Consider the following 72,089-nt stretch of genomic DNA (forward strand, 5'->3'; position numbering starts at 1 on the left):
GTTATATATTTCTTGTTTGCTGGTTTGCATAGCTGTCTTGTTCACGAACCATGCCTTCACCAACATTGTTCGACCAATGCGCTGGTAGTTGCATTGGAAATATAACTTCACGTGATCAGGCCCATGCACTGTTAGCTTAAGAGTATGATTAGTGTTTTCTTTTGAGTTGTTTGCTTTCAGGCATGTTTGCTTATTTCTTTGTGTGTTTTTTTTCTTGCTTGTTTTTTTCCTACTCCCTTTTCTTCCACATTTTCTTTTGCTTCTTGCTTTGCTTTATTGTTTGTTTGTTTGCTATTGTCCATAGGTTAGTTTCACATGGACCATGTGTGAATCTTGAAACAAGTTATGACTTGTACAACATTTGGTTATCTTATGTCCACTCTCTTATGTAAGAACTTGTTGTCTTCAGTCCATGATACATCAATGGAAAACATGTATTCTTCGAAGTGAACCTTGGTGAAAACACAACACTTGGACACTAACTAGTATCACCTACTCTAGTTGGTTGTTTTTGGGTTAAACCTTGTCAGCTCAGTCAAGTAGAGTATGGTGAGGGGGAAAACCTTAACAAGAACATCAGAGGTATACGTAAACTACTTCTCTAAGGGAACAACCTCTTCTACTCTCAATAAGTTGAGATCCCTCTTCCGCCTCTGAAATGAATAAGTGTTATGCACAGTTATGAAAATGGAAAGTGAAAAGAAAAAGTTTGAAAAATGAAAAATGAATAAGGGAAAAGAAGAGAAAGGTTTCATATAGAATGATGCAAGTAACTCCATCGGGGTACTGACCAGGCTCGCTGGTAGCAAACCCATGCTTGTGTTCCCGTGTGACTCTGTCGGGGTATTTTCTAGGCCTGGTGGCGGTGAAGCAACACCAGAGATGAAACTAAGACTCTGATGACTATACTTCGTGTGCATCAATATACCCCTCAACCCCAATCGAAACAGTCATGTTGGCTTGGCTTGGAATGTGTGTCGACCGACCAAGGGCTTGGTAGATGCTACATCTTACAATCAAGCAAGTGTGGAAATAAAGACAACCAAAGAACTAAAAAATACTTACAGAGATGTTAGACTTGATTTTGATGAACAATGTCCATTCAGAGAGTTGGAGTTCCACCAGTGTGTCACCAACTGTTGTAGCTGCTACAGCCACCCTCCAATATTTTGCCTTATCTTCGTTTTGGAGCCTCCCTACTGACCATCTTCAGCAGCTTGTCTTGCCTTGTCAAGTACACAAGCTTCAATGATTTTCTTCCAGAATGACAACCTTTCCATCAAATCTTGTTGCATTCCCCTCACAGGATGTTGCACCAGACTTGGTAGAACTACAGGCTGAGCATCTCCCTCAAGACATTGTGCAATTCTAGAGGGGAACCAGCCTTCCCTCTAGAAATTGCACAATTTTATCTGGTAGCATGCCGGGCTCCAGAATTGCACAAATCTACCTATCAATATTCACTGGAAAAATTGTACAATTCCTCCCAGCAGGACTAATTAGCCCAAAAATTGTGCAATTCTAGGCAGAAATCAGCTTCTTTGCCCAGAAACTATGCAATCCCTCTTGGCATCCAGCCCAGCTCCCTCCCAGAAATGCACATTTTTTTCATCCTAGTTGAGTAGACTATTACATGTGTAGTTAAGTTGACTGGTTCCCTCCGAGACCAAGAAAATTGATTTGCATGCATAGGATGCTTCTCCCCATGTAGCAAGCAAAGGCATACCTTGATTTAGGGATCTACTTTTAGCTATTGGAGGTTGCATGCAAGGATCATTTCAGAAGCCTCCCACCAAGTGTCGCTCTTCCTAGATTTGTGGCATGCACGTCAAAACTTTGATTTTATCAAAACTCATGAACCAAACGTTGCAGAGCTCATTCCTCACATCGAACCTATAGATCTGACATCCCACATTGCATCTAGGAGTCATCGACACATTCAGCTCAGTTATTTTCAGGTAAGCCCACTTTTCATGTCTCGTGTTGCGTTTCTGGTGCTTTTTGTGTTTTGCTTTGTATGAATGTTGTCTTCTTGATTTCAGTGAGCACTTGCTGTCATTTTGATACATACTATATTGTGCTAACATTGTTTCAGTTGTTGTTAACATCTCACTATTGTCGTATGCATGACATTGTTTCGCATGGACTGTCGTCGTTGCGGCGACTCGCCTCACACACATGCATTCTTTCCCATTTTCTAAATCTTGAACTTGTTGTTTTCATGAATGATAATTCACTCTTTTTTACACTCATCTCATCATGATTTCACACTTCTTATGTTTTTAGTCACCCGTCGGCCGGATTGGGCTGCCTTGGCTTGGACCGTACCTTTCCCGGCTAGCAATACGCATTTTTGGAAGCGAGGATTCTACCTTCCCTCTAGAAATTGTGCGAGTCTAGCTAGGCACTGACCTCTACGATTTCATTGTGCAATTCTTGGAGGTAGTGTCCTGTTGTCCCTAGAAACTGCGCGATGCAATTTGGTGGTTGCATGTCAATGCTGACTGGAATTGTGCATTGCCCAGTTTCAGTCCTCAGCAGGCTAGGGAGGACTGTGCATTGCGCAGTTCTAGTAGTTATTCAGCCTCCTGACAACTCAAACTGTACCTTGAGAAATTTTGGCAGTCAGCCTCCTGACCTCCCAGTGGAAATTGCGCAACCTTCATGATCAGTCGAACAGGTATGTTGAAAGTTAGTTCCCAAGTTTGTTTTGGTTTTCGACTAGAAGATTTCCTTCCATGAGTGTTTCCATTTATTTAAGTATTGCAGGTGTTCATCTACCTCTCATAAGTATAGGTACAATGGTTTCCACGAGAGAAAAGTCAAAGACACCACTCAGAGCACACTTGGAGATGTAGTCGATCAAGTGTCTATGAAATTTCCTACCCACGAAGACATCAAGTTGTTCATAGACAAGGACATCAGGATATGACAACAGCATCATCACAGCAAGCAACACCATGAACAACATCTAAAGGCAGCATACTTGATGCAACGAACACAAGAGGAAGGTTGTTTACAACATAGAGGCAAAACAAAGTTGCAAGGTCAAGTAGATCCACTTGTGATGAAAGAAACTTTGGAGACTTAGGCTATGAGGTGATGGCATGACATGAAGATCACACAAAGGAAGAGAATGGAACAAATAAGGAGTTGCATGTTTTAAAGCAACAAATCAAGGAAGAATAAGAGATGCATAGATGAGAGAATGAGTTATAGTGGCAACAAGTACAGCAGGGGGTGCAACATGCACTCACCGATGAAACTGTGCATGTACACGTTATATATCCATCCCAACAGCTAGCATGGAGCAAACACTATGAGCATTGTTGTTGATCGCATGCAAGGGAACTCGGCAGCATGCATGTCATTGTACGTACTCATGCGATCCCACACATTCAACACAGTCACCAAGGCAAAGATGAAAAGCAAGTATGACTGGAGTTGAACATGCAGTTGACAATTGATGCACATGACCACCAGCACACACTAGAAAATCAACATGGAAACTATCCATCAATTTGTTGTCGTTTCGGCCACACCCAAGAATACCATGTGCATGCTAGAAGACGAGTTAAACGAAGTAGCCATACCAATGCACCCAGATGAAACAGAGGCAAGATTTTTCTTCAACAAGATGTCACCATGGAGCACATGCACACCATCACAGATAACCAAGCTTGGCATCAGCTCACCATCTTCACCATCACAAGAATGTCAAAGAGTTGGTCTCACCACAATGGACCGAGTGTCAGAGATGTCTTGCATGGCTTGCTCCATCCATTTCGTCTCACATGGGCACATGTGCATTATAATGTAACTTCTTGTCACATGGAAGTTCAAGTGTCGATAGTTGGATATACCAGTCATAGAGTAGATGAAGAGTCATGAGGGTAGATGAACTATCATAAAGGGGAATGTCAAGGGTCACCCCACCCTTTGCTATAAATATAACCTCATAACTCATTGTAAAGGCTTTTGGTCAAACAACCTTCCGATAAGACTATCTTGGAGAGAGCTTGGACAGTATTGTAATGTGCCTTTGCTTCTCCATTGCATAGAGCTAGTATATCTCTTTGGAGGAGTAGGCGGTTATGGCTGTAACGTCCCGATCTCGAAGCTAGTGGTTATACATGGACATATTGTATCACTGGAACTTACAATTCTTAATATAATAGAGCCAACACGTTTCATGCATATGTTGTATTGTATTCTATGTTATCTGGTTTACTCTAAATGATATATGTATTTGTTTTATTACACATGCATGTATGGACTATTATGTATAAGTATGTATGAATATTTATTAAATGTGTTGTTGGTTTAACCATCACTTTGGATTGCTCGATAACTTTCTTTCCATCTTGTGATGCATTTTCTCTTGTGTGTTTCCTTCCAAGTCACATACTATTACAGGTTTCCAAGGTGCACACTCACCTCACCCTCAGTGTGTTAGAACCTCTCATGCGCCTTCCTTGAGTTACTGCAACTATCACACCCTTGCTACCAATAGGGACATCTTACTTGCCTCTGTTCAAAATCACGATCAAGGCATTATTGTATGACCTACTGTTAGGAATCCTACACCAAAAGGTTTGAGGTCTAATTGGGACTTCTTACCAGGGATATCCTCTTACATGTTGGTGGGTCCACAACCATCAACACATGGATATGTGGAATGGTTTCTTCTTCTCATTTTTCCCTAATAGGCTCTTAACATATCTTTGTTTGTTCACTTAAGGGGACCTCTAACTCCCCTGCAGGCAAAGAGGGAAGTTGACAGTCACCAAAGAAGAGTGAAGGTTGATTACTTGATGGTGTGGGGCTATTTGGCAAAAATTTCCCTAAAGTTTCTCTACTCCTACGAGGCATGAAAGAGAATTTTTCTTTATAGGTGTTTTTTCAAAAACAAATGCAAAAATAGAAAGGAAATAAAGAATCACATATATTTACTGAACGCAAAAAAATAAAAAGAAATAAAAACTAGATCTACCTAGACACCTCCTCAGGAATGACACCAAAAAGATGGTGATCCCTGTGATTACACCAAGAGTGCTGCAACTTCCAAAGGCTCTTCAAATTTACTTTATCAACCCAAGTTTTTGTACAAAATTAGAGGTGACAATGCTATATGCACAGTAGATACATCATCCTACTCATGCCACCCTCAACTAGGTCACTTGATCACTAGGGTTCTAGACCATTCCTCTACTGAACTGAAAGGAGTCTAACTATTGAAAGTATAATGTAAAAGCTAGTTGTAGTGCAGAGAAAGAAAATTCTTCTCAACTTTGAAAAAGAATGCTGTCAACTTGTAAATGCTATTAAAGGACACTAATCTTATGCTAATTTGTAGAAAGGAAACCACGCTAACTTGCACTCAATCATCTAGATATTAGGGTTTATTTAAAACATAATATTAATCTACCATTTCATTATTCAAGAATGCATGCATTGACTATCTAATTCACACCTTTAGAGTAAATAAATTTCTAATTGCCAAATTCAGAAATGAAAGAACTAATGTTATATGATCTTGCATGAAAGGAAAAGGAGTGAAGATACTAGTCTAGGTGGCACTTTTGGCCATGGAATCAAATCTGAGGGATCAAACTACTCCTAAACTAAACTAGGCTATCACTACTGGTCAAAACACGGTCAAAATAAGCTACTACAAGTGTGCTACAGGATGTTGTTATAAGATTCCTGTACTGCTACAGGAAGTTGGATAAGAGGGTTTGGAGGGTAGGAATGGTGAGATGAAGTGTTGGAAGGTTGTATTAAGGTTGTGGGAAATGTAGGGAAGGTGATCAACACCCTTAGACAAGCCCATTACTTCAAGAAGGTCGGATTTGGGCTAATATTGCTGCTCACGGTAATTGAAAAATAGAGATCTAGAACAGGGGTTGGCATGCATCAAAAGAAGGGAGAGAATACCTAAATGGAGTTGGTGAAATGGGTCCTTGCCTGCAGATCCAACAACCCTGCAATAACACGTGCACATTTTTCTCTTTTCATTTGCAAATTATTACAAGTTAATGTGGAAAAGATGAGTTGAATTTGGAAAATCTTATCTAACTAATGCTAAGAACTTTCTCTATGAAATGAGCTACCTCCTAAGCTAGAAGAATCATGAGAAGCAAAATAACACATGTAAATCTTTCCAAGAAAGCATAAACAACTATCTAAGTAATGATAAAAATTTATATATCCAATGAACAAGAAATCACACTTTGTTTTTGGGTTGTGATAGTGGGGTACTCAAATCATTATCCCATGAGGGAAATGAGATAGGGGTCACTGTCACAAGATTTTTGATGGATTTTATTGTACTGAACTACAAGTAATTTAACCTCCAAGATAAAACAAACATGAATGAGAAGCAACTTAATCAATATTCTAAGATAAAAGAAACATGAATAAGCTTCAACAATTAATCAACATTCTAGATTAAGAATATAGATACAAAATAGGAACTTTTGCAGCTAGGGTTGGGCCCTAAGCCAAGAGCTTCAGCCCTCTGATTCAACTGAGTGCTAGATCAAAACATAAATTTTCATTATCATTCAAAAAGTGTCAAATACATAATCAAAATAATAGTGAAATGTGCTTTAGCTCAATGGCCTCTTAGCTACAATAAAAATTCGAATCCTAATGAGTCCTTTAGCTTGTTTATTTATAAGAAAGTGGAGCTACCAACAACGCCCTAGAAAATAGGGATATTTGAAGTTCCCTAACTTGATAATAGGTGAATATAACTCTTCTTTGACTTGAATTGGCTCGACTATCAATGAATGCTACCCACTTGGCTATCAGTGACACCAAGTTGATGAAATAGAGTGGGGGATCTTCGACTAATTAGAGTAGTTAATGAGGTAGACTAGCTCCTAGAATATCTCTTGCTTGTCTACTCCAAGTTCCTGCACTCAAATAAACTCAAATTTGCTCTAATTCCTACATTTAACACACATTAGGCCACAAGACATAGCAACACATATTTTACTCTCACACTAAGGATAATATAATGAAACATGTAGATAAATGTGAGAAAAAAATAATTTAATAAGCTCGAGGATGTCGTTGTGACCCATATAATATACTTATTGATGAGCCTCATAAGATATTATTCAACCTCCTAAGTCACGCTAAGGAAGTAGAACCGATGGAAACAAGCCATATAAACATTCAACATCAACATTAGGACCCTCAAGAGCTAATCCACCCTTTCTGCTGACCAACCCCTGGGTCCCCTTTAGAATTTTGACCACTTGGCCTTTGGACGCTCTCATGCTATGGGTGTGCGAGTGTCTAGAGACCTATAGATTCTCTCATAGGAATGAAAGCTAATATCTAGGGACTATGTTGCACAGTGTTATGCCAACGTCCCCAGGATTTGAGCCACTTTTTCAGGAACGAAGCCCATGTAACTACCCAAAATTAAATGACATATTTAGAACAATAAAATAACAGATAAATGATAGTACAAACTTAATTACTTGAACAATAACCTGACTAAACCCCTACTATCCGTGACAGACATTTCATACAACATATCATGAATATGTAATCTATAGGTGTAAATAACATATCTAAGCATAAGGGTCTCATACTTAGCTGAGAATCGCTAAGAAACATTGATGCCTCAACACATCAACTACCATTTCATCCATTAGATAATAGATACATTGTTCATTTATTTATGAGTAAAATCATGATGAGAGCCATATATAGCTACTGTCATAAAAGATATATATAACCAGCGTAATAGTAGCAGAAATATGAATGAAATCACAATCTTATAAGCCACATATAACCAGTATAATACCCATGGAATTACAAGGATAAGTAACATCATATTGATGATGAAAAATCGAAACCTGGGATGGGACTTCCATGTTCCACCCATCCATAGAATGTCTCAGCCAAATCTCTCTTCACCCATTCACCTTTGTGCCATATTCCAAGCATAAATGTGCGATCTCATAGAAAACATCAATAAAAACCATCCAGTGCTTCCAGAGGTCATCCACCTCAACCCATCATATAATGATTCCACCTCACGGTTGGAAATCATAAAACCATCATCAGATTGGTCTCTATCCAAGCCTTGTAGGGCTTCTAGAGCATTTTTCCAACCAAGGCTTCTAGGGCTAGTGATTCAACCCATAACTTTTATTGGGCTTCTAGAGCATTTGTCTAAACGGCGGTTCAAGGAATAGTAACTCAACCCACCAATGGCTTCCAAAGCATTTTTCTAACAAAGGGTTCCATGACTAGTAACTCAACCCAAGTTATTACAGGGTTTCTAGAGTGTTTTTCCAACCAGAGCTTCTAGGATGGATAACTAAACCCAAGCTAAGGAAACATGTGAACCAACCGAAACAAAACAAGAAAAACAAATGCACAATCACCATGCCTATCCAAGAAACAGAAAGGCTAGGAAATCCATTGTCAATCCCCACCATCCTCTATGCTAATGACAGATCAAAATTAATAAACCACATGCATATACAATGCATGATAAAACTAGTGAGGAAAACATACATGCAACTCGATACCTACAAGAAACATCTGATGTAGTTGTTGATCCCAATGTTCTCTTGCACTTTCCTACTCTTCCTTGGCCTTATTGCTCCAAAAATCCAAGTATGCCACACCCTCAAAGAGTCCTCCAAGGAAACCCTAAGTATCTAAGAGAATGAGAGAGAGAGAGAGAGAGAGAGAGAGAGAGAGAGAGAGAGAATAACGAGAGAGCTCCAACACTGAATTAACAAAAGCTTACCAACTAATCATCAGAAGCCTTTTTATGAAAGATACCTCTATTTTCTTCATTTTCCTCCTCACATGCAATATGTGACCTTTCACCTCCCATTTCTCCTAATTTTAATTATTTTTCATAAATAAATTTGCCAAAAATTCTATTTTTCCTTTCCAACTCCTTCGCCATTTCCTATGCCAATTTTCTTAGCCATTAATAACAAAATGAACACCCACAGTAGGATGTCTTGCCCAACATTCAGCTTGGAATAAGTTTTCCATCAACTTTGGTTATTATTTTTTCTTTTATTAACTTTTACTACAGGGATTTCCACCAAGGCTGTTACACAATTTTTCCACAAAAATTGTCCAAGATGCAATTGATTTATGAGAACAAATTCATCGATTCCACATAAATTGAATTTTTCTAAATATAAATATGCAATGTGTACCCTTTATGTGTGTGGTATATCATGTAGATCAAAGAATTTCTCGATCTATTGTATCCATGTTACTAGAGCCTTACCATCAAACTTCCTCATATAAATATTTAGAATGTGGTGGGTCTTAAATACAACATTTGAGCCTCTAAAATCATAATTCATATTCCTTTTGACCTCATCATGATTTTCATGGATTACCTTGTCACCCCTCGGATGTCTTTCTTGCAACAACTTTGTCAACCCTTTCAAATTGACATTCATCGCGTCCATGTCTACTTTAAGAACACCAATATTTTATTTTAAACCATACTTCAGACCTTCCATGGTACCTTTCACTTTTTCTTGTAAACTATCCATGTTTGCTTCTAGTTCATTTTTGGTACTTTTTGCGAGAGCGAAATGTGTTGCACTTGGTCTCGTAATTTTGATATATCATGTTGCATATCTTCATCTTCTTCATGTGTCATAGTAGAGCATTCTCATTGCATACTAGGTGTACTTATTTTTTTGTTTCGAGGCATTTTGGAATCAAACAACAATATCTATGCATCACTATGCCCTTTGAATCACTTCAAACTAATTTTTCAAACAAAAGTTATGCAAGATTTTTGATCTCATACTTTTGTGATACATATTGATTCTTTGAAATTGACTTTCACATTAATCACATCATAAATATTTGTTGGTTGACATTTCAAACCCTCTAATGTGGTCCATCATCAGGACCAAGATGAAAAAATCAATCTATTATTAGGAATAGATAGCAGAGATACATGTTCTAGAAATAGCCATTAAATTTATAATTTATTTTAATCAAGAATAGAACATTAAGAGCAGGGAAAACTTTAAGAATGGAAATTTATCTTAAAGTTTAGAACCCTTGGCAAATCCCACTAGTCCATAATATGAAATCTATAAAATGTTTGGAGATATTTTTTTAAACATATTCAAATTTATAATAATTTTATATAGCCTATATATAATGTTTTTGCGATTTTTAGGGTAAAATAATTTCATTCTATAAAATTTGGGCGAATCATTTTCACAAGAAATTGGAAATTAGCGAATCTCATTTTTGGAAAAAGTATAGAAATTAACCCATGGGCAAATATTAGCCCCTGCAATTTTCCTTGATTAAGAGAGAGTTTAGTTGAATATAAAATATTAAAAATATTTTGTTGAAAGTAAAAAGTATAGGAATGTTAAAGGAAGAGATTAGGTCAATATTTAATAAAATATAAAATTAATTGGTGAATAGATAAGTAAAAGAAAAAAATAAAAAATGGGGTGAATTTTATACCCAAAAAAAAGAGGGGAGTGGGGGAGAAGAATAAATGTCATTAATGAGAAAATATTATATTATATATTAAATTAAGGGAAAGAAAGGGATCAAATTTTTTGTTTTTGTTGTTATATTAGTATAATTAGTAATATAATGTTGAATTATATGTTATTAAATTTTAAAGAAGAGATTAATAATTTGACTAAAAGTGAAAGAAGAATATTAAGGTATATTTATAGTGAACAGGGGGAAGAATATATATATATATATATGTATTACAAATTATAATAATATATTATATGTAACAAATGAAGGGAGAGAGCTCAGAACAAATATGAAAAAAAAAGGAATAATACCAAATGAATTAATATAAGGAAATAATATATTTAAATAAAAATAAACATAAGTAAATAAATAAGTAAAAAGAGGAAAAACTTAAATGGTCAAGAGGAGAGTAAAAGAATCCAACTTTTACTCAGTTTCCAACCATTTTCGATATTGACATTTTTTGCATGTTTCCCAATTTCCATGGCCTCTCTCAACTTAATATGGTGGAAATGGTCAATCCTTCTGATGACCTCAAAATCCTCAATGTAGACATAATGCTTAGTTCTCACTACATTCTTAGCCATAACTGAGGAACAAGAATGATTGTGCTTAATGTCTATTATATGTTCCTGAATTCTTACATTATTACATTGAATGGTTTCCCCAATGTGTGGAATGCTACACAAGCAAGAAATTGACTAAACTCCTTTCATGTCGTTGGGGTTCATAGGGTCATTAACAGATCAAAGGAGGCTTCTACATACTAAGGGGCTTGAAGGTATCAGAGACATTATTCTTTTTAAGAATATGAGAAATCTTATCAGTGGTGCCATGGATGAATGGAAGTTGAACATTGGAAATTTGTTCATCCTAATCATTTTTCATCCTTGGACCTTATATTTTTGAAAAGCTACAAGAGCTTGATGTCTGCTATAGACATTATTTTCAAAAACCTTCAGAATATGCGATCTCTCATCTTCAAGATGATTAATATCATAGATCCTAAGAGCACAGGTAGCAATAGTGTTAAGAACTCGTAATTTAGCCATAAAATGGTGTGAATTGGCATGAAGATGTTGTTCCGTGTGAGTTTTTTTGTAGAATACCTGATGAGATAAGGAACCTTCGCCCATTATTGAGAGGAGAACATGAATGAAAGGAAGGCTAACATTTAACTCAACCTTCATAGTGAATTTGATGTAATCAAATTGAGAATTAAGATGATTAAGGAAAAAAACTAACTTCTCAAAACCATAGGGATAGACAACACAAGTATCATCAAAAACATTTTCCATAGTTTGGGTTTAAATTGAGCCAAGGCCAAATATTTGGTCTTAAAATCTTCCTTGAAAAAATTAGCAATGATAGGAGAGAGTAGAGAACCCATGCCTATTCCACATGTTTGTTCGTAGAGTTCACCATGTAATATGAAAAATGTAGATATTAGGAAAAGACGAACTAATTTGGCTGTGTCATCATTGATGACCTGATTTATGACATTAATGGTCTGATTAATCGGGATTTTAGTGTAAAGAGAAACAATATAAAATCTTACCAACAAGTCTCCAGGGTCTAGCTTAACATCAAATAACTCCTTGATAAAGGAAGTAGAGTCTTTAACGAAGGAATTAGTGTGACCAACCAAAGGTTTGAGCTTATGTGCTAAGATTTAGCAATAAGATAAGTAGGCCCACCTATTGTGTTAATAATGAATCTTTGGGGGGGCCAACTTTAGGAGTCTTAGGAAGACCTCAAATTATGCGGGTGATATATTTTCTAGGAGGACAATCTTGAAACTATTTTATCTCTATAATTTCGACCTCACAAGGTCTAAAGTATTGTCCTATGGCAGCCCTTTAAGTCTTCTTTCCAATGACACAAGTTAAACCAAGATTGGATTCTTCAAGGTAAAGTTATGTCAAATCTCCAATGATGACCTGATTATGGTTTGGATTAGTAGAGAAAACTCGTACAAGATGTCACACATCATTTTTTCAACCTTCGTCCCTATTTGAGACTGAATTGTCGAGCATGTAGAAACCCTAACTTCTTCAGACCATATATTAGAAAATATAATGAACCAAGATCCAAACAATTTACATGAATTTCACCATGATTTCAGCTCAACATGGTCAGAATTCCAGCATCTAAATCCTTCTAGAAAAATTTTTATAGTGAAAATTCCAAGATGGCCTATTTGAAGCAATCAAACCCTAGAATCTAAAGCTCTGATACCAAATGTTATGCAACCAAATAAAAAAATCATAAGAAGAGATAGATCAATGACTTGAAAATTAGCCTCTTCAATGGGGAAACATACTTTAAATCACATAAATGATAAATTCTTTGATAATACAAATGGCAATGCCCACTTGGTATATCTAGTAGTCTAAGGGGTGATAATATAATGAGAGCCTACTAACAATAATAATGTAAGGGAACAATAATAAAAATAGTGGGCTTCTATAGGTCACAACAATAACAATATGGGGGCTACACGGGCACAATAATAACAATTTGGGGGCTACACTAACAATAACAATAACAATAAAGGGGTTGCACTAGACTATTATAGGGGCCTAATGGAACCACTTCATTTAATTTTTAGTGGCTTGTTTCTCCTCGCCTCCTTATGATTTGTGAGGTGGACCAAACACAATGATTATCCATTTTATTCTTGTTTAATCAAGAATATGGTCAAGTGAGAGCTTGGCGAGATAGGGAGGGATGGAAAAAAACTTCAACTCTATCCTTCATGATTTGGATGTGAGCTAGTGGAAAATAGGGCCTATCCACCAAACGCACTCACAGATGGAACATGAGACATTTCCTCTTCCTCTTCTTGTGTCTTGGGACATTATTGAGCAGAGAAATTTACACCTACAAGAATATGAACCTTCACTGATTTACTATCCTACATATGAAACCTCTACAACATTGTCTTTATATACTTTCTCTCATTTAAGTAGAGCTTCATCTTTGTCTTCTCTTGTTTAATTTCCATGCATAAAATATAATTTGCAGCACCACGATCCTTCATGTCGAATTTAGAGGACAATTGGGTCTTCAAATCTTGGATAATCTCTTTTTCATTTCTAATCAACAACATAACATCCACATACAAGACCAAATAAATAACATGGTCACCAATTAATTTAAAATACACATAGTGGTCTAGATTTCTCATTGTGAAGCCAAGTACCCATATATATTTATCAAATTTTTGATACCATATCCTTTGTGATTGTTTTAAGGCATGAAAAGACTTTTGTGACTTACATACTAGTTCTTTCTTACCCTTCACTATAGAGCCTTCAGGTTTCTTGATGTATATCTCTTCTTTTAGATCCCCGTGAAGAAATATTGTCTTCACATCCATCTGTTCTACTTAAAAATCAAAATAAACAACAACAGATAAAAGTAATCTAATAGAATCTAACTTGGCAACACGAGAAATGATATCACCAAAATCAATTCCCAACACCTAGGAATAACCTTTTGCTACTAATTGATATTTGTATTTCTCCACCTGCATTCATCTTCTTCTTAAAAATCTATTTTTTTCCAATGGGTTTCCTTCTAGCCGGCAACTACACCAGATCCCAAAATTCATTTCTATCCAAAGATGCCATTTCTTCAACCATGGCCTCTTTCTAGAGTTTTCCATCCTCTGAATCCACTACCTCCATGACAGTTCTGGGATCATCATCAGCAATAGATAAAGAAAAATTTGAACAAAGAGAAGATGGACTATACCTCTCGGCTTTCCTTCTCTCTTGAACTGATCTTCTCAAAGCAAGAGTTTATGGTTCTTCTAGTTTTTATTCTTCTTATGATGTAGAGCCTGATTCTTCCTCCGTTAATTCAAACTCAAACTTTTCAGGTTCCTTTGGTAAGACTTCATGCTTAATAACATCCTTCGCCTCTCCAAACACCACATCTCAGTTGTATAAAACCTTCTATGTTTCTAGGTTCCAAATGTTCTAACCTTTTAAACCATCCTTCTACCCAATAAAGAGGCACCTTTTATATTTAGTATCCAACTTGGTTCTTTTCTCCTTTGGAACATGTACATATGCATCACAGTTGAATTCCCTGAGATGTGAGAGAGAGGGTTTCTTACTATTCCATACCTCATGTGAAGTCTTATCCTCTAACATTGATGAAGGTGATCTGTTAAAAATGTAACATGCAGTATCCACTGCCTCTACCCAAAATTCTTGTCCCAATGTGACACCACTGAGCATGCTTATTTCCCTTTCCATCAATGTCCTATTCATTATTTCAGCAACTCCATTTTTCTCAAGTGTGTATGGAGTAGTCTTTTGATGTGTTATACCACACTTCTTACATAACTCTTCAAATTCCTTCATGCATAAATATCTACCATTATCTGTACTCAACACCTTAATCTTGTTCTCTATCTAATTTTCCACGAAAGCCTTAAATTCTTTAAACTTGTTAAATACTTCTAATGTCTTCCTAAGGAAATATATCCATGTATTCCCCTAGAAGCCATCTATAAATTAGAAATCGTACACATACTTTCCCAGTGATGGCATTGACATAGGTCTAAACACATCACTCTACACAAGCTCTAATATCCCTTTCACCCTCTTGGCACTAGAGGGGAAACTCACCTGATTCTTCTTCCCATATACAAAATGTGCATAGAAATTGAAAACTAGAGATAAATTAGACATCGCCTTCCACCATACCATTACCGTGTATTATTCAAAGGCCCTTTTCACCAATATGTCCAAGTCTTTGATGCCACAACATGGCCTTTTCTCTAGAGACACTAGATATTGAGCTCCACTTTTAGGAACCACAAATTTTTTTCATCCATTAATAACATTGCTAACCAAAATATTGTATAGAATCCCAATTTGAACTCCCAACATAAATACCAATGTTTCTCGAACCGTCTTGCAGGTATCTTTCTCAAACACTATTTTTGCACCTGCATCATCCATATTTCTTACAAAAATAAGATTTCTAGCCAATGCAAGATTATGCAAAACACCAGGAAGTATACTAACCCTTCCACCTTGCAACTTCATCTTTCATTTTCCATTTTTGATGATTATGGCTTTCATGTCATTCCCTAAGAAACAACATCACCATCATATTTCTCATACTTGCAAAACCACTCCTTATTGAGAGTAAAGTGAAAGGATGCACCTGATTCAATCAACCATGCCTCATGATATACATGTGTACTTGAATAAGAAGCCAAGTACACATCCCCACCTTCATGTGGGGTGGTTTTCACCTCTACAAAAGCAACATAATCATGTCCCTTTCCTTTCTCAGGAGTTTTAGATTTACAATCATTTTTGCAGTGCCCTCCTTTTCCATAATTCCAGCATATTTGTACTTCTTTTCCTTGAGATTTAGATCTCCCTCTCGATTTAGATCTCCCACTTGAATAATTACTTTTGTTTCTGTTCTAGGACTGGCCTCTTATGGACAAGGCATCTCCATTCTCATTCTACATATTTTTCCATCTCATCTCTTTTGACAACAAGAATGAGACTATTTCATCAAAATTCAAGGTAGTTATATTGGTACCTATAACAACAACCAAACTATCCCACGAATATGGTAGAGAACACATCAAAATGATGCACTTATTTGCATCTGAAGTTTTTATATCAACATATAACAATTTCCTTACTATGGTATTAAATTCATTCAGATGCTCTATCACTGAGTCTTGATCCTTCATCCTCAGACCATACAATGTTTTTCGTGGGAACAATTTGTTCACCAGAGACATATATTGGTGCAAAGTCTCTAAATTGTCCCAAAAATATTTCATCCTAGCTTCCCTGGTACATTCAACAATACTGAATCTAGGAGACACAATCATATTATGCTCTTCACCTTCCGATCTAACTTTGCCTACTCTTCGGCTGAAATTCTTGTTGATGTCGTGCCTCGATCTAAAATAATCAATTGTTCTCAGTCCACCAACAGATCCTCCATCTTGAGCTTCCACAACTCAAAAAATTGACCATCAAAATTCTTGATCTCTATCTTTCCATCGTTTGCCATTGTCTTTCATCACAAGAATCGATCTCACAGATCTCCCACTAAATAAGGTATACCACAGGGCTCAACAAAATACCTGAGCAGCAAAGGCATCCCCTTGAAGTTGAAACAACTATGATACCAAATGTAGGTTTTAACCTTGTACATAAACTATCTGCAACCAAATTCTTAAAAGAGAAAAATATATAATGCTCAGAACATAAAATAAATATTCTTAGAGATTTTCCACTAGATCCCAAAACCAAGACTACCAGATTAATTTTTCATTATATTCCTTTCGATGTTACAATATATATATCTATATATATATATAAGCATTCATAAACCCCAATCCATTAACTTTGGATTAAAACATAACCATAGTTCCTTTGTCAAGAATCAAACCCCTCTGTCTCACCTTCTTCAAGTTTCATCCTCTCCTCCTTCCCCAAGGCTTCTCCCAAGCCCAATACCACAAAATTACCTATCACAAAATTCCTTTTCTAATCCTCTCCCCCGAGTACTTGCCCTTCCCTTGAACCTTAAAATATATCCTCTCATTATTGCCTGCCTAAATCTATTTAATAAACTAACTCCAAACCCCTTCATTACCATAAAATCTCAAGGCACTTACTATCTTACCAACTATACTAACCCACAAATATATGTCTCGGCTCTTTTCCTTCTTGCAAGGTTAGACATGACACAACCTGACTAACTTTAATTAATTCCTATGAAAATAATTGTTCAAACAATTAGTGATACAATCAAAGTTGAAAAGTCATCAGAGGGACCTAAATTAATTAAATATTAAATATGTGATAACTTTAATATTAATTTTTAATGAAGTTTAGGCTACGCATAATCTTAATCATTAATCAAGTTTAAGGTTGGTCATAAACTTAATCATTAATCTATCGTCTCGCATAATAGACCATAGAGTACTAGTGTATTTGTGTGAGTTGTGGGTATGTAGCTAGGATTTGCATACCTCATAAGTATACTAATAACAATAATAAAGGTCCATCACAATAATTAATTTCACAATGGGTAGGATAATAACTTAGCATAGCATAGTAGGATCAAAGAATGAGAATTACAACTCACAACAAAACTAAACTTACTCACTCAAAGCATTGGGACAATTGTCTAGCATTAGGGTGCATAAAAGGTGACTCTCTCTTAATTTTATTTTCTTTTATAGGAATTTTTATTGTTGCCACTTGTTTTCTCATGAAAATTATCAATTTCTTCAACCCTCGAAATTCGTATTATTCACCTTCGCAAGTGCTAAGTTTTTTATCAACTTTTTCGTGAGTTTCAATTTCTTATTTCATTTAAAATTATTATTTCCCAACACACAAAACATGTCTCCTACTTTTTCTCTTAGTGGTTAGTTCATCTCCTTCCAATTTCCCTTATTTTGGTGTTCATGTGATCTTCTACTTGAATTAACTATTAGATGTTAAAGTATGCCTCTAACACCCCAATCTCTTGTTTTTCAATTTTCAATTTTTTTTGTTAGAGATTCCAATTTTATGTTTATATCACATGGAGTGTTCTCATAAATATTATTTTTCCTATAATTTTTGTATACACACCTAAAACTAAAAAAAATAGTTACACTAGTTTGTTTAAATTTCCTTAATTTGAGATCATGTTACCACCATACCTCTTATTTCTCAAGTTATATGGAATTTAACAATTTCAATCAAACTTCATTGCATTCATTGTTTCACATTCGCTTTAAGTATTTAATCCTTTATCTTGAAGTCCAATTATCATTTTATTTTCTTGTTACTAAGGATTCGAAGTCATTTTTTTCCTTCATGAATCACCTCACCTAATTCCAATGGTCCACAACACTTTCCCTTTAAGTATTTCTTCAAAGAGAACATTTTTGCAATGATGGAGACAACCATAAACTCTAAGGTTGCATTATGGTAGCATTTGTCGTGGGACTAATCATGACTTAGAATTAAGATATCTACCCACACCTGTCACTTTAACCTCGTCAGTGACAAAATTTTCAATTCAACCCTTATGGCATTGTGCAACTTCAGAGTGGAAGTGAGCTAACACACTTCAATCTAATTCATCGTTGTAGTGTGAATGAGTAGAATCAAGATGTTGTTCCACCCCTCAAAAGAAAATCAAATTTGTTCTGTATAATGGAATTAACCATATGTGAGTTGTTCTACATCCACTATGCATGCCATCAATATTTTATAGCATATTTATCATTAATAATTCAAATTCGATATCAAATAGTACTTAATGATAAATTAAAACCACTACTCAATCATCAATAACATCTATCATAATGAGTAATCATCATACCTAAAATCTAATACATATATATATATATATATTAAAAATAAAAAATTAAAAAACATATTTTATATATATAAAATAAAAAATTAAATTTATACAAATTTAAAAAACCTATATAAGAAAATTATTCACTATAACTATTAGTGATTATTATATTGTATTGTATTTAAGTAAACACTTCATATATATTGACAGTTGCTCGTTGCTTCTAGTACTTAGTTATTAACATCTATCTTCTCATTATATGTGGGCAACTATAACATAAAAAATTATCATTGCATTTGAAGTCGGTATAACAGCATAAAGATCATAAAGACATCATGCTCGAAAATTGTTTTACCAACTAAAAACTCCAAAACTAGACAGAAGGTTTTTTTCACGTGAATATAAATATTCTACTTTATAAAATAAAAATTATTAATCGTATCACTCTCGGCCACGCTTGCTGCCAAGACGTCGTAATGGATGGTAACAGATGCTTCCTATGACTTTCAAGCTAGAGATCGACATTAATAGCATGACCGGCAACTGCAACTTTGCATGAAAAAGCATTCCTATGCATTAGGAAAGATTTGATTCTCTTGCGCAATAATGTGAGTCACAGTAACAATATTACAAATTAAAAGTTTCAGACACTGAAAACACACTGAATTGTCTCAAAACAACCGAAGACTTATCGCTCCTAATGAAAACATCAAAATTATTCATCTTATCACTCGTAAACAACGCTTCCTCACACTTCTGAAGCTTCCTTATGGTGATAGATGATTCCTAAGACTTTGAAGCTTGGGATCGTTTACAAGATAGCAATAGCGTGACTATAACAATAGCATGACTGTAAGAGGACATGGAGTATGTGTTTCAGGCAACTGCAACTTTGCATGAAAAAGTATACTTATACATGATCAAGGATTTGATTATCTTGCCCAATAATGGAATATGCCTCGGTTGTTTGATCCTCAACGGTGGCTTTATATCTGTACCGAAGAGCAATGACCACGAAATACACCAAATTGACAGCTTTATATACCGCTAGTAGCCAGTAAAAGTTATCGAGTTTGCCTTTGTTCAGATTCTCTGGCAGCCAGTTATTGTGACCGGGGCCGCCTGTGGTGTTCTGCACAATTTTGATAATGAAACTGCTTAGATAACTACCCACACCCAAAGACATGAAGAAGAGTGCACCCGCCACACTCCTCAAGTTTTCGGGGAATTGACTGTACAGAAATTCGAGCCCCCCGATTAGAGCTAACGACTCTGACAGACCGCTCACAAAATACTGAGGAACCAGCCACAGTGCTGACATAGGAATCACGTCTTCAGGTTTCTCCATCAAACCGTGGCTTAACGCCACGTTCCGCCGCTTGGTTTCAACAACCGCGGCTATGGCCAGCGAGACGATGGCGACGGCATATCCGACCCCCATTCTCTGTAAAATTGTTATCCCCCGGCCTTCCTTGGTCATCCGCTTGGAGAAGGGCACGATATGTCTGTCGTAGATGGGCAAAAACAAGATGACCGCTAGCATGCTGAAGGCTACAAATGATCCTGCTGGGATCTGGAAGTGCTTACCCACGTGTGTGTCCATCGTGTTTGCTTGCACAACAAAGAATGTGTATTGCTCTGTCAGACACACGGCGAGGCCAATCGTGCTTAACCATATGGGCCCTATTCTTATCAACGATTTCAGCTCTTCCACATGCTGAAGACTACACAGTCTCCATGGATGGGCCACGGATCCGTCTTCTTTAAAATCTCGGGTGACTTTTATGGAAGCCTTGTTCAGAAACCTAAAAATTAGTTACCCAATATCCATCAATTCAAATATAATTCAACTACTATGATCTATAACAGTATAACAGGGATTACAGTTCTACAATGTTTTTGAAAAACCAATCATAGCGAGCACGAATAGTTGACATATACTACTGAATCAATCCTACTTTTGGTTATTTAAGCTTACATAAATTGGTCTGTTCGAGCCATCGTTGAATTGACAACTCCGTTTTGTGGAGGGTCATAGTAATCGGATGTCTGCGAAGGCAAAGACAAATGGCATTTCCTTGCTGCAGCAACTAATACTTGAAGCAACCTGGTGAATGAGCTTCCTTCTGGTGTAACACGAATATAGAGCTTCGCCGCCAGAAAAAGGCTTGTGACGGAAAGGAACATCAAAATGGTGGGAATACCAAAACCCCAACCCCAGCTTATATAAGTTTGAATGTACACTATGACCGTCGTTCCGAACAGCATCGACATCATGACTGAAAAATAAGACCAGTTGAAGTAACTCTGTATACTTCTCTTCCCCTTTTCGCTTTTGTAATCGAATTGATCTGCTCCAAACACTAACGAACGCGGTCTGATTCCACCTGCTCCTATGGCCATCATTATAAAGGAGGAATAGAGTAAGGCAATTTGATGTCCTGATGCAGGTCTACACAGGGTTCCTGCATTAGCGTTGCACGGAGGCGGCCTGAACTGAGGAAATATGGCTGTAAGTGAGAGAAGAACCATTGCCTTCAAAATAAAAGCTAGCAGATTAGAGTTACTGCACACAGTCTCAGCTTGAACTGCCTTTAGAAAACAAACAGTGAAAACACTTCTTTCAAGTTACTGAATATTGGTTATAATGGATTTCTGACTTTGTGGATCTTTAAATGTTATTATGTGATAAGCAAATAAAGCGATCCATGGAAAGGGCAACCTACGATGGAAGTCGCTATGCTGCCCAGAGCAATAGTCCAATATTTGCCAAGATAAGAATCAGAGATAAAAGCGCCTAGAAGCGGGGTAAAGTTCATCGTTCCCATCAACAAGCTAATAACGTATGTAGCCGTCACATATGGCATGTGGAATTCTTTTGTTAAGTAGACGATGAAATTTGAGCTGAAACCCACAGTTACTAAATACTCACAACCCGCGTTTCCTGCCATTTCAACACCGACGAATGTAATTCCTATCAGAAAGATACATAGATCGCCAAATTAATCGCCTATACAAACACAGTTGGCAAACATACCCATCTTATCTTAACAGTGAAATTTAAAGATATCCAAAATAGGTATAACCATGGATAAAGTTAAACAAAGTGGTTCCCAAAAAAACACAAATTTTGAACCAGTGCTGTTAGCTACTTGCGGTAAGACTAGTTTGACTAGTTTATTTGTGAAAGGTAGAATGTAGATTGTAACAAAACAGGAAGCTGCTTTCCTGAGTTTTATAGAGGACATCAAAAATCTATCAGTGATCATAGACTACACGCTCTAATGTTTCCTGAGTTTTATAGAGGACATCAAAAATCTATCAGTGATCATAGACTACACGCTCTAATGTTTTTGCGTAGGGAACACAACAAAGATATTCTTGCAAATGTAAATATCTTGTATGTTTTTTTCTTTTTAAAAGCTACTTGCAGTAAGGCCAGTTATAGAAAATTGGGCTTTTGGGAATCTTACGTTTGAGAAGATGAAACATAGAAGGCCAAAAAGGGAAAATAACAAAGAGACTCGAACGAATAAGTCAGACCAACTTAGCCAGAACGAACAAACCAGACCAAAATGGAATCGTATTGGCCAATTAACATGAAATGGTTATCAGAAGCCCAGAAATAGAAGCAAAGAAGTCATGCCTAGCTACGCAGTTATTTCCATGTCTACAAAAATGAAGGAAGCTACAACAATGGAATGGTAGAGTCACCTATGATAAAAGGCATAGTTTTCCATCCTCCTTTGTTGCTGTGATCAAAGGACCCCTCCACATCTCTCTCCCCTTCCATCACCGACGGGACTGTAGTTCTGTACCGCTCACTTGTCAAATCGTCTTTGTCTCCCACTGGTAGAGAACCCAACTCCACCTGGTTGTGGGTAGCCATGGCTCTCCACGCTGATGAGCAATGAGGAAGGACGCGGAAGAGTAGCACAACCAGATGAAAATACTTGTTGCTCAATCCGTTTATGGCCACTTGGAAGTTACGAGGGCAACCAATATTTATTTCCCTATTGACTTATTAATGTGAATATTTATTTCCCTATTGACATATACTTGTTGCTCAATCCGTTTATGGCCACTTGGAAGCTACGAGGGCAACCAATATTTATTTCCCTATTGACTTATTAATGTGAATATTTATTTCCCTATTGACATATTAATGTGCTGGGCGTATATCACCACATTTAGATTTACGCAATTACATTATTTAATAATGAGCATATACAACTTCTTAACGCGTCACTAATATTGTTAAAAATAGTTACTAAGCAACCAATATTTATGGTGCTATTGACGTATTAAGGAGCGAGATTATATATGTCCATTATTAAATTTAAACAGTACATTAAGTATATATAACATGTAAAATGAATATTAAAATGGAGCCATCTAACGAGGCGGAGGAATTGCCCAGACGACCAAAAGTGGTTGGAATCCGGGAAAAAGAATTTCAAAAAATTTTGTAAACACAATGTTTGAATCATGTTTTTGATGGTGGAAATGGATTCAGCACCATCGAAAGCGTCTAAGACACCTAAAATTTTGAAGTTTAACAACTATAACTAGGATTTACAAAAATCATTCTCGGATTTTCTCTAGATATGAGCGGAATTTCCATAACTTTCCGGGCAACTCCTCAGCCTCGTTAGACTACGAGTATTAAAATTCCAAATGTAAGGTAAGATAGAAGATGAGGAATGAAAAGACCTTTTGATGCTGAAAATGACTTATGAAACTTGGTTTTGATGATTACCACAATATATGTTTAAAATATATTATTATTATTATTAAGAAGACTTTTTGATGTTGACAATGATTTATGAAACTTGCTTTTGATGATGATGACAATATATGTTTAAAATATATTATTATTATATTTAAAATAGTAATGTGTAATGATATTATTTTAAAAACTATTTTATTTGTGATAAAAAAAAAATGAATATTTTTATATTTAGGATGACATATTTTAAAATTGTAAAACAAATAAATTAGAAACAAAATACAACTATATATTAAGTTTATGAGAGATTTTTTGGTGTAAATGACAAGAAATTTCATTTGTCGACGCGTTTGGAACCAACTAATGTGGTTCATCGTGAGGACAAGTTGAAGAGTCAGATCTAGATTACAAGTTAAATAGTCAGAGCAGAACATCCAACAGTAACTAACTAACGGCTATATTTGACTAGGAAACGGCTACAATGACTAACTAACAGCTATATTTCACTAGAAACGGCTAGTTGGATGGGTTCCAAGGAAAAAGGGGGGGATAACATATTTATTTATTTATTTATTATTATTTTTTAAAATTTTTGGGAGTTAATATTAAGGATTTAAATAATTAATCAAATAATAGGGGTTAAAGTATTAATGAATTAAAAGACAAGTTAACTATTAAATAATTATTATAAAGATACATATATATATCTTATTATAATAAACTTCTAGAATTTCTAAATATTTAGATATACTTATATGTTAAATTGTTCAATTATTTTAATTATAAAGTAATTATAAATTAATAAAAAAGGGGGGGCTAAAAGACAAAAGGGAGGGGGGAGGGGCTAAAAGACAAAAGGGAGGGGGGAGGGGGCTAAAAGACAATTCCTAAATTTACGGTGATGGAACTGCAATACTCCCTTTTGTCTTTTAGCCCACCCCCCCCCCACATTTTGTCTTTTAGCCCCTCCCCCCTCCCTTTTGTCTTTTAGCCCCCCTTTTTATTAATTTATAATTAAAATAATTGAACAATTTAACATATAAGTATATCTAAATATTTAGAAATTTGATAGGTTTATTCGTATACGTAAATTTATAATAAGATATATATGTGTATTTATAATAATTATTTAGTAGTTAACTCGTCTTTTAATTCATTAATACTTTAACCCCTATTATTTCATTAATTATTTAAATCCTTAATATTAACTCCCAATTTTTTTTAAAAATAATAATGAATAAATAAATAAAGATGTTATCCCCCCCTTTTTCCTTGGATCCCATCCAACTAGCAGTTTCCAGTCAAATATAGCCATTAGTTAGTCATTGTAGTTGTTTCCTAGTCAAATATAGCTGTTAGTTAGTTACCGTTGGATGTTCTGCTCTGCCTATTTAACTTGTAATCTAGATCTGACTCTTCAACTTGTCCTGACGATGAACCACACTAGTTGGTTCGAAACGCGTCGACAAATGAAATTTCTTATGATTTACGCTGAAAAACCTCTCATAAACTTGATATGGATCACAGAAGTCTCAATTCAACAACTATATATTAATTGATCTAAATGAATGATGTACAATGTGTACATATAAATACATACAAGAAACTGTTGAATCAGTTTTTGGGTCTTTTTGGACTCCGATAACCACTCACAATAACACAAACCTAATCCAACTTTAATCCCAAGGATTAGTTGTCTAACATTCCCCCCTTAATCTGAATGGATGTATCAAAGTCAAAGCATGAGAGCTCAAAATGCAAAAATGTTTCTCACGTAAAAATTGAATGTCTCTCAAAAATGGTTTTTAAGGATGACCATAAACCAATGTGGGAGAACTGATGGTCTCAACCAACACCAACTCTAGAACCTTCATAGCATTTCTCAGAACAACGAAAAATGTGGTTTTAAGGTGACCACTAACTCTGAAACTATCAATGTAGTTCCTCGAACAATTATGAATTTAAAACTTAGAAGAGTTTGTTCACAAAAAGGTCATTCAACAAAAAATGAATTCTTTCTGACTACAACTCTGGCTGTAACTAGTACGGGTTGTAGCTCAATGGATCTCCGACTCAGCCTCTTTTGACATCTCGAACTTGTGAGAAGTATTCTTCATCACTGCAAGACTGGCTAACACTCTCGAACATATCCTATGGTATGACTTGTAATCCTCTTTGCTGTTTTTGACCAATTGCAAGAAGTAACCCATTCGAAATTTAGTTTTTCTCTTGCAATAATCTTCTTTCATGAACATTTGTTTGAGTGGTGATTATGCTTTCCACAATTCTCACACAGGTGAAGATCAAAACATCGATATTTCACATGTCCAACTCTATTACACTGTTGGAACCGATTAACTTGTTACTCACAATAGCATCCAAAAATCCAGCATTTTGAAATTATATTGGTTTATAAAAATTAGGAAGATGAAAATATATATCCAAGACATTTTTGTTATATCCCAAACCAATTTTGTGTTTTTTATGTAATCTCATCCCACGGTCTTATAAAGATTTTGGACACTATAAATTTCATAGTTGTATGCAGATGACTCTACATACACTTGCTTGACCATGACTTTCTGCACTTAAATTTTCTCCTAAAATGTCTTTACAAATTTGATTAAAATTATACTATTGATGAGAGTTAAAATAAAAAAGAAAGTTCTGAATAGAAATAAGTTCTTAATCACAACGCTTTTGTTGAAGTTCATCTCTCTAGAATTGAGATTCGAGTTGCAAAAACTTGATCTTCTCTTATGCATTTTGCAAACAACTTCTAATGTCAGAAAGCATGTCCTTACTGATTTGAACACTACTATGAATAGTAGACGACATTATACTACTTAACTATTCTAACAAATCATTGACTCTCGTCATTTTCTCTAGCTTCATATCAGAGAAACTTGCAATTAAATTTCAAAAGGGTGTCCGCTACCACTGAAAATGCACTCATTTACAATGAAAATTCAACAAGAATTTATCATATAAAAAATAGTAACATGCTCAAATAAAAATGGAATTTTTGCAAACTAAATGGCCTCTTCTTGTTGCTTGTTTCCTAGTCAGTGTATTCAATATCACAACTTCCAAAATTAACTTCCCTTTTGTAAAAATAAAATTATCAACATAAAAATTTCAATTTGCAACTTCATACTTTTTAACATACCAAGTGAGCTCTTCTAACCTTCATTCCCTTTTCCTTGATTTTACATTCATATATTTAGTAATTTAACCAAATCAAAATGAAAGATCAACAAAAAAAATTAAAACTTAATGTTAACTTCGTGTGCAGTGCAACACGGTCTTCAAGGGGAAAATGAGAATCTTGGAATTCCAAGCAATGCACTAGGTATCATGGCATTCCAATTGAATGACAACCACATGCTCCCTAAGATAAACACAATTACATCAACCAATCACCATTCTCCAAATAATAAAGTTGCCCATGTGTTAATCCTATAATTCTTCAAGTCGTGTTGACACAATTGAAATGGAATGCACCAAATCACAATAATAGTGCCACAATATTGTAATAGATGTTGAAAAGTGTGCAACAAGAAATGCTAAAAATAGATATTGCGAAAAATAGCACTGCTTTAAATAGAAGTTCAGCCATTAGTGATCTTAGCAAAAATGGGTGAAAGGTGAAAGTGCTAAAAATAAGTTTCCTAAAAAGAGCATTTCAAGATCCCTTCTTATTTTAGTCAGTCCCTGGACTAAACATAGGAAGTAAAATTCGAATTTGATATCAATAGCAGTTTGGAAATTAATTAATTAATTCATCTTGAGTTAATTAGTTAAGGAAAATCAAACTTGAAGTCTATGTGAGGACATGCAACAATTTCTCCATTAATTGAGGAATTTAACCTTCAGTTAAAGAGATAATGATGAGTTGTAATATTGAGTTGTAATGAGTTAACTTAGTTTAAGTTAGTCAAGTCCAGTTAGATTGATTTAACAGTTTGTTAAATTAATGAGAGTTTAGTTAGTTAATGCTTGCATTCATGTAACTACTATAATTCAGATAATTGAGTATTCACTCATGGATAACTCATGCATGTCAGTTCAGTCAGAGACCTAGTTGATATCAGATGGAGGGACATTGTACTATTAGTTGCTAGGATATTCCTTGGTGAATATTCCTTGCATGTAGAAGGAATATTATTCCTTATGGATTGCGCAGTTGGACCTTAGGTTACAGTGAGTGTGATGAGGCCAATTCACACATGTGATATCATTGGACCCCAATCAAAACTGCGCAAGGAAATAGGAGGCTTGGAGGGCTTGAGGAAGATATATTTTATGTCTATTGAGTCTGTGAGTTGTATTGTTTGATTACAAAGAAAGTAGGATAGCTTGAGAACTGATTCTTTTTGTAACTTGAACAAGATTTCCACTTGTATGATAATATAGAGTTGGGGTTTTAGGCTGGTGCTTTCCCCAGTGATATATCTTTTGTGTTATGGTTTATTACTTCTAATTCTCAGTTATATCTATTCATGCTTGATGTTGCTCATGTTCAATTAAGCTTCTACTAAATTGTTTGTAGAAGTAGATCAAGTGTTTTGCTTTAGTACATTGCATTACCAAGTGATCTATAGTGTGAAATTTCTACATGCTATCAGAGCAAAGGTGATCAAGGAAGAAAAATATACAAGCAGGAGATGTACGAATTTTGGTTTCTGAATATTGAATTGACTTCTTATCACATCTATTTCACCAATGGCATTCAATGGTTTAAGACTCGAATATGACCTTGATGGAAGTGCAAATTATATAGCCTAGAAGGATCGCATGGAGGAAGTATTGGAAGATAACGGTCTCAAGGACTTCATTGATCAAGAAGTCCAAAAGCCGAACAATGCTACTCAACTGGCAAAATGGAAAAAGTGTGTGGCTAGAGTAAGGAGTATCCTCCCGGAGGGAGTTCGAGATCACATTGTCTCGAGCCTCCATGGGAAGGAGATTCAATTTTTGATGTGGAAAAAATTGAAAGATATTTATCAGAATAACAACGATCAGAGGAAGCTAGCACTGAAGGACAAACTTCGCAAGATCAAGTGCAAAAAGGGTGACACAATCTCTACGTTCTTGAACAATCTCACCACCTGCAGGGATGAGCTTGCAAGTGTAGGGGTCGTGACTGCTAATCACGACATGGTGATTCTAGCACTCCTCGGTATTCCTAAGAGCTGGCATAGCTACCACGACTCGGTTAATGAAGGAGAGAAACTACCAGATTGGGAACGACTTTGGTCAGATCTAATGCAGGAGGAGATAATGTGGAGCACGAGGGATGGATCTTCATCAAAACAAGATGATGAAGAAAATATAGCTTTAGCAAGTAAAGCTAAGAAAGGAAAAGGGAAGGCATCCCAATCCAAATCTTCTCATGGTGAGAAGAAGGTTGACAAGTCAAAGGTGCGATGCTTTCACTGTCATGAAGTGGGCCATTATGCTATGAATTGTCCATAGAAGAAATCCAAGAAGGGTTCCTCTAAGGGATGTGATGGTGATAAACTAGCTTCACAATTTGAGATGGATTTCTCGTTTATCTCATGCATGGTTTCATACATGGTGGGATGTGTTTGGTACCTGGACAGTGGAGCTTCTTTCCACATGTCAGGTGACAAGAATATTTTTAGTACATTGGAGGAGAAGGATCTCCAAATGCAGATCAAGATGGTGATGATGGAAAATATTGTGTCTCAGGTGAAGGTACAATTGTGTTTCAGAGGGAGCATGTTGCTCCTCTCACCCTATTTGTTGTTAAATATGTACCAAGTATGAAAAAGAATCTTATGTCTATTGATATGCTAGAAGATAAAGGCTATGATGTAGACTTTAGTAAAGGAAAAGTATTCCTGAGGCATATCGGCACTGGATAGACTAAGCAAATAGGGATTCGAGTAAAGAATCTCTGCAAGTTGCAGGTAGATCACTATGCTGCACTGAGTTCCAAAGAAAAGGTGGTGCAAAGCCAAGATGTTGGCAAGCTATGGCATAGAAGACTAGGCCACTTGCATCACGGGGCCTTGAAGACCATGCAACAAATTTCTACTGGCTTACCCAAGGGAAAACTCGAGAAAACAGATACATGCAAACGATGCACCCTAGGTAAGTATGCGATAGCTTCCTTTCAGGATCGGGATAGTAGAGCTAGAGCAATCTGAGCGAGTTCACTCAGATGTGTGTGGACCATTCTCTATAGCCTCCATTGCTAAGCAAAGGTACTATTTTATTTTCATTGATGATTTTTCTCGTACATGTTGGATCTACTTTATGCAAAATAAGGACCAGACCTTCTTGACGTTTTATGAGTTTAAAGACTCACTTGAGAAAGAATCTGGGAAGAAAGTAAAAGCCTTGTGTAGCGACAATGGTGGAGAGTATGTTTCCTAGCAGTTTAAAGACATCTACGCTACAAAAGGAATTAAACGGGAACTGACGCCACCTCATAACCCACAACAAAATGGGGTGGCCGAAAGGAAGAACAAATCTATTGTGGGAGCAGCTCGAGCAATGATGCATGGTAAAAACCTACCACTTCATCTGTGGGCTAAGGCATGCAATATAGCAATGTATATTTAGAAAAGAAGTCCTCATTGTGTTTTGGGGATGAAGACACCCATCGAGGATTTTTCAGGGAAGCGACCAGATGTGAGTCACTTCCGTATCATTGGATCACTAGTTTTCTGTCATGTGACCAAAGATGCTCGGAAGAAGCTAGACCCAACAGCTAAGTTGGGGATACTTGTGGGGTGCAAAGATACACCCCACAACTATTATGTGTTTCTACCTTCCAGTCAGAGGACTCTAGTGCGTAGGGATCTGAAGTTCAACAAGCAGAGAGCCATGCGAGTGTCACTTGAGAGGGAGGTCAAGTTGCATGGTGATTAGGAACTTTTAGTTCCAAAGGAGGAGGAGCCTCTTAATGATGTGGATCAGCCACATGCAGAGGATCTAGTAGTGGAGACCACCCCTCGAGAGTCTTCCAAAGAAGAGTGCAAACGCTCACAGGAAGCTGACAGATTGATGCAGAGTGTGAGAGAGGATGTGGGGCAGCCATCCTCTTAGCGCAGACAGAGGAGATCTCCCGAGAGATACACTAGATACATGGTCCTGGTTTGGGAGTGTGTATCGACCAAACCTTCTTCTTTTCATGAGGCAGTGCAACAAGCAGTCTGGGTTGATGCAATGGTAGAAGAGTATGATTCTCTCATACGGAACAGTGTGTGGGATGTTGTCTCTAGACCTGTGGACAAGTCAGTGGTTAGTTCCTGATGGCTTTACAAGGTAAAGCAGGCAGTTGATGGTAGTGTTGAGAAGTAGAAGGCAAGGTTTGTTGCTCGAGGTTTCTCACAGGTTGAGGGGATCAACTACGATGAGGCCTTTGCTCCCGTATCAAGGTACTCATCTATCAGATCGATGCTAGCTCTATCAGCATAGATGGGTTGGAAGATCCATCAGGTGGATGTGAGGATGGGGTTCCTCAATCGGAAGATTGAGGAAGAGGTATACATTGAGTATCCCAAAGGATTTAAGACCTTCGATTGTGAGTCGCATTTCTGCCAACTCAAGAGAGCACTGTATGGGCTAAAGCAAGCACCCCGTGCATGGTATACCAAGATCGACAACTATTTCACCAGGTTGGGCTTCACCAAGAGTGAAGCAGATGCGAACCTATACCACATCATGGTAGATGGTAAGCCATTGATTATTGTACTTTATGTCAATGATTTGATTTTGACAGGTGATGAGTAGTTGATACAGTTCGAGATGAAGGACATGGGCCTCATGCACTGCTTTCTAGGCATGGAAGTGTGGCAGAAAGATGGGGAAGTATTTGTGTCTCAAGGCAAGTATGCCAATGAGATCCTCAAGTGATTTCACATCGAGAAGTGCAAGCCCATGAAGACTCCTCTAGCTGGGAACTGGAGGAAGGAGGATACTACTTCAGGTGAGGTAGTAGCTGCTACTGTTTATTGGCAGCTCGTGGGTTCACTCATGTATCTGGTGAACACACGACCCGACTTATGCTTTGTGGTGAACCAATTGATTCAAGCTATGGTTCAGCCTACCAAGCTATTTTGGAAGGTAGCGAAGCATATGCTAAGATATCTTAGAGGCACTACACATTACGGATTATGGTACATATGGATAGAGGGAGTGAAGCTGCAAGGCTTCATAGATGCAGATTGGGCAAGTAGTCCATCAGACCGAAAAATCACTTCTGGAGGAATATTCAACCTTGGTTCAGCTACAGTTTCTTGGTATAGTAGGAAATAGATATCAGTTGCACTTAGCTCAGCAGAGGCTGAATACATGATTGCGAGTCAGGCAGCATGCGAGGCCATTTGGATGTGGAAGATTCTAGTAGGATTGTTTGGTTAGATTATGGATCCTACAGTGATATACTCTCTGAGAATCCAGTGTTTCATGACAGGTCCAAGCATATAGATATCTCTTACCATCATCTACGGGACTGTGTGGTCAAGAGGATCATGATGTTGTTGTATGTTTCGACCAAGGAGCAGGATGCAAATATTTTGACAAAGGAGTTGTCAAAATGAAAGTTTGAGTTCCACAAAGACAGGATCGGGGTTGCTGATAATCCCTTTCTTCTTGAGAGGGAGTGTTGAAAAGTGTGCAACAAGAAATGCTAAAAATAAAAATTGCTAAAAATAGCACTGCTATAAATAGTAGTTTAGCCATCGGTGATCGTAGAAACAATGGGTGAAAAGTGAAAGTGCTAAAGATATCTTTTCTAAAAATAGCATTTCGAGGTCCCTCCTTATTTTTGTCATTCCCTGGACTAAGCATAGGAAGTAAAATTCGAATTTGATATCAACAACAGTTTGGAAATTAATTAATTCATTCATCTTGAGTTAATTAGTTAAGGAAAATCAAACTTGAAGTCTATGTGAGGACATGCAACAGTTTCTCCATTAATTGAGGAATTTAGCCTTTAGTTAAAGAGATACGAATGAGTTGTAATCAGTTGACTTAGTTTAACTTAGTCAAGTCCAGTTAGATTAATTTAATATTTTGTTAAATTAATGAGAGTTCAGTTAGTTAATTCTTGCAAGCATGTAACTACTGTAATTTAGATAACTGAGTATTCACTCATGGATAACTCATGCATGTCAGTTCAGTCAGAGATCCAGTTGAGATCAGATGGAGGGACAATGTACTATCAACTGCTAGGATATTCCATGGTGAATATTCCTTGCATGTAGAAGGAATATTATTCCTTATGGATTGCGTAGTTGGACCTGAGGTTACAGTGAGTGTGATGAGGCTAATTCACACATGTGATATCATTGGACCCCAATCAAAACTGTGCAAGGAAATAGGAGTTTTGGAGGGCTTGAGAAAGATATAGTCTATGTCTATTGAGTTTGTGAGCTGTATTGTTTGAGTGCAGTGAGAGTAGGATAGCTTGAGAGCTGATTCTTTTTGTAACTTGAACAAGATTTCCACTTGTATGATAATAGAGAGTTGGGGTTTTAGGCTGGTGCTTTCCCTAGTGATATATCTTTTGTGTTATGGTTGATTACTTCTCATTCTCAGTTATATTTGTTCATGCTTGATGTTGTTCATGTTCGATTAAGCTTTCTGTAATTTTTTTGTAGAAGTAGATCAAGTGTTTTTCTTTACTACATTGCATTACCAGGTGATCTATATTGGGAAATTTCTACAATAGATGCATGTGAAAATCTCATTTATTGTAGAATAACCTAGAGTGAACCAAACGTTTCATTTGACCAGACCCTCCGTTATCACTAGTTCAATTATTTTGTCCACTAATTATTACTGAAATCTAGCAAAAATCTAGCTCTTTGAGGCATTAATTGAAAAAATATTAAAAGATTTTTATTTTTCTCTATTTTCTCAAATATTTCTCAGTCATAAATGCAACAATGACACCAAACTTAACATGCACTATTTGTTACGCAGTCAAATGAGTTTGTATAACATTGCAATTTCTAGTTTCCAATCTCAACAATTGGCAAAAACAAAATGTTTGAAGGTGGAGAAACCAACGTATCCAGAGAAAATATATTTAAAAAATGTGTCAAAAAACAATCTTAGTTGTAAATTCACCTTAATGTCGATCTATCAATATTTTATGTAATTATTGTGTCCTATAAATTATGTATATTATTTTCAAAATTTCAAACTTTTTTGATATCACCTCCCTCTACCAAATCCAATTTATTTCAATGTTTTCTACCGATTCCAAACCATATAATTAAAAAAATATATATGAATGGGTAAAGTAAAACATGTCCTAGCATTCGACATCAATTTGACAATATTCAATATGTTACAGCTACTAGGAGTGGCTCCATCATATCTCCCGCTTTCTCTCGACAACTTTGTACTTCCCCCCTCAGTCTCATCAAATACCATACCCTTACGAAACATAGCATCTCTCTCTGTAGAAGTTTGGAAGAGGCTGCATACTCAAAAAAAAAATCTAAAATTTTTGTCCTTTTTAAATCGTCTCACAACACTCTAGTGGAATAGAAGCACCAACTCTCCAACACTAGTAGTAAAAAATTGATCCTCTTCCCTGAATGCATGGATAATTTTCCCCTTTTTCTAATTAAAAAAAAAAAAAAAATAGCCTCTAAATTTAAAAATTTTGATTTCATATCTTGTGCTCAGCGAGACTCATCCATTATGCACCAACGACCATGCATTAACACATCCAACTAAAACTTTCAATTTAATTTTTAATAAATTTAATTCCAAAAAGATGATCTGCTACAAGGTTCAGTATAAAATGAGAATTATGTCCTCAAATTGAGAAAGTGGCAAATGGATATGTTTTCTTATCACCTCATCAATGTCTATGAGGAAAACAACTGTAAATCGTTTCTACTATTGCATCCCTGAAATAAATTCCAATTACGCATGCAATAAATATGCAAATTAATTTTGAAACCTGATGTGTGACATGAAGATCCGTTGTTTTGACAACCATCCCTCCATTCCACCAGCTTTCCATCCTACCAATGTCATATTTGAACAGTCTCTTTCATAAAGAATCGCTCTCTAAGAAGGCCATACAATCGTGAAGTCACAAAACTAGTGACTCAAGTTATTCATAAGAGTAGATAAGGTCTTCCATGATATGGTTAGGAGAATTCAACTGAAATTCTAACACCAGTCTAAAACACACAAATTGAAAACCGAATACAACCATATATTAATATATTTCAATGAATGATGTACAATGTGTACATGTAAATATATACAAGAAACCATTGAATTGGTTTTTGGGTCTTCTTGGACTCTAATAACCACTCACAATAACACAAACCCAATTTAACTTTAATCCCAAGGATTAGTTTCCTAACAAAAATATTTTTATGTGTATGGTGTTTGTAAGAAGATGATAGTAAAGTAATGGTAAAGGATTTGCTTGAACAAGAGTATGTATGAATATCCACATATTCTTGATTTTATAGCTTTGGGATGTACTACCACCAATGTTTCCAAGTCATTGTGATGGTGGCATTGGAAGGAACAGACATACTCTTAAGAGTGTATATGCGTGATTAAAATCATGCATGTTATTTTATGGGGAAAATAGAAAAGAAACCCTCATCATAATAATAAAGGATTTGAGTCTATTTATCCCATATATTGTGCAACCTGTTTTGGTTGGCATTGAATAAATTAGAAGTTACTTGACATAGAAAATTACTAAGAGGTTAACAAACTATTTTCTTAATCTTAACTAATTATGTTTTGTTTTTTCACAACTTTTCAAAAATGAGAAAAAAAAATAAAAAAATTGCTTAATTAAACCACTGCATACATAACTAATATGGAGCCTACACAAAACCTAAATGAAACACCTCTATATGAGGACACATTGAACCCCAATAAAAACCTCACAAACATTAAAATATAAATTGATGGGGGCTTGAGCTTTCTTAGAATCATTATACAAGATTTGTTAAAGAGTAGAGCATATTTTTTATTATAGGATTATAATGTTTAAATATTACTCGACATATCTAAATAATGAGCAAGCTAGAGAGCTAAAAGTTTCAAAACAATATTTAATGACATTCATTATTAACTCAAGAACACAATTACAACCACTAGTCATGAAGAGATACATTGTACGGATTGGTGCACCTACTAACCATTTATACACCATTCGATGGATAGCTCGTTTATGGTATTTAATAAACCACATTTCAAGAATAGGAGAATTTATTTATATTTTCTTACTAAATTATAGTTATAGTTATGTTAGGTCACCATGTCAACTACTTTGCCTTTGGTGAATTTTGGATTTGATCATGGGTATGAACAAGATAGAGATAATGTTAGGCATGACCAATTGCTATCTTCTTCCTTCTATGTGAATGCAGAACCCCCTATCCAATATCCTCCATTAGTGAAGATAATCTTCTAAACCTAACCATCAATAGTAACCTTGACTCATAGCTTGGTACAACATAGTTGCAAGACACTCAAGGTAAGGCATGCATGCATATTGTCCATAACCATGAGGGAGAACATAGTGACCTTGCCATGGTATCTTTTTCAATGTTTATTGTGATGTGTGGGGGAAATTTGGGATTCCCATGGGTGGATGCACTTGAGACAAGTCATGGGTGAATGAGCACACCCAAATGGTGTGTCAAGGTTAGTGACTTGGGTGCATACCCAGATGATGTGTCAAGCTTAGTGACTTGGGTGCATGGTGGGCACACATTGGTTGCACAGCCAGATGGTGTGTCAAGCTTAGTGATTTGGGTGCATGGCGAGCACACATTAGGTGTACTAGATGACTTGTAACAAGATGACTAACCTAGACAACTGTAGGTAAATACATGACTAGGGAATGCACCTTATATAAGTCAACATGGGAGATGTTATGAAACCATCTCACAAATAGATAGATCAACGACTTAAAAATTATCTTCTTTGAGGGGGGAACCTCATTTACATTACGTGGATGAAAAATTATTGGATGATATAAATGACAAGGCCTCCTTTGTATATATAGGGGTCTAAGGGGTCATAATATGATCAGATCCTACATAACAATAATAATGTAAAGGCACAACAATAAAAATAGTGGGATTCTATGGGGTACACCAATAACAATATGGGGGTTACATGGGCACAACAATAACAATAAGGGGGATACACTAGTATTATAGGGACCTAGATGCCCGTGTCCTTCAAAAAATTGTTTTCTGCAATGCTTGATTAGTTCTGGATGATTCTATGTAAAATTCCAATCATCTCATGTGGAATGTTGAGTGGGTAAGTTCTTCCATTTAATGAGATACTCTGAAATTGATCGATTCCGTAGTTGTCGGGTTCTTGTTGTCGTGACTGCTTCAGGCTCAAATATGATTTTTCCTTCTTCATCAAGTTCTGGAAACATTATTTGAACTAGAATCTTGTCACTTATAACCTTCTTTAAGCATGAAACATGGAAAACTATGTGTACGCAGGAAGATGCAAACAAATCCAATTTGTATGCCATAGTACCAATATTTTGCAACACCTTGTAAGGACTATAGTAGTTGGCTAATAATTTATTATCCTCCATAGCTTTCTTGAGAGACATTTTTTTGTATGGTTGTAGCCGTAAAAATACCGAGTCACCTACATCAAAACTTATTTCACTATGATGTTCATTTTCCTATTGTTTCATTTTATTCTATGCGAGAGTGAGGTTATCCTTTAAGAGTTGGAGAACTTGTTGTTGATGCTCTATGTCATCTTCCACTGCTTGAACCTTGGAATTTTCTCTTAAAAATGATGTGATGGATGGTGGATGATATGCATAAAGTGCCATAAATGGGGTCATTTTTGCTGCAGTATGGAAGGAAATTTTATACCACCATTTAGCTAGAGGTAACCACTTGACCCATTGTATTTTTTTGTTGGATACAAAGCAATGAATATATCCTAACAAACATTTGTTCACTATGTCAGTTTTCCCATCCGATTGACGATGATAAGATGAGCTATGAAATAATTGAGTACCAAGACAAGAAAATAATTTCATCCAAAAATTTCCAGTGAAAATGGGATCTTTTTCACTTACTATAATATTTGGATTTTCATTAAGATTTTGAGTTTTTCCATAAATGCAATATCAACTGTGTTTCCCTTAAAAGGATGTGATAATTCACAAAAGTGTGCATACTTGGTGAGTCTATCAATTACCACCATCATGACACTCTTTCCTTCAGACTTGGGTAAACCTGTGATAAAATCCATTGATACCTCTTCCCAACGCTGACTTTGAATGGCTAAAGGTTGTAGAAGACTAGAGGTCTTAGCTATCTCGACTTTATTTTGTTGGAAACCAAACATTCTACCACAAATTTATAAATATAAGATTTAAAGCCATCCCAAAAAAATTCCTTCTTAACCCTATGGTAAGTTTCTAAAAATATAGAGTGCCCTCCTAAGAGAGGTGTGCAATTCCAAAAGAATATTTTGTTTGATTTGGGAATTCTTACAAAGATATAAGTGATATTTTTACCATAATGAATCATTTTTCTGACTAAATGTATCAGATATACTTGGATCTTGCTGCAACTTCTAAATGAGTGACCACCTCTCTTCATGATTCTTCCATTCATCCCTTGCTTCGGTTATAAAATCAGGTTGGATAATAGAAATGGCACAAAGCAATGCTTCCATGTCTTCATCCTTTCTTGACAGTACATCTACAACAACATTTTTCTTCCCTTTTTGATAGATGATTTAAAAGTCATAACCCACCATCTTTGTCAGCCATTTTTTATTCTCTTCTGAAGATAATATTTGTTACAAAATATTTAAGAATATCATGATCTATGTTTACCTTGAAGTATCTTCCCATTAAGTAAGGTCACCATTTCTTTAGTGCATGTAATATTGTCAACATTCCATTCTTATAAATAGGTTTGTGTAAATACTTTCCTTTGATTGGATGACTTTGAAAAGCAATGGGTCTTCCTTCTTACATTAAAAAAACATGAATTCCATTTCTTGAAGCATCACATTCCATAATAATTTTTTTGGCGAAGTCTAGTGTAGCCAAGACCAGTGCTTGGCACATTCCATCCTTAAGATGTTGAAATTCCTTCATTGCTTATGAGTCCAATACAATGCATCTTTCATCACGAATGATGTTGGAGGTGTCGTTATTCTCCCATAATTCATAACAAACCTGTGATAATACTTGGTGTTGGCTGAAGGGGACTTGGACCCAGGTTTGGAGTTAGTTGCTAACCAAAAAAGCCTTACGCTACTAGCCCTTTCGGGAACATCCGATGTAGCGGAGGCTATAGTCTCACCAGAGGCAATATTGGTGGATGCTAGAACCAAGTTTCTGCATCTATAAGCCTATGTGATGTATTTTCTGCAGATCTAGGGCTTTGTCTTCACCTTCGCGAACCCTAACCCTTGAAACTTGGAACTTACAGTAAATGATAGTAAACAGACTTATTCCTTCATTGATTGCACTAAACATGCATAACATCATATAAATAAACATATCTATGTCTTTGCAAATCTATTAAGTACTTTTCCTAATTAAATGCATTCAAAAGATCATAAATACACAGTAGTACACAAATAAATCAATATCACTTCAAAATATGTCTTTATTATGCTTAAGATCTTCTAATACAACTCTTTCCAATGTTGCGCACACACCTCCAAGGGTTGGCATGCTCAGCTACAGACTTACCAAGGCCTCTCACGCACATAGCTGTAGGAGGCTTCCCCTTCACCCAAGTACAGAATAGAAAAAATTAGACTCAGCTCATGCACTTCTCTACTTCATTACCTATGACTCTTCTATGAATTCCTTTTATACTCTTCCTTCATTACAACATCATGATCTGCAAACCATGGGCAGGTCTCAAAAAAAATTGAATTTAAAAAAATAAGGGGATTTGACCTTCCTAAAGCCCCTTCGACTCCTATTGACCTATTCTCATCACACTTCACTCCCGAAAATGTGGAGACTTTACAATAAATTTAACAAAACTTAAGAAAATTTGACCCAGGGGACCCTATCATAACAAGCCCTCAACACAAAGGCGTGACTCATCCCAAGTCACTATGTTGGTGTTTCCTCAACCTTTGCTTACGGCCCACTGAATTCTATCTTCAATGCTTGAAGATATTTTTTTCCCTGTACATTGGCCTAACAAACTTATTCAACCAATTTCGCCATTGTTGGACCTTCAACTGCAAGGCCCATGGTTCTTTGTGTTTGTTGAAGAGCTTTTAACTTGCTTTGGATAGTCTATGTGTTATAGACATTTTTGTGCCTTACAGCTTTGAGCATGAAATGTCCATAATCCAAGGGATCCAAAATCCCTAAAGATGTTGTTACAGCTCCTAAAGGGACAAGGTCAACCAATGACAGCTTCTCCCAGAAGTTCTCCACCAAAAACCACTCAGAACTAGTCAAATCAGGATCAATTCAGAAGCTCCACTAGCTGCCTGCGTTGCAAAGCACCCAAATACACTGGCTAGGTGCGTTTCAACGCACTTGAATGCACTACCCAGGTGCGTTGAGAAGGAAATGACAAGTGGCAGAGTCATTCAACGAGGTGGAAAGACCATGGAAGCTTCCAGAATCTTCTCCAATGACACTTGCCTCACTGAATTCAACCAAGTGATGAGTAAGAGGCTCTCAGCCTCCAAGTGGAAGCAAGAACTGACAGAGAGAAGCCACAATTCAAAACATAAGCTGACTCATCCTCTCTGCTTACATCTATATATGGATCCCTCATCCCAGAGATCCAGAGGCTGGAATTTTGTACTTTGCAGAGAATTGCTGTTGGTTTGAGATTGAGATTAGTACATTGGGTGATTTATGCTTTGTGGGAGGAGAGGAAGGGATTCCCTTGCTGGGAGGTAGATGCTGGATCGGGACTCACTTGGTTGTATATCCTCTTGGACTTTCTTATTCTATCAATAAACTATTTGAGTTTCTCCTACATGATGTGTACCAATGATGTTTTGTTATGTTTGCATGTTTAGCTTAATCTGATCCTGAGCTTTTTATGAATGTATATCTATATCTTCGTGTAGTTTCTTTCTCTTGTGATCTTGCAGGAATTCGGTGAAGCTGGGCCAGTAAGGGAGCAACGAGCTGGGAGATATTGAAGAGAGGAGTGATTGGATCAACAAACTAGCGAAAGACACAGGTTAGTTACATCCTTTCTCCTCATTTACATTTCATAAAGAAGAATACTCAAGTAGTTTTCCTTGTTTGTTGCTAAGGCACTATCACACCTTAGAGTGGGATAGGGGCATTCTGAATAGATACTTTTCCCAACAAAAAATTGGCGACTCCGCTGGGGATCGTATCTAGTTAGTTTATTTGTGTTTCTATTGTTGTTCTTCTCATAAACTCAAGAGTGCTGAATCGAACTACATTTTCCATTTACAAATGCAAAGTAGAGATCTGCTACTCTAGTCCATTCACTGGGCCTGTTTATGATCTGAACAGCTGATCCACAAATTCTCTAACTGCCCTTTGTGATAGCTCTTAGTCCTCCTTTAAATCATCCTTCTAATTGTACCTTATTGATAGCTTTTGTCCGGCCAAAAACCTTAGATCAAACTGCAAACCGTGACCCAGAGCCCGGAGACAATTCTCGTTTCTGCTTCAGCGCAGGCTCTGTGAAGAGACTCTCCGTTTCAACGCAGGTCCCGAGAGGGCTACTTGCGCTGTAATTCAGTTTCTCTGTGCAACAGGTGCGCTGATCAGCCTTTGCCCTGTGCAGCTGTGGTTCTTTGCATCCTTGTGTTCAGTTTTATCTCTGATTTTTTGCATCCTGTTATCAGTGTGTGTACCTATCTGAAAACCCCTTTTCTCTGCCTTAATTCCGCCTCAGTTGTATAAAAGAAACTGTATTTGTTTTTGTGTATTTGTTACATCATTTTCAGTTTCCCATTACAAAAGTAAACTAGTCATACTATCTTCCTTAGATCTAGACCTGTCATAAGTGTCGTTTTGATCTTAGGAGTAAGTTTGTTTGCTGTTGACAGTTGATTACGCTTTTACTTTTGTCTTTTGGTTTGAATTTGTGAATTTCTAGTGTCGAAACAAGTGTTTACTTCAAAATCATAAGTGTCGTAATCGTCTTTTTTATTTCAAAAAGAAACTTGTTTGTGTTTTCACTTGAAATCGAATTCAAATTTGTACAACAACTTTCTTTTTAGGCATCAATATTAAGAAAGTGAAAACAAATACATGCATTTGTGCATTTGCATAATGATAGTTTGTATGGTTTGATTTAGGAAAAGTGCATTTACAGTGTGCTCTATGCCCTTTGAGAAAAGATTGTGTCTTTCTTTTCCCCTTGTAGCTAGGATTTTCATTGTTGAAAAGAGATAAAAGCTTGCTTATCATCTTTAGACTGCATTTAGGAATTGTATCTACATCTCGTGGTGATCCAAAAAGGAAAACTTCTAAGAAAGATCAACCTAAAATAAATTGAATGAACTTAACAACGCATTGGAACTTAACGCACAACATAGAGGTCTAGGCTAGAGACGTGTTCCGGCGTCGTAAAACCTGGTTACTGTCGGCCTCACTGATGGTTGGGTGATTCCTCCTGAGAGACGATAAGTGCCAGTACGGATTGTGCTCCCACGTACCATCGAGTATATATTGGGAGACCCCTATAGGCATAAAACCTTTATCCATAGGAAGCCATGTCGGCTGCCCTACTGATCACAATGAACTGAACATAGCATTCGAGAAGATTGACCGCCCGTACCTTAAAAAGTATTCTACAGTTTTTCGATTGGTTTGGCACACCCTCTACCTAGATCTCCAGAGCAGTCCCTTTCGTTCCTTTTTAGACTCCTTAACAAAAAAGGTCCATCTGAGCACTTGTCACTTCAGGCTCATTAAAAATCGAAGGAGACTAGAGTCATCTTTTGCTTTTTCTCGACTCTTTAAAATTGAAAAAGCAAGTTGTGTCCAAGCGTTGTTAAAATTTATTTTAAACGGAATATTCATACCCTTTTTCCTGCGTTGATCTTTAGGTTGAGAAAATGGAGCCTACCAACCAAGGAATTCCCCTTGGTGGAAATCCTAGTCCCTTCTCCTCTTGGGGAGATGTTGGTGCGCCCCATATAGCCACATTGTCGCTTCCAGGACTGACAATTGGCTTGCCGGTCTGGCTCTTCTCAACCAATGTCGTTTAGAACACCACTATTCCTGAATAGTCAAATCAGCAGTTAGACCAGTCCAGAGTTACCCACCAACCTTCCACTTCCTCTAATTCTTCCTCTCCTCCTTCCTCTTCGCTTGATGGGGCTGGCAAAGCCAAAAGTCAACTTCCTAAGGAGAAGAAGGAAAAGAAGAAGAAAGAGAAGAAGAAGAAGGAGACAAAAGCGACTGGGGGAAAACGAGTGTCGTCTAACGAAAATCGACACACTGCACTGACCAAGCCTAAATCGCCATGTGTCATTTGCAAGGGAGACCACTTTCACAGAGATTGTCCCTGCATCCCTCGAATACTAAGGGACTGGTCTCCCCGTTTGCACAATCTGGTGGCATCAACCTCTGATAGCCATGTTGAAAGCACACCGTCAACTAGCGAAAGTGAAGTCCCAAGACAAAAAGGGAGAGCTAGATCTCCTTGTAAACTGTGCGAAGGCAATCACGCCATCCACCGTTGTCCCTTCTTAGACGAAGCTAAAAGAGTTTTGGATGATCGTCCGGTTTCACCGTTACGACTTCCTCCTGGATATAAAAAAATATTGTCGAGTCCTTCGTTAGTTGAAAATCCAGCTGGCCCGCTCAAATGGTTAGCTGAAGTGCCAGTCATTGAAGATGAACCAGCTGAATCCATACCCGACGAAAGTCAAAAGGTCCAGGCGGCAGTTGACCCAGTCTTTCCTTCAGAGGATTTATCTTCGAATGATACAGTCACTGAGGAGAATAAGGATGACACCGTCCAAATTCTCTTCATCAACACAGACTCCGACAAACACGGGGGCAACCTACCCATTCCTTTATCGCAGGAAGGAAGTTCGTCAGAGCCGCACCCGACCGTCTACTTGGTCCCACCTCCAAGCAACCTAGTTGTCTCCTTCGACTGGAATCAACTAGGCAGACCCCGTTTTCCAGCAAGCATACCATTCCGAATTATCGTTCAAATATACAGAATGATCATGGCTGGCACCATCATTGATGAGGGGGCATCTGTGAGTGTCCTTTCCTCTATTGCTTGGAAAGTGCTTGGTTCACCATCGCTTTTTCCTGAAATGAGAAATCTGACAGGCTTTGATAAAGGAACCAGTCGACCTTTAGGGATCCTCCCCAATGTACCCATAACATTGAAAGGGAAGACCGTTCAAATGAACGTGATGGTCGTTCAAGGACCCTTGGATTATAACCTACTCCTTGGACGAGACTATATACATTGCATGGGAGCCATCGTCTCCTCACTCTTTAGAGTAATGTGTTTTCCGCACGAAGGAAGAGTGGTCAAGCTCGTGGACCAGCTTTCATTTCCCAGATCATGCATCGCAAATAGTCATATACCATACCTAAATGGTCTCTTCACGCAAGAAATGTCTCAACCCACGGTCCGTTCTCCCGATGAGCGCGATTAATTCAGAGGGATATGACTGGAACCCAGGGGGCATGCGTCCTGGTCTGCTTCGGCAGGAAAACTTCGGGTATAGAGTAGATTTCCACGGGAGAATATGACTAGTCCGTACCCCGTCCGTGATTGGAAGAGGGGTTGTTCTAGAATAAGATTCTTTTGTCAAAGTTATGTCAATCGGTGGGCATCGTCATTCACCTTTGTTTATCTCGATAGACATCGCCGAAGAAGCGTTTTGTTTGAAAGATTAACAGAACAATCTTTGGGTGACCTGAAAGAGGTAGGCCTTTCCTGGTAGAACAAATGTTTTATCTGCAAATTGAGGGGTAACCTTGAAATCGTACTTTATACCTGGGGGCATGGGAACCTTTTGGAGTGCAAGCAAGGGGCGGCTATTTATTTTTTAAATTTTTAGGTCCTCCCTTTAAACCTGTAGGTCTAACCCTTTAAACTCGTAGGATTAGTCGTTTCCGAACTTGCATAACGAAAGGATGCGGGGCATAGCTTTCTACGGCACAAGCTCCATAAAAAATGGCATCTTACATGAGACATTCTTATCATATGACTAGATAATCGAGCAGTTTTAGCACATAGTTAATTCTCGTTAAAAAATAAACATAAGATCGAGCAAGTGTTTTAACCCGTGTTTAAGCTCGTTAAAAAATGAACTATCCTCCGGTAAATAACCACCGTGAATGTAACATTATCAACCATTAAAATCCTTGGTCATGTTTGCACCATCACCTCCACTTTTCCATTGGCCGATCATTCACCTCCATATGATTGTTTACCCATTTTTAGGAACAGATGCGAAGAGTGATTTCACTAGCCATCCTTGTGACACTGCCGTGCTTGGAAAATTCCAACCCTTACCTGGAATCAGCTGCTACCCATTTTATCACTCGTTCCTCAAAAGACGAGTCTTCTTTAAGCTCTTTTCATCTGACTTGTAAAATATGAAAAGATTGCCGAGTTTTGGCCTTCCAGCTCGTTAAAGCAACAGGAAGAGCTATCCCTCCTCTAGATTTTAATATTTTTGGACCTGAGGGATTATTTCACAAAAAGATCGAGCGCTTGTTTTGTCCGGCTCGTTAAAACTATTGAAAATTCATCCCTTCTGTATTGTTTTATACTTTTTCGGACTTAAGGGATTAGATGACGAAAAAGGAATTCCAGAGTTAACTTTACGTACCTTTTCAGACTCTCTAAAAATGAAAAGGACAGAGTTATCTTTGTCGTTAGACTCGTTAAAAACATTAAATAGCGACAAACTTGTCTTTAGACAAGAACGAGTTTCACTATCGCTAGGCTCGTTAAAACATAGCGATGGGTTTGCCCGAAGGGAAAATTATAGAAAAAGCATATGTTATCCTCCTCAAGCTTGACAAAAATAAAGAGGTACTGGTCAGCAATGACTGGGGAAAAATTGGGAAGAAACTCAAAGAACTTTTATTGGTAGCAAGTCGCTCTTGAACATGACACTTCCACTCTGTGCCTGAGTCGGGTTGGGTTGTTTCATTCACCGGTCACATCACCATGGTCTCGCCATACCATCCACATTTGGGGTAAATGCTACCAATCCATCATATAAGTGTCGCCGATATGTTCAAGAGAAGTCATCCAGAGAAGTCAACCGTGTCCCATCCACTACCATACGTTATACTTCATTCTTTCATGACCGCCACCCTGAACCATATATCATCAGATCGTTTTCACCTCCATCAAAATCATTTGCTCCGTTCCGTGTCACTGATGTGGGATACATCAAGGCCCTCCTTTGACAGATTTCTTCTTGTCGACATCAGCTCATTATCCAAGAAGTTGATCTAGGAACACCCCCTTCAGTACTTTGAAGCTTGCATGCCTCAATGGAAAGTTTCTCACTTCCGGCGACAGGTATACATCAATGTCCTTCGACCGAAAGAGTTTGCATGGTGTTCGACGCCAAGTCCTTTATTCACACCACATGAATTGTACTGCAGTACCTTGAGGGTCATCATCATTATCGGTGATTCCTCTCGCGCTTGTTAACAATTTACATCATTGACTGGTAATCAAGCGATGTCTTTCCATGTTCGACTGCAAAACATTTCTCACATGGATCGACTTGTACTTAGAGTGAAGATCGGACAAGATTGAAGACCCCATATCTAGTTTCATCCATCCGAGCTGTGATATATATTCGGGAAAAATAAAGACATTGACATGTACAGCATTGCAGAACAGATAATCATCCTACCAAAAGGATGATGATTTCATCAGAATCATCAGTCTACCATCAAACGATTGTCTGTCCTATGTACATAAAAATGAATTTATAAAACTGAGCATGGGAATGCCCGCCTCATCTAGATCATGAAAGCAGTATGAAAAATAATGTATTGTATTTTATCTTATTACAGGTCTCCTCCCAGCATTGAATGAACTTCGGATCCTCCTAATAAATCATTTCACCCGATAAACGGCCTCATACTTTAGGGGGCAACTGTTATAGACATTTTTGTGCCTTACAACTTTGAGCATGAAATGTCCATAATCCAAGGGATCCAAAGTCCCTAAAGATGTTGTTACAGCTCCTAAAGGAACAAGGTCAACCAATGACAGCTTCTCCCAGACGTTCTCCACCAAAAACCACTCAGAACTAGTCAAATCAGGATCAATTCAGAAGCTCCACTAGCTGCCTGCGTTGCAAAGCACCCAAATACACTGGCTAGGTGTGTTGCAACGCACTTGAATGCACTACCCAGGTGCGTTGAGCGGGAAATGACAAGTTGCAGAGTCATTCAACGAGGTGGAAAGACCATGGAAGCTTCCAAAATCTTCTCCAATGAAACTTGCCTCACTAAATTCGACCAAGTGATGAGTAAGAGGCTCTCAGCCTCCAAGTGGAAGCAAGAACTGACAGAGAGAAGCCACAAGTCAAAACATAAGCTGACTCATCCTCTCTGCTTACATCTATATATGGATCCCTCATCCCAGAGATCCAGAGGCTGGAATTTTGTACTTTGCAGAGAATTGTTGTTGGTTTGAGATTGAGATTAGTACATTGGGTGATTTATGCTTTGTGGGAGGAGAGGAAGGGATTCCTTTGCTGGGAGGTAGATGCTGGATTGGGACCTACTTGGTTGTATCTCCTCTTGGACTTTCTTATTCTATCAATAAACTATTTGAGTTTCTCCTACATGCTGTGTACCAATGATGTTTTGTTATATTTGCATGCTTAGCTTAATCTGATCCTGAGCTTTTTATGAATGTATATCTATATCTTCGTGTAGTTTCTCTCTCTTGTGATCTTGCAGGAATTCGGTGAAGCTGGGTCGGTAAGGGAGCAGGGAGCTTGGAGCTATTGAAGAGAGGAGTGATTGTATCAACAAACTAGCGAAAGACACAGGTTAGTTACATCATTTCTCCTCATTTACATTTCATAAAGAAGAATACTCAAGTAGTTTTCCTTGTTTGTTGCTAAGGCACTATCACACCTTAGAGTGGGATAGGGGCATTCTGAATAGATACTTTTCCCAACAACACTATGACAGTTATCTTGCTTTGTTGTCCCATGGCTGAGTCCTTGCAAATTATGGAATTTTGAGGTCCAAAATGGGATTCCTAAGGAAATTATAAAATAATAGTGAAAATAATACAACAAGATTAGATTACGTCATTAAACTTTAGAGGGAAAATAGAAAAACCCAGTTTTTTCAACTCGTATTTTCAACTTATCTCCCTATGGATTTACTCATATTGTCAACTTATCTCCCTATTGGTTTACTCAAATTTCAAGCGACAACACTCGTTGGGTGAATAATTTGACTCCTCATCCAAGGAGTACCAATGTTGCATACTTTCGATGGACCCTACTAGACGAAAAATGAGAAATACATGAAAAACGTGATTGCAATCGTGCTTTTTTTAAAATTTCTTATTTGTCATTTAACAGTCTCCACTAAAGGTATGAAATATGGGTACTCCTTGGATGAGGAATTAAATTTTTCATCCAACGAGTACTCCCACTTGAAATTTGAGTAAAACCTTACGGAGATAAGTTGCAAATACGAGTTGGAAAAGTAGTTTTATTATTTTATTATTTTTTAATCATTTTACTTTTCTACTCTAAAAATGGTGAATCATCCCCCATGGTTGACATCATCATCTTGAATCCTATTGGTTCTTATAAACTTTATTTTGGTTGTACATTTTTCTTAGGAGGTCCATTTTAGACCTCAAAATTCCCCTAATGGAAGTGATAGCGGCCTTCTAGCACAGCTTGTCAATATGAGTCTGTATGAATTTCTTTATTGGAGTCTGTCAAACCTCTACATGGGTGCTAATGTCCACATTACTGCCTTCACCTCATCAAACTTCTGTTGCTTTTCACAAATGTCAGCTTTGATTGTCTGCAAGTGTGTGTCCTCCTGCAGCGAGGCCCACATTTCTATTGTGTGCTCAAATAATTGGCTGCAGTCCTTGACTCCAATGGTTAGAGTTGTCATATATGCTTTAATGGTTTGTGCTTCTCTCTAACCTCTAGAGGTGTGGTTGGCTGCAGCTTTAGTTGAAGCTCTGAAATCTGCAACTGTACCTCAAATCGTACCTTTCCAATTTCCTCCTTGGATTCCTTCACTATAGTAGCTAACTTGTGAATTTTCTCTGATGAGGCTATCTCTGTTGGAATTTGGAGCTCAAGGATCTTGCTACATAGTTGGGTAAGGGCTACCTCCAAATGTTGATTTCTTTGGATCACTTCGTCGTGGCCTTACAAGGTATACACTTTTTCTGCAAACATTTGTTGATTATTTGTATTTACTTCATTGATAATCAACAAAGTTCTTTTCTCTTGGACACAGAGCTCATCTCAAACTCCTTGGTGAAACTCGTGCAAGGTATGGATAGGTAGCTCTACAAGGTTGATGCTCATGTTCATCATATGCAGTAGCCTGGTTTGATCCTCAGATATTTCAACATGCAGGGAACCCTCCGTCAACATCATTATGCGGAGATCATAAAAGAGTTATGCCTCTGATGTCTCTCTCACTTGACTCGTGCTTGCTTGACCCACGTTGGCTTTTCCCACACTCTCTTAGATCACTCCTGTCTAAACCTGCAATTTCATCAGGACTTTTTGCACTTTGTCCAATACCTGGTAGTATTGGTCCTCGATGTGTCCCCATATGTTTTCAGTGGAAGAGTGGACAAAATGACCTATCTCATCAGAGTCTCCCCTCTGTGAGGACCAATGGTGTAGTACTCTTAGACCTATCAGACTTCTACTTCTTGCGATGTCCTATTGAACTTTGCTTTTGTCTATTCCTAATCCTGAAGGGGGACTCTATGTCCTCCGATCCGATATAGAGGTTTGTGCCCCCTTCCTCTTCATTTGCAGTTTCTACTTCAACATCTATGCACTTTGTCTCAGGCTATTTGAGGTCAATGGTGACCTCCGATGTTGCTGCTTGTGCAACATTTTCCTTCTGTGCTTCCTTCTCTTTCGTAGAAGCCTTTTTTGCTTCTTTCTCTTTCTTAGAAGCCTTTTGTGCTTCTTTCTTCTTTTCTTGCATGGCCTCTATTGCAGCAGTTGTTTTCGCCATTTCTACTTCGGCGACTTTACTCATTCTTGTAGTCTGGCTAGATTGGGTGAGCCAATCGCTCATCCAATGGCTGATGGCCCCCATAATATCATCCTCCATGACTAAATAAGGAAACTTGTGGCATGCTATTGTGGTATCCTTCTTCACATGTATAGATAGGCTGTGAAAATATTCTTTGAAGTCTGCTATATTTGTGTACTACACATGTAGACTAGGTGACAATCATGGCCCTTGGTTGATCACCATACACAACTCTTATTCAAACAAGACACATAACATCTTGGTTTCAATGCTACGATCAGTGTCCTTGGTTGCCCACGGCGAGGTGAATTTTTTAACCTCGCACAAGTCTGGATCTGACATTGGGAACTGAGAATCCTCAGGCATCCTCCACGCCACCAGCGTGATCAATAAAAATAACCACACATAGTGGAGCTATTTTCCATCCTCCTGGGCTTCACGACAATCGTCCAAGAATTCCTGATAGAGGTATTTTTCCCAATTAAATTGGACCCCCTGGCTACATAACGCAGCTAAGGATACCACTGGTGCCAATACTTCATTGACATGTCACTTCCGCATTATTTTGCTTGTCAAAATCTATGCAACAAAATGTACAACTCCATCCGAGATAGAGCTAATGGTGTAGGCTCATGACTTCTTCACTAATCAAACTTTTCTCTTCATCTAATGTACGATATGTTTCTCCAGTGACTTCCTCACAAAAGCATCTGTGGGGTTTGTGCCCTGATAAGGTAGCATGGTGATTCCGTGGACCAGCATATCATCAATTGGAATGGGCCCTCCCAGTAAGAGTCACCCATCATGAACTAATGCCAACAATTGATGCACATAGATGGTATTAATTATGTTGTAGCTAAAGTGTGGAACATACAACATGTTGAGCAACCCTGTGCACTCAATACCGATAACCCACTTCATTTGTTCAAGCCTGCTAACACTCGCCTCCTCATAGTAGACTAATTTCAAGAATCTACTGGGTTCTAACTGCGAAAACCTAAATTGATCACCCAAATCCCAGTCCTCCATCTTCAGAAATGGTACCCAGGCCAACAAGTCACCCTCAACAGGTACTTCCTTTGGCAGAAATGGCATGAATACCTTGTATTTCAATGATTCAGGGTCCTTAGTGAATTTGGTAGTTGATTTCCTAGGGGGGATATATGGAGGTAGCTGAGTAATTAGCTCTACATGCTCTCCACTAATATCTTCAACCCCCATAGTCAATTCTTCTTCATCTAGATCCTAGGGTTCCATCAGCTTCTTATTTTTATCCATATCACCATTCTGTCGAATCTTAGTTGGGTTTTTGAACAGTGATTGTTGAACCAGGGCTTGTTGTGGTGTCTTCTACTTTTTCTCTCCTGTCACAGAGGTAGTAGGTTTTGGCCTCAATGACTTTGGCATTATGCTAGGGACTGGTGGTGTTATAGTCATCTTGTCAAGGCTCTCCCAGAAAAGTTTCTTTTTGCACTCAGGAAAATTCGCCTCAAACCCAAGCCCCTTCTATCAAAACTCCCTCTCTACCTCTTGCCAATCTCGTCCAGACATACAACAATCATTTATTCTCAAAATTAGGTACAAGATATCAAGGAAATCACTCTGGAAGAAAAATTTTCGAATGTGGAGTGAGATATTGTATTTATAGCCCTATTTCAATTCAAATCCACTGATTCCCTCTAGATCTCCCTCATGAATTCTCTTTTAGATGTAGATTTCCAAAGATATGCTCCTTTTAAAGGAAAATTAGCCATCCAATCATCTACAGTGCTTCCAATGGTCACTTTCTAGCCAGGCTGCACAAGACCCATCTTGCTAGTGCACCTCTCTCATCGTAGCTCCTATCTACACCTTTTTTCTAACCGTCTTCCAAGCCAATCTCTATGCCAAAATTTCCTCCTGACAGCATAGATTATAGTCTCGTACTTCCTTCCAACTGCATGGAGTATAGGATTGTCCTGCATCCATATATTCATTGCATAGGGGAAGGATTAATCTTGTACAACTTCAACTGGCTCCCCTTCATTCTTCCTGGAAATAGCTCCCCATTCAGCTTCACGAGCTGAACTGCACCCCCATCCGTAGTCTCCTTGATGATGTATGGTCCCATCCAATGCATATAAAACTTTCCTCAAAACTTAGTAAACTTTCTGTCATACATCAACATTAAATTGCCATTTTTAAAGTCGTGCTGCTTAATGTGGTGATCATGCCACACTTCTTCTCAAGCCTTTTGCACCTGCTGGTGAAAACCTACCAAGAACCGATATGTTTCGAACTCAAGTATCTACACAAGGTGTTCTTGCATGATATCTTGATCTCCCATCTCCATGACTGAAACAATCCTTAAACTAGGCACTATGTACTCCATTGGCATCACCACTTCTTGTCCATAAACCAGTTGAAATGGTGTCTGTCCAGTCAATTTCTTACATGTAGTTCTATATGTCCAAAGAAAAGATGGTATGCATACACCCAATCATTCCTATTTTCCTTATAGATCTTCGTCAAAGCATTCTCCAAGATCTTATTGAAAGCTTCAACTGTTCCATTTGCTTAAAAATGATATGGTGTGCTCTTCTGATTATACATATGGATTTTTGCTAGCAGAGCAACAATCGTGTCATTCAGGAAATGTGAACCCCTGTCTCTCATCAAAATATTAGGACAACCAAACCTAGATAGAATGTACTCAAATATAAACTTTGGAGCTGTAGCTACACTATAATCCTTTATGTTGGGTTGTGTTATATTCTTTCCATGACTAACCCATGTAGTTAACCAGGGGGTTAGACGGGGGTGGAGCCCCCACTTCGTTGCATCGATTGCGTAGAGAGGGGGTCATAGGGGGTTTCAGGGGTGTAGGTCACCCCTCTCTATGGCGTCCAAGGTAGCGCCCTAGAAATTTTTGTTTTTTGGACACTATATTAGGTTGGGTGGACCTACCTATGGTTTTGTGCATGTTTTTCGCACATGGTTTTGGACGCGATGGTTTTTAGTCCATGGTTTTGGATGCGATGGTTTTCGGTCCACGGTATTGGATTCTTAGACATGTATAAATATGTATTGTAACTTTGAAAGGAACATAATGAAAAATAAAGCTGGTAGTCATGGTTTTGGGATACAGGGGAAAATATCTATGTATATGTGTTTTATGTGTTATGCTCTCGCATTGTTTATTTTCTGTGATTTAGAATTCATATGGAGGTAATTTCTGTACGAGGTTAAAACCTACATTTGGTATCATAGCTGTTTTGGCTTCAAGGGGATGCCTTTGTTACTAAGGGGTTTCACTTGGGCTTGTGGTAGTCCCTGTTCAGTGGGAGATATGTGGGATCTATTCTCGTGGTGAAAGAAGATGGTGCGAAGTGGAAAGATAGAGATCGAGAAATTTAATGATCAGAGTTTTGAGTTATGGAAACTCAAGATGGAGGATTTGTTGGTGCATAAAGATCATTGGATTGCAGTAGATCCAGGTACTAAACCAGCGAGAGTGTTCGATGAAGAATGGAAGAAGTTGGATCAAAAGGCAAAGAGCACAATATGATTATGTTTCTCAGATTATGTATTGCTGAATGTATTAGGGGAAGCTATATTGAAGGCTTTGTGGGACATGTTAGGGACTTTGTACCAATCTAAGTCTCTGGTGAATAAACTATTCCTACAGAGAAAGATTTATAACCTAAGGATGAAAGATGGAGAATCAGTGATAGATAATCTGAATGCATTTAATAATGTAGTAAGTTAGTTATTATCTGTTGATATTAAAATTTCAAATGAAGATAAGTGCATCAGTTTGTTGTGCTCTCTACCAGATTCGTGGGATAGTCTAGTTATTGTAATAGGTAGCAATGCCACTGCCTTGCAGCTGGATGAAATAGTCTCATCCTTGCTGATGGAGGAAATGAGAGTGAAAAATATGGAGAGCCAGAATGTTGATGCCTTCTCTGTACGAAGACGGTCCCAGAACAGAAACAAAAATAAGTCATCGAGTGGGAGGTCTAAAACTAGAGGGAGATCTAAATCTACAGGGAGATCTAAATCTCCAGGAAAACCTGTAAAGGTGGTGTGCTGGAAATGCAGAAAGGAAGGGAACTATAAAAGGGACTGTAAATCTAAAGCTCCTAATAAAGGAAAGGGATCTGATGATGCTCCTTCTGCAGAGACGCAAACCACCTCAGATGAAGGTGGGGATGTGTACTTGGCTTCTTCAAGTACACATGTAGACCATGAGGCATGGTTGATTGACTCAAGTGAATCCTTTCACTTCACTCCCCATAGAGAGTGGTTCTGTGAGTATGATAAATATGATGGTGGTGATGTTTTCTTGGGGATGAAAAGAAGGATAGAATCATTGGTCATGGAAAAGTTGAAGTTGCAAGGTGGAAGGGTTAGAACACTTTCGGGTGTTCTGGATATTCCTACATTAGCTAGAAATCTGGTTTCTATAAGCAAGCTAGATGATGCAGGTGTAAAAACAATGTTCGAGAAGGATACCTGCAAGATGGTTCGGGGGGCACAGGTATTGATGCAGGGAGTTCGAATTGGAACTTTGTACAAGCTGCAAGGTAGCACTATTGTTGATGGGTGAAATAGTTTTGTGGTTCCTGAAAGAGGAGCAGAAAATCTAGTGGTCTCTAGAGAGAAGACCATGCTGTGGCATCAAAGGCTTGGACATATTGGAGAGAATAACATGCTATGGCATCAAAGTCTTGGACATATTGGAGAGAAGGGCCTTCGAATACTTCATGGTAAAGGTATGGTAGAAGGTATGAGTAATAGTTCTCTGGATTTTGATTTCTGAGAAAATTGTGTATATGGAAAGTAGAATCGGGTGAGTTTCCCCTCTAGTGGTAAAAGGGCGAAACATATATTAGAACTTCTACACAGTGATGTGTTTGGACCTGTGAAGGTTCCATCACTAGGTAATTGTGTGTACTATGTATTATTTATAGATGAATTCTTAAGGAATACATGGATATATTTCCTTAAGAAGAAATTTAAAGTCTTTGATATGTTTAAAGAATTTAAGGCTCTGGTGGAAAATTAGACAGAGAAGAAGATAAAGGTGTTGAGGACAGATAACGGTGGGGAGTTTTGCAGCAAGGAATTTGAAGAATTCTGTAAGTGTGGTATAGCATGTCAGAAGACTACTCCATACACACCTGAGAAAAATGGAGTTGCAGAAAGAATGAACAAGACGTTGATGGAAAGGGCAAGAGGCATGCTCAGTGGTGTCAGGTTAGGATAGGAATTCTGGGCAGAGGTAGTGGAGATAGCATGTTACCTGGTCAATAGATCACCTTCATCAGCGTTGGAGGATAAGACTCCACAAGAGGTATGGACAGGTAAGAAGCCCTCTCTTTCACATCTGAATGTATTTGGATGTGATGCATATGTACATGTTCCAAAGGAGAAAAGAACCAAGTTTGATAGTAAATCTAAAAAGTGCATCTTTACTGGGTATAAGGATGGTTTAAAGGGTTATAAGCTTTGGAACCCAGTAACAGGGAAGGTTGTGTACAACTGAGATGTGGTGCTCAGAGAGGTGAAAGATGTTATTAAACATGAAGTCCAACCAAAGGAACCTAAGAAGATAGAGTTTGAGCCTAAGGAGGAAGAATCAGACTCTACAATAGAGGAGGAATCTGAAGATGAAGATCCACAAAATCCGGGTCTGAGAAGATCAATTTGAGAAAGAAGGCGGCTGGAAAGGTTTAGTCCATCTTCTTTCTATTCAAATTTTGCTTTATCTGTTACTAAGGATGATCCCAGAATTATGAATGAAGCAATATATTCATAGGATGGCAAACTCTGGAAAGAGGCCATGGTTGATGAAGTGGAATCTTTGCACAAAAATGAGGCTTGGGATCTGGTGGAGTTGCTAGTTGAAAGGAAACCAGTTGGAAGCAAATGGGTGTTCAAGAGGAAGACAAATGTAGAAGGAAAGGTGGAGAAATACAAAGCTTTGTTGGTAGCAAAAGGTTATTCCTAGGTGCCAGGAATTGATTTTGGGGATATTTTTTCTCCTATTGCCAAGGTAGCTTCCATTAGATTAATTTTATCTGTTGCTGCTGCTTTTGATTTTGAGGTAGAATAGATGGATGTGAAGACAACATTTCTTCATGGGGATCTAGAAGAGGAGATCTACATGAAGCAACCTGAAGGTTTTGCGGTGAAGGGTAAGAAATAAATGGTATGCAAGTTAAAGAAGTCTCTGTATGGGTTAAAACAGTCAACAAGGATGTGGTATAAGAAATTTCATACATTTATATGGGGTCTTGGCTTCACCAGAAGCAAAGAAGATCACTGTGTGTATTTTAAATTAATTGGTGACCATGTTATTTATCTGGTCTTGTATGTGGATGATATGTTGCTAGTTGGAAATGACAAAGAAATTATCCAATATTTGAAGAGCCAATTGTCCTCAAAATTCGACATGAAAGATCTTGGTTCTACAAACTATATTTTGGGCATGGAAATTAAATGAGACCAGGAAAAGAGGAAGCTCTAGTTAAACCAGAGGAAGTATGTCAAGACAATGCTGCAAAGGGTTAATATGCAGGATAGTAATATGGTGAAGGTTCCTATTCCTATAGGTGTGAGGTTATCTGCTGAACAGTGTCCCAGACATAAGAAGAGGAAGAGGACATGTCTCGTGTTCCATATGCAAGTGTAGTCGATAGCCTAATGTATGAAATGTTCTGTACTAGACTAGACATTGCACATGTAGTGGGAGTATTGATCAGGTTTATGTCAAAACCAGGGAAGGAGCACTGCACAATAGTGAAGCAGGTTTTCAGGTATTTGAGTGGCACTAGTGATTATGGTTTGTGTTACCAAGGAAGACAAGGATCAGACAGAGTGTTGGATATTCATGGCTTTGTTGATGTAGAATGGGTTGGAGATCTGGATCAGAGAAGATGCACACGTGGGTATGTGTTTAACCTATTTGGAGGTGTAGTTAGTTGGATGAGTAAGAAACAATCTATAGTGGCACTGTCAACTACAGAGGAAGAATACATGGCAGCCACTCATGCAAGCAAGGAAGCAGTTTGGTTGTAGAGATTGTGTTCAAGTATGGGGTTAGTACATGGATATATAAAGATAGGCCATGACAGGAAAAGTGCAATTTTATTGGCAAAGAACCCTGCATATCATTCAAAGACAAAGCACATTGATGTTTAGTATCACTTTGTGAGGGATATGATATAAGACAAAAAGGTGTTATTAGTAAAGGTGGACACCTTGAAGAATATTGCAGATGCATTGAGAAAATCTGTGAGCTCTGAGAAGCTCTCTTGGTGTAGAGAAGCAATGGGTGTCATAGGGCTGGATAAATGACTAAGCTCTCTTGTGTCCCCCTGTGGAAAGAAAACAACAAGTGGGAGAATGTTGGGTTGTGTTACATTCTTTCCATGACTAGCCCACATAGTTAACCAGCGAGTTAGAGGGGGGGCAGAGCCCCCCTTCGTTGCACCGATTGTGTAGCGGGGGGGTCACAAGGGGGTTTGAGGGGTGTAGGTAACCACACTCTATGGGGTTCGGGGTAGCGCCTTGGAATTTTTTTTTTGGAACCTATATTATGTTGGGTGGACCTAGATATGGTTTTGTAAATGTTTTTTGCACATGGTTTCAGACACGATGGTTTTTGTTCCATAGTTTTGGACGCGATGGTTTTCAGTCCATGGTATTGGATACTTCGGCATGTATAAATATGTATTGTAACATTGAAAGGAACATAATGAAAAATCAAGCTGGTAGTCTCGGTTTTGGGATCTAGGGGAAAATCTCTATGTATATGTGTTTCATGTGTTTTTCTCTCACATTGTTTATTTTCTATGTTTTAGAGTTTGTATGCAAGTAATTTCTATGCGAGTTTAAAACCTACACTTTACGGGTTGCACCTCACCCCACCTGGTCAAGTATTCTTTCTCCTTGATGATGTAGCATGCTCCTGTCTTGCTTCCTAGTGGCTAAATAGGTCCTGCAAAATCTATTGCCCATTTTTCGAATGCTTGTAATGAGACTTGTGTGTTTAGAGGAAATTCATCCCTTCGCGATGACTTCTCAGTCCTCTAACAGACACCACATGCCCTACAATACTCCTTGGAATCTTTGTGCACAATTGGCCACCACAACCCAACTTGTAACATCTTCTACGTAGTCGCTCTTCTAGCATAATGTCCTATAGCAACTCCTCCACGTGCTTCAGAGAGGATAATTTTTCTTTCATAATCCAGTACATACCTATGTAGAATTTCATCCAGCCCCATTTTATACAAGTGCCCTACAATTATAGAGAAATTAGTAGCCTTGGCCAACAATTCCTTCTTCTATTGTGTCATATATTCTTCAAGAGCTAGACCTGTAGATTGGAATTGGATGATATCCAAAAAATGTTCATCTGAAACACACACAAAAAAGATCTATGAATTAGGAAATCCTTCATCAAGAATTGTAGGTTCTTCAGCATTCTCAATCTGTGAAAGGTGATCAAGTCCAACATTTAATCTTCCCGGTTTCACAATTACTTCAAAGTCATACTCCTAAAATAACAGTAACCACCTACAAATTCCCCCCCCCCCCCCCCCCCAACATAGGCTTCTTGACCAAGTACTTCAAAGTTGAATGGTTTGTACACATTTCAAAGTGCGCACCCAGCAGATAATGCCTAAATTTTTGGAGCACATATACAATTCCCAACCCTTTGCGCTCCATGATTGAATAATTCTTCTCCACCTTAGACACTTTTTTGCTTGAAAATTCAATTGGATGGTCGATATGTCCTTTGCTTGGTTGGGTTAAAACTCCTGCAAAGACTATGTAGGATGCATCTGCATGTACATGTAATACTCTATTCCAATTGGGGAACACTAGAATAGGTGTTGTAACCATCATTTCCTTCAAAACATGTAAGATTTTATGGCAATCATCTTCCAAGAAAAATGTAACATATTTCTTCAATAATTTCTCCATGGGTGCAGTGATCTGCACATATGCCTTAGTAAACTTTCTATAGCATCATGTATGACCCAATGTAGTGTGCAATTGTTTTACATTCTTTGGGGGCTCCAATTGATAATCGCCACAATTTTAGTAGGGTTGACCATCAATCCTTGCTTACAAACAACGTGGTGAAAAGGTATCCCATATGGTACGCAAAGTATACATTTATTTAGATTTAGGGAGATATAACACTTCCTACAAGTATCCAGCATTAGGCGAAGACTTGATACATTGTTTTTAACTAACTTGAAAACCATCCAATCATCAAAGTAGACCACCAAAAAATTGTGAATAAATTCCCTAACGGCTGCGACTACCACCCTAGAAAAGATCACAGGGGCATTCTTAAGTCTGAAGGGCATAATTGTATATTGAAAAAAGCCTCATTATGTGGTGAATGTAGTCTTACTTCGATCTTCTGGCCCAATCTTGATATGATGATATCCTAAGAATCCATTTGTAAAAGAGTATGCTTCTTGAACAACATTCTCCAAGACTTCATCTATGAACGACATAGGGAATGGATCATGTACATTAGCATCATTCAAATTTCTTAAATCTAGGTAGATCCTGATTTCAACCTTTGTCTTCTTCTCTTGAACTACCATAGGACTAACCTAGTCCAATTCTTCTATAGGCTCAATAATTACTATTGCGAGCATCTTATCTAGCTCTTCCCACACCTTTTCTTTGTATTTAGGATTCAATCGATATGGGCCCTACTTTAATACCTTCACATATGGCTTTAGATTAATCTTCATAACACCCATATCACATACTATCCCCTTTAGATCAAAGAAATTTGTTGGAAATAAGTCATGATATTCACGTAACAAATCCGCGACTTTGTCAACTATGTCCTCATCCCAGTAATCACCTATATCCGCAATGTTTGGTTGTGATTCAATGGTTTTGAAATGTAAGGATCCTCTACCTTAGGCCTAATGACTTCACGTTGTCCCTATGACTCAGGGATACCGATCTTCCCAGGATGTTCCTCAGTCTCCTTTGTGGTAACGTTGTAACTCTCTACAACATGGCATAGTTGCATGCTCTAGTCAAGTTCTACCCACACGATAGGCTCTACAGGTGTTGTGAATATCACAAACTTGATTTCCTCTAATGCTTCATCAATACATTTGAATTAGACCTCATAAATGAATGCTAACATAAATCTCTCCTTCAAAACATCCCACTCCACGGTTCCTTTGCACAACTCTGTTTCTAATACCAATTTATCTGAACAAAATCCAAGGTATGGTAGAATATATGTACCCATTTAGGTTGTGGTTCCTCTCCCCATGCTTTCGTCCAACGGGTTATATGCTCACGGGCTTCATCCTTTTGTTGTATATTTTTCAGTAATGTGGCTATTTTCATAGCCAAATCACAACTTCATCATCCATTGGCACTCCTTCCAATATGGAAATTTATTCTTATGTGTACCCCACCATCTTGCAAGCGTAGCTCTCAGCATGGTGTCTAATACCTAGAAATGATGCTCCTCCAACACATCCCTTTCAAATTTATCAAGAAACAAAATTAGATCTTCTAAGCCATCATAATATGGTTATTTACGTACCTTTGTGGATATCCGCCGGAGTGACTTAGTAAGTTTGTTGTATCACAACATTGATACTTCATGTAATCTATTCTTCCATTTCTTCAGCTCCTCATCTAAATCTGAGTTGCAAGAGTTGTCCTTTTCCCAAGTAATTATTCCATCCTCCGTAGGATTGATCTAGTCCACATTCCATGTAGTAAGCTTATATATATCTATTCAATATCATCCTCCTCATAGTAATCTTGGACTAGTTCAGTATATTTCACACCCTCGGTTGCATCCAATGGAACAATGAATCTCAAATCCTTCTTCTCAAACGTTATGTTGCACTTCTTCAAGTTAATGACCACATTCATATCAAACGCCCAATCGGTTCGAAGTAGTTCCAGGTAGGGATTACTATGATCTACTATTTTGATTACCTCAAAATCAGCTATATTGTGTGCTCCTTCAATGTCTACAATTACTCCATGTAGGTGTCCCATAGGAATAATCTTATGTTGGTTCGCCATTAACATCTAAATTGGGGAACAATATAGTGCTGCCTTTCCCATTCTTTCCGAACATTGTTTGGGAAAAACAATCTCATCAAATCCTAAATCTAGGATCACCTGGTCCATTTCGAATTCTTTGATTTGCATAGTCAATCTCATCTCCCAACCAGTCCTTTTCTTAATTTTGTGTACTTTATGCACTATGTGTTGTTTAGGAAGCAACTTACTCCTTTCCAATTCAGTTTTCTAGTAACTCTTGAACTCCCTCCACTACTTTTGGGTCCCTTAAGAGCTTCATGTAGGCTTGCAAGAAGTATGTCAATACTAAGGGATCTGTCTCCTGCACAAGAATGACCTCTTCAGGCCTCTCTGTTCGTACATTCAGATTCTTTGATCTGGAATCCCTTGAATCCACAAATTTCTTCTTCACCTCCATAAATTTTTCTGTTTCCTTATGCAAATCAAATTTAGTATCATTGTCAACAGCCATACATACCCATGTATTCTCTTATGGTTGTTTCCCTGCACCTTTATCTTCCCTGGTAGCTATACTTCTTCATGTAACTATATTAATGTTGGTGCCATCCTCACGTGCTTCTAACCTCATCATCTTGATGTTCTGAGTGGGTTTCTGGTTCTTCTTCTCTTTCATTTTTGTGATGAGTACAAGACAACATTCTATTACGTGGTCAAACTGTCGGCAATACTGATAAGAGGGGTGTTTCGGGTTCTGAAAATATCACACATAGTGGCTTGGTTCCCCACAATTGTAAAAAATAACATGTCCATGACCTCTCCCAGCTCGTCCCCCTGGTTCTCTACCTCGTCCCTGCAATCCTCCACTCATTGCAGGTGTGCCTTGATCATGTTGCAGATGTGTCTCATCATGTACTCTATATGGCAGGGTTTTGTCCATGATTAACTCATAGCTTCGCCAATTGTGCTCATCATGGCCTATAGACTTACATAAATTGCAAAATAGTTGTTGGGGAATCAGTCTGAACTTCTACAACAAATGGAAACTGTTAGTTGAGTGTTTTCCTGTTATTTGGAAGATAGAGAACCACGACACTACACCGTTACTTAATCCTGCGATTTTTTTTTACTTCACGGGGATAGGACCTCCCCTAATTATATAATTATGAAATACCGAGCAATGATCCTTGGCATGACCATTTCCTTTACACTTTAAGCACCACACTTCAAAATGGGTCTCATTGTTGACCTATTTTCCCTTTCCGAGATCCTACAACTCCATATGTAGGCTAGCCAACTTTGTCTGAATCTATACACTCGCACATTCATATCCTGAATAAGCAAAGCCTCTAGCTTCATAGAAATTTAAAGCGATTTACCTGTGATCCAAGCTTCTGCTGTGATAATGGTAATATCAAATGAGGTGATAATGTAGCAATATACCTGTCCTTATGTTAATCACCTGATATTTCTAGATTAACCTGTTGTAGAAGACATTTCAGCCTCTTATCAATATCCCATGTAGATTCATTCACATTCTACTTAATTTCTTTGACCTCAGTCACATACTAGGCTTGAGACTTTGGCTTCCTGAATTCATTATTCAACGCATATTTTGTGTCTTTCAATGATGCAACTGGATGAGTCGTACTGTACTTAATATACCAACTTAGCACCCTATCTTGAAATGCTGTGACTAGTTGTGCTTTCTATAGATCATCATATGTTATCTGTTGTCACTTCCACATAGCATATGTTGCAAACCATAATTGATTAGGGTATTTTTTCCCCAGACCCCTGAATATAGGCATCTTCATAGTGTTCTCCATATTGAATAGTAGAGGTGGACGTGGAGGTGGAGGCGTAGGTATGTGCGGTGGAGGTGAAGGTGGCGGTGGAGTGGATGTATGTGGTATTCCTTCAATTCCTTAATCTATTGACTATGGCACACATTTGGGTGTCTTCGGACTATTACTCTCTTCTTCATTATCCGATGCTCCCAATAGAGGACTATACTCAACTATTTTATCAAGATATTTTCTGAATGGTTTCCCACTTCGCATAGTTCCCATCAAGCCTCTTCTAAACATTTATAACTTGCTTCTTGTACAATAGAATTTTATTCTTGTTTTTCAGAGACTTCAGATACTTACCTCTTGGTCCTTTGAAAAACCAACATTCAGCTTCACTAAAGCTACAAGACTTGTCAATCACAAACTCACTAATAAATTCACCCAAAATACTATTGATCCGGTAGTTGACAACCTTCATAACCTTGTCTTCTAATCCTTCTAGGCACTTCACTAGCTCTAGAGTCCACACAATAGGGTTATCCAACTTCTAGGTAGGTTGACCATCCACCAATTTAGACAAACATTCATATAATTCACCTGGAAAAGAGAAAAATAAAACGTTGTGTTCCTCTATGTAAAGGCATCTCTGCAACCACTCTTCTTTCGACATGTGCGAATTCCTATTTTCTTGAGTTGCAAACTCATGCAGCTTCTGATCTACCCACTTCCCAATTTCGTTCTTAGTGAGTATCCACTTATCCCACATCACACATCCCTCATATAGATCCTAGTGCCGGCAAAGAAACCATTTGTTGGCTTAAGGGGGATTAGACCTAGGTTTGGATTTAGCTACACTAACCAAGAAAGCCCTACACTACGGCCATTTCAGGAACAACCCACATAGTGCAAGCTGCAGTCTCACCTAAGGTAGTATTAGGGAATGCTAGACCCAGGTTTCTACATCTAGATGGCTAGGTGATGTGGTATTTGTAGATCTAGGGCTTTCTCTTGACCTTCGTGAACCATAACCATTGAAACCTGAAACTTACAGTAAATGATAGTAAATAGACTTGTATCCTTCATCAATTGCGCTAAACATGCATAACATCATATAAATAAATAGATCTACGTATTCGTGAATCTATTAAGTAATTTTCTTGGTTAAATGCATTCAAAAAATCATAAATACAGTAATTTCATAAATTCATAGTAGTACATAGATACATCGATATCACTTCAAAATATGTCTTTATTATGCTTCAGATCTTCAAATGCAACTCTTTCGAACCCTGTGCACACAGTTGCAGAGGCCTGTGCACTCGGCTATAGACTTACCAAGGTCTTCATGCACACAGTTGTAGGAGCCTTCCCCTTCGCCCAAGTATAGAATAGATAAAATCAGACTCACCTCATGCACTTCTATACTTTGTTACATATGACTCTTATATGAATTCCTTTTATACTCTTCCTTCATTACAGTACAATGGTCTGCGAACCATGGGTGGGTCCCAAAACAACTTGACTTTAACAAACTGAGGGGCTTTGACCTTCCTAATTTCCCTTTGACTCCTATTGACCTACACTACTCGTGATCCTCTCCTCAAAATGCAGAGACTTTACAATAAATTTAACAAAACTTAACAAAATTTTACCGAGGGGACCCCGCCGCAACACCATGTCAACCCTAGAAATCCTCGAAGATGCTTTATGGTTGTGGGGATTTTCCATTCATTAATGGTTGTAATTTTTGTGAGAGTCTACCTTAACACCCTCATGAGATACAATATGAACCAAATATTCCACCTCCTGTACTCCAAAGAAACATTTGTAGGTTTTTTCATATAAATATTTCTCTGCCAATAGTTTGATCACCCTGTCAACATGTTGAACATGATCCTTCCAAGACATGTTGTAGATTAATATATCATCAAAAAATACTAACACAAATTTTCTAAGGAAGGGTTTGAAAATGGAATTCATCAAACCTTAAACTATGGAAGGTGCATTAGTAAGGCCAAAAGGCATGACCAAGAATTCACAATGAACCTCATGAGTCCTGAACGTTGCTTTCATAATGTCTTCAGTCTTCATTCTAATTTGATGATATCGTAAATGAAGATCAAGCTTGGTGAAGTAAATTTCTCCATGTAATTCATCCAATAATTCATCAATGATAAGAACAAAACATTTATCTTTACTAGTGCTCTTGTTTAGCTCCCTATAATCTAGACACATATTTCATGATCCATCCTTCTTGTGCATGAATACTACTAGAGTAGAGAAAGAACCTTGACTAGGTTGAATTATACCACCCTATAGCATTTTTGTAACCATACGTTATATTTCACTCTTTTGGGCATAAGGATATATGTAAGGTTTTATGTTTGGAATAAAAATTCTAGAATCAAGTGAGTCACATGATCCTATTCACGAATAGGTTGGAGGCCTTTGGGAGTCTCAAACACCTTGGAATGATTGTGTTAGAGTCGGTCTGGTCAGCCCTCCGTCAGAGATCAAAACTCTTTATGCATTTCAATTTTAGGTGTCCCGCTCCATTCACTCAGCTGCATTTCGCTAGGGGCATGCCATGATCTGACGGAGAAAGTCATGCTAATCATTTCCCCTCATGTCTGGCTCCTGCTGGCTTAGGTCTTTTGTCAATAATCACCAAAGTCCATGACAATCAAGGTCTGGTCATTTAAAGGACAAAAGTCATTTTCTATATTTAGGTCTAGGAATTCATCAATTTGGTCTTTGAAACATGTCCAATAAAGCCATGCAGGCCAGAGGGAGGCCCTTACACAGCTATGGTTCAGAGAGCTTCATCGTCATGAGGATAGACTTCGACTCTTCCTCAAAACTCTGTTTTGAAGAAAAGTCAAACAGTGTCATTTATGACAAAATTTTAAAAAAAATTGCTAGTTGAATTTTTCAGATGCAGTCATGGTTTCCATGGCCAAATGCCCTGTCATAAAGTTCGTGCAAATATGCGCGAAAATTTCATCATTTGAGCCAAAGTTTGAAGGGGAAAGCGCAAAATCAGTGTGTTTTAAAGTCAGTGAAAAAGTGCAAAACACAACATTAGAAAAATGGGTTTTCAAGGAAGAAAAAATTAAACCCATCTCTTCCAATGCTATATATACATGTTTTTATCCAAATCAAGGGCATTGTGCTATTACAAGCCTTGGAGAGACATTGCAAAGGTGGGAGTGTGAAATCGTGAGCATTTGAATGAGTGGGAGCTGGTCTTAGAGGGCGCGGCGCACATACCCAGGAGCGTGGCGCACACGGAGGGTGCGGAGCACATGCAGCTAGCCAGCAGTTGAAAGTTTTCATAGGCGTGGTGCATACCCAGCGTGCGGCACACTGGGTTTTGAACGCAGCTCACACAGACTAGGGGCCGAAAAACATTGCCAAACCACTCCAAATTTTGGTGAATGCTATCAAATCGAGAGGTAAGCCTTATGACATCACCTGTTCATCAAATTTTATCAATGATATGGTGCTTATAGATATGTTTGAATGTCACCAAAATGCATAAGGTCAACCATAAGAAATCACCAAGAAAATGATGGCGAGGGTTGTTAAAATGTGTTGTTAGTGCCAAGGTTTCACTCCACTCACCTTTTTCCCATCACCTATCATTTTTCCTAAAACCCCGCCCTAAATCACTACCAAACCCTCTCCCTATTCCTCCACTATTCGGTCAACTCAAAATCACCATAAGACAAGCTCATTTTGCAAGCAAGGCGGTGGAAGAAAGGTGTAAGGTCGAAGAGTTGAAACGTGAAGCGATTAGGAGCAATTTAGGGTGGTCTCAGAGCGCACGGCGCACTCATTTGGTGCGACGCACACAGAGCCCATCCACTGTGTAAATCTGCCACTGGCGCGGCACACTGGGAATTGCACGTGGCGCATAGGGATATAAAGCCCAGAAATCACCGAATTCACCCAAAAATTTTGTGGATGCTCATCAAATTTGAAAGGTAGGAAACCTACCTCCACTCTTGCATCAAACATGAAAAGGAATGGCATGGTTTTAGGATTATAAATCAAATGCAATTTTTTTTTTATAAAGCAAACAAAATAAGACACAACGAAACCATGATCCTAGGGTTTGTGCTACAGTGACAGTGATGCCAAGGTGTTTCCTACCCTACCCCTATTACTCATTCCCCTATGCTATTGTCTTCATAATCAATACCCTAACCCTAACAAAAAATCATACTCCCTTTCCCCCCTTCCTATTGCTCAAAAAACCCAAACCCACCTTGCAAACAACACAAAACCTACCCCATCAACACTATACCCAAACTACTCCCAAATCCCTAACAAATCTCTCCCTTTAACCCCTTTTCCCATTACATCATTCCCCTCCTAATACTCCTTGTTTAATTGTCCCCTTAGTGGCAGATTTTCAGAGCGACTACTAGCTCCATTGGAATCAAAGGGCAGACCAAAACTCAGGGTACAAAACAGTAGCCATGGCATCCGAGGTTTCATCAGAATATGAGGAAGAGACTCACAATGATACAACTTCAGGAGAAAGGGCCCACAGGAGACATCACTGGAGTGGTAGACATCGTAGAGATGAGCCAAACACCCTCACTGAGTTGCAGGCATGCCCTCTTGCTATGTCATGTTTCCAGCACTTAGCATGTTTTGAATTTTGTCAGAGGGTGGCAAATGTCAGAGTTCATCATGAGTTGGCCCGTCTTTTTGCACTTCACCTACATGGAGGACAGTCTATCTTGGCTGGGGTCACTTTCACATTGACACCCGAAACCATATCAGTGGCAACAGGCATACCAAACATTGGAGAGCAGTGGCATAAGAAGAAGAAGGTGGAGAGGCATCATTATGAGCCTTACATCAAAGAAAGTTGTTTGAGCCACCTCACGAGAGTTTTTCCATTCAAATTTTTTAGAGATGGGTATGCCCCACTCATGAAATTAATCATGAAGTATTTCAGTTGTGAGGGGAGGTTTTCTCCCCTTTATGCCTATCACATCAGGTTGCTCATGCACTTTACCAGGGTGCGAATGATGAACCTCCCATTTTTCATTTGCAAGAACATAGAGAGGATGAAGAATTTCATGCAGCACAAGACCCCTCGACAGCAACTGAACAATGTTTATCACTTTACCCTTATCCAGATTTTGCTGGACCATTAGTTGGGATTGCAGGGTATTGCTTGGGAGGACTTCATCTCCCGTGACTTCTTCAGCGCTCCACAGGTAGTATCAGAGGCACAACATGAGATAGGTGGCCCATCTAATCAGTATGAGTGACATGAGACTGCTACTATACCAATATACATCACCTATCAAAGAGGCAACAGACCCTTATTTGCAGCAGCAAAGCGAGTGTTATCTCCACCCGTGGTGGAAGGGGCCTCGCTTCCAACATCAGCATCACAGGAGCAGGGCAAGGGTAAGGATCCAGTGTAGGAGGAAGGTCCATCAAGTGAAAAAGGGACTGAATTCATTCTCCTTCATGATGATGAGACAGATGCAGAACCAGCAAATGCAGAGCTTACAGAGATCATCCAGGAGCAGCAGTCAATGATTGAGTCCTTATCCCTTGACTTGGAGAGGGCCAAGTGGAACTTGAAGTACCTGGAGTAGAGAAACAAGCAGCTTGAGGACCAACAGATGATCATGGAGCTGCAAAACATTCGTGAGCATCGCCAAGCTGCTCAAAGAATAAGGGTTGCGCTCACATCTTTGGAGCAAGCAATCAATGAGGATCGGGAGGCCAATCTTTAGAGGGTCAACATGCATTTGGAGAGGCTACTAGACAAACTTGACCAGGACCTGGCTCTACTAACACACATGGCTTTCCATTACAGGGTGCGAAACATGAGTGCACAGGCCCGGATAAGGAACTTGAAGGCAAAATTGAGGAAAGCAACAAGAAGGGCAAAAAGGGCAAAAGAGCAAGATACGCTTCGAATCTTGGCTGAGGCCTCCTTGGTCCATCATAACACCCCATAGAGATCCTCCACCCCAAATTTCAAAAAGTTTGGGGAAATTTTGGTCACTTGGTTATTTTTTGGGTAAAAAACAGGGATTTTCTCCCTGTGCGTCGTGCCACTGGCGCAACGCTAAAATTCTAGAGCTCCAAATGAGGAATGGCTTGTAGTTTTGGATTCAGCATGGAAAATCACAACTACTAGTGTCTGGGAAAGAGATGTGGGCAAGATCTGGGCCTCCTAAAGGTCAAAAAACACCAAAAAATGACCTCTCTACCACTTTTTTGACACACAGAAAGCAGTCTTGGGAGAATGGAGATTTGGAGGGGAAATTAGCACCAAATTTCAAAATTCTAGTTGGGTTAGAAAGTAGATAGGACAAGATTTCCAGCAAGCCCACTTGGGCACATTTTGGACACCCACAAGTGACCAAAACAGGCCACAAAGTAGCGCGACACACAGAGAAAATGGCGTGGCACACAGAGGAAAAGTTTCCCAATTTGCTTCCGTTTCGCGAAATTTCGGTTCGCGACTTCTCCAAGTGGGCCCGCTCATCTACAATTTAGTTTTTTGGCACCAAAGGCGGTATTTAAAGAGTTTTTTCTCTAGATTGGCTTCTATCCAAGTGGCGAAGGAAGGAAAATGGTCATCCCAGCCAAATGTCATGTTTGTAGAGCTGCACCTGTAGCTGATGGTTGGTTCTCCATCTCCATTTTGCAATGATTTGAGTAACTCCCCATCCCTTGGGCGTTCCTTCTCTTCCTCACACATTCTATATATTGTATGCAAGTTATTTGTAAAGGGTTGGTTGGCTTGTAAATTCTGGGAGACTGTGGGAAAGAAACTTTGTTTCTTCACTATGTATTTTTGACAGAGAATTAATGAAAGGCAACGACTCTGTTTCATGAGATTCTTGTGGTTATGAATGTAGAAAATGTGTCTCTTATGTTTTCATATGCATTTCGATATGTTTCATAATTCAATTCATGTTCATTTCCAGTGAAATTTTCTGAGTGAGATTAGGTAGAATTCAATTTTATTGCTTTGCCTGTGGGAAAATTTCATGTTCAGTGTTATTCTTCTATTGAAAAAGATTCATGTCACTATGCCCTTTTCACTTTCCTTAGCAATCTATTCATGCCATGGCATCTCAAACTAAATTGTTACATTTTCCGCCTACCTTGCCTCACAGAATAATCTGTGCCTATGTATTAAATTCTCTTTTCTTTGCTGAGCGCCGGTCCCATAACATTCCAGAAGCTCGGTCATTCATGAAAAATATTTCCCGAATCCCTATTCACTTACTAGCCTAAGGTAAATATTTCGTTGTAAGTCATATCAGACCATTTTCGATTATCTATTTACTGAGCGTGACTCGGAGAGAGCCCTCTCCTGCTCTGGTAGGGCTAGCTAGCAGACTGAGCGTGGTTTGTGGTTACCCTAATTTTTGCCTTCCTTCAGTCTAAGGCATATTTAGGTGCTAACATAGTGTCAACTCCACTAGGGAGAAACTGAAATGAAATCCCCTTGTTTCATAATAATTCTAAGCTTCCGGATGATGAGCTTAGGATTGGAAAGGCTGAGTAAGTTGGTTGTGTCCTGTGATTTTTCTCAATAGCACGTTGGCTTCGAGACGATATACCAGAGCCAATCCAGAACCGGATCCTCCTCATATCTACAAAACCCCCAATTTGATCCCAATACTCCTTCGTCAAGAAAGCACCATAACTCCCGTGTTCAAATCCCATTCATGTCTCGATATTTTTGAGTATCTTGAAGATCTTGAGTTTGACGAACGGTTTGAGATATCATTGTTTGAGTCTAAATCCGAAAGGGTTGTTGATTATACTGTCCCCAATCCGCAATTTCTTGTAGACTTGGAAACAGAAAGAGCTAATAGGTTAATTGATAATTACATTGCAAGACAGCCCCAAACTCCAATTGCTAGCCCCTTACAAACTGTTCACACTCCTCCAACACCTCCAAGGCGAAATCCACTGAGAATGATGGCTGCCCGTTTTGTTCCCTTTGTTCTGCCCCAAGTTCTAGATGACATGCCAATGGATTATCAAAGTAAAATCCCATTTTTTGATGGCACTCCTAACAGCATTACTGCTCAGCAACATGTAGACAAAATGGCAGACTTCTATGAACTTCATGAGATTGATGTGGAGAACGTGGCAATGAGGCTCTTTATACAAACATTTGCTAGTGATGTGAGGAAATGGTTCAGAGGTTTGCCGGCAGCAAGTATGACTACCTTGGCTGAACTACAAAGACAATTTTTGAACCAGTGGGAAGTAAAAGCGAAACCCCTTCAAATTCTGGTCGAATATGAACAAATCAAACGGAACAGTGGTGGTGTTAGATTTAATGCAGTCTATAACGAAATTCCAGATCATCTAAAACCACCTGTGGTACTAGCAATGATGAAGTTTCCAGATGGTTTTGATGTTGACATGGCATACCAATTAAGAGAGAGAGAACCGGCCACAATGGAAGATATGCAGAAAATTGTGGTCAGCGTTGAAGCAAATCTGCTGTCCAAAAGAGCTAGAGCAAAAGCGGAAAAGAAAATCACTGTAAAAGAAGAGTCTTATTCCATGGATCAACTACTCAAAAAGGTAGAGCAAATGCTTGAAAGGGTAAAACTTGACAAGCCTGAGCCACAAGTTATGAATCCTAACTTCTGTGGCCAGCAGCAGCCATAATATAGAATAAGACAGAGAGATCAGTGAACTCAACAGCAGACAACACAACAGCCGGTACAAACACCTTTGCAGCAAAATTTTGTGCATGGACTAGAGTCAGATGAGCACGGGAATGTAATAGGCGAAGAAAACCACCTCTTTACTCCAGATGAGCTGCCTACTTACATTACCGAAGAAGAAGAATGTGCAGTGAATTCAGCTGCACACCAAGACACAGATTTTATTCTAGCTAGCGACACTATTTTGGAAGAAGAATTGGAAGAATATCAAAGGGGATATATGAATGCCTTGTCCGCACAAAAGCAGCGATATTCACTTAGAAATAGAGACGTGCCAGCCAAACCAATTCAGAAAAAGAAGGAGGTTGAAACAACAAAAAATGATTCATCAGCTACACAAAGAAAAGGAAAGAAGGCAGTTGGTCCGGAGAGCAGCAAGTCAAAATCAACAGAACAATCACAGCAGTAAGCTACATCAAAGGAAAAGGAAAAGAAAGAGATCCCAGTCAAAGAGGTAGAAAAGACTCCCACTTTTAGCTTAGAGAAAGAGATTTCTAAGTTAAAGATATCCATCCCCCTGACTGAAATAATGAAGAACATCAGTTATAGAGGACAAATTTCTAAAATGTTGAATTTTGACCCAATGTCCGACATGGTAAATGTAGAAGATGATCAGCCTGAAATGATTTTTGGACCAGCATCGAATGGTGAGTCTC

At 38.2% G+C, this 72,089-nt stretch overlaps 1 protein-coding gene across 1 annotated transcript; it reads right to left on the reverse strand.

Moving 5' to 3' along the window:
- Positions 1-19,795: 19,795 nt before the first annotated feature.
- LOC149142989 (protein NRT1/ PTR FAMILY 3.1-like) lies at positions 19,796-22,774 on the reverse strand. Its single transcript, XM_089451644.1, has 4 exons — positions 22,600-22,774; positions 21,612-21,829; positions 20,864-21,420; positions 19,796-20,690 (listed from the first exon to the last, which is right to left on the reverse strand). The coding sequence occupies exons 1-4, from the start codon at positions 22,772-22,774 to the stop codon at positions 19,796-19,798; spliced, it is 1,845 nt and encodes a 614-aa protein (XP_089307770.1).
- Between the last annotated feature and the right edge of the window lie 49,315 nt (positions 22,775-72,089).

The sequence above is a fragment of the Pinus tabuliformis genome, chromosome X (genome assembly GCF_031772625.1).
Source record: "Pinus tabuliformis cultivar Carrire ecotype Pingquan chromosome X, CPIR1, whole genome shotgun sequence".
Taxonomy (NCBI): domain Eukaryota; kingdom Viridiplantae; phylum Streptophyta; class Pinopsida; order Pinales; family Pinaceae; genus Pinus; species Pinus tabuliformis.

What these genes read in the sequence shown, in the direction of transcription:
- LOC149142989 (XM_089451644.1), bottom strand. Translation starts at nt 22,774, where the DNA reads ATGGCTACCCACAACCAGGTGGAGTTGGGTTCTCTACCAGTGGGAGAC. An exon ending in AACTATGCCTTTTATCATAG is followed by an intron (nt 21,830 to 22,599) that starts GTGACTCTACCA and finishes TTGAAATGGCAG; the next exon opens with GAAACGCGGGTTGTGAGTAT. An exon ending in GCTCGAACAGACCAATTTAT is followed by an intron (nt 20,691 to 20,863) that starts GTAAGCTTAAAT and finishes ACTAATTTTTAG; the next exon opens with GTTTCTGAACAAGGCTTCCA.